Source organism: Sprattus sprattus (genome assembly GCF_963457725.1).
Source record: "Sprattus sprattus genome assembly, chromosome: 2".
Taxonomy (NCBI): Eukaryota; Metazoa; Chordata; class Actinopteri; order Clupeiformes; family Clupeidae; genus Sprattus; species Sprattus sprattus.
Window position 1 is genome coordinate 13,509,918 of NC_137921.1, and position 72,089 is coordinate 13,582,006.

General features: G+C 40.5%; 4 protein-coding genes across 4 annotated transcripts; 2 read left to right on the plus strand and 2 right to left on the minus strand.

The window, feature by feature from the left end:
- Positions 1–25,925: 25,925 nt before the first annotated feature.
- On the minus strand, positions 25,926–29,575 carry LOC308380970 (properdin-like; the record flags this gene model as incomplete). Its single annotated transcript, XM_080858451.1, has 9 exons — positions 25,926–26,043; positions 26,614–26,725; positions 26,867–27,076; positions 27,302–27,475; positions 27,626–27,820; positions 28,263–28,433; positions 28,582–28,748; positions 28,833–29,006; positions 29,505–29,575. 9 exons carry the CDS (start codon positions 29,573–29,575, stop codon positions 25,926–25,928), a joined length of 1,392 nt encoding a protein of 463 aa, XP_080714577.1.
- A 2,907-nt stretch (positions 29,576–32,482) lies between these two features.
- Positions 32,483–38,096, plus strand: ndufb11 (NADH:ubiquinone oxidoreductase subunit B11). Its single transcript, XM_080831857.1, has 3 exons — positions 32,483–32,731; positions 33,632–33,762; positions 37,862–38,096. The coding sequence occupies exons 1-3, from the start codon at positions 32,546–32,548 to the stop codon at positions 37,989–37,991; spliced, it is 447 nt and encodes a 148-aa protein (XP_080687983.1). The 5' UTR covers positions 32,483–32,545; the 3' UTR covers positions 37,992–38,096.
- A 1,516-nt stretch (positions 38,097–39,612) lies between these two features.
- Positions 39,613–44,396, plus strand: rhoaa (ras homolog gene family, member Aa; the record flags this gene model as incomplete). Its single annotated transcript, XM_080833390.1, has 5 exons — positions 39,613–39,648; positions 42,189–42,344; positions 42,647–42,767; positions 43,104–43,234; positions 44,223–44,396. Exons 2-5 carry the CDS (start codon positions 42,189–42,191, stop codon positions 44,394–44,396), a joined length of 582 nt encoding a protein of 193 aa, XP_080689516.1. The 5' UTR covers positions 39,613–39,648.
- A 2,951-nt stretch (positions 44,397–47,347) lies between these two features.
- On the minus strand, positions 47,348–49,617 carry tpk2 (thiamin pyrophosphokinase 2). Its single transcript, XM_080833411.1, has 8 exons — positions 49,373–49,617; positions 48,954–49,192; positions 48,790–48,853; positions 48,490–48,620; positions 48,293–48,411; positions 47,995–48,127; positions 47,813–47,909; positions 47,348–47,610 (listed from the first exon to the last, which is right to left on the minus strand). Exons 1-8 carry the CDS (start codon positions 49,446–49,448, stop codon positions 47,564–47,566), a joined length of 906 nt encoding a protein of 301 aa, XP_080689537.1. The 5' UTR covers positions 49,449–49,617; the 3' UTR covers positions 47,348–47,563.
- Between the last annotated feature and the right edge of the window lie 22,472 nt (positions 49,618–72,089).

A 72,089-nucleotide genomic window follows, 5' to 3' on the forward strand; every position in this document is an offset into this window, starting at 1 on the left:
TCTGGTTCAAAAACAGTTCCAAACTTTTCAGAGTCTTTCAAGTTAGCACCAACAAGATTTATTTTCTCTTGTTCGAGAGCTTTTTCAAAACGTTGTCGTATTATAAGTAAGGATTGCAGCGATATTTATAGATTTGCTTTACCCAGTTCAGAAGTACAATAGGTGTCCAACAGGAAACAGGAAACAGGAAAAGTGGAGAGGGAGATGAAGGAATGTACATTAAGCATGGTAGATGACTCCATTGACGATTCCATGCATATTAAAGGTCTGTTGCGTCCGCCATTAGAATGCGGTGAGGACGAGCTTAAGAATCGCGGTATCACAGAGAGCCATAAGCATAGTGCCACCAGAGGAGGCAAACTCCGGCCACTTCAGCAGGAATTTCCTAGTCCCCAAAAAAGGATATTAGATCTACGTGTGTAGAACAAAGCACTGATGCCGTTGAAGTTCAAAATGTTGACTCTTGTTCAGTCTTGTACCGTTCATAAAGCCAAGCGATTGGTTAATCACAATAGATTTAAAGGACGCTTATTTCCACATACCCATTCATCCCAGACATCAAAGATATCTGAGATTTGCATTCGGCGGAATAGCGTACCAGTTCCATGCACTCCCTTTCGGCCTGTCCCTAGCACTGAGGGTTTTTTCAAAGTGCGTAGAAGCAGCCATCGCCCCGTTACGAAACTCAGGCATTCGCCTCTTCAACTATCTGGACGATTGGTTACTGACATCTCGTTCAGAGGCAGAGGCAATACGAGACTGCCATCTCGTGGTGACACACTTGCTTCGCCTCGGATTTGTGGTGAACAAGGAAAAAAGCGTGCTACGCCCAAGGCAGGCCGCTCATTTCCTAGGCATGATGCTAGACTCCGTCTCAATGACGGTCAGTTTGTCTCAGGCCCGAATAAATGCCATCAGGGCATGTGTACAGCAGTTCAGGTTAGGGCACAGAGCCATGTCCAGAAACTGTTGGGAATGATGGTGGCCGCATTTTTATCAACGGGCAAACCACTTGCTCCTGTGGGCAGCGGACCATATTCCTTCTCTCAAAGCAGTTTACATTCCAGGTCACCTCAATGAGCAGACCTGTTGTCGAGGGGAAACCCTCAAGCAGCGGACTGGTGCCTTCACCGTCAGGTGGTCAGATATGGCTGCGATTTTACAGAGTGCAGGTGGACCTGTTCGCGAACAGGCAAAACACCTGCTACCCTCTGTGGTTTTCGTGGGGGGGGGGGGGGGGGGGCGACGATCCCCCACTAAGTGGATCTGATCAGAATGAGAGTGCAGCCTCCCTGGGAGATGCCTCTGTGGAGGGATCTCCTCTCACAGGCTCACGGAATGATCTGGCATCCCAGGCCAGAGCTGTGGCAGCTCAGAGCCTGGCACCTGAAAGGAGCAGGCTCCTAGCTTTAGGTCTGTCAGATTCAGTGGCGGCTACAATACAGAGCGCTCGGGCAACTTCTACCTGATCTCTGTATATGCTCAAGTGGCGCATGTTTGAGTGTTGGTGCGTCACGCATCAGCGCGATCCCATTAAATGCGCACTGAGTGTCATTCTAGAATTCTTACAGCAGCTGTTTTATGAAGGGAAGGCGGCTTCTACTATCAAAGTATACCTGGCAGCAATCTCCGCCTGCCATGCAGGCATCAACGGCAATTCCCCGAGCAGCCACCCATTAGCGTGAGAGTGAGGTGTCTTAGGGTACCTGTCAGTTACCTTTTACCCTCTTGGGATCTGCTTGTTGTGTTACGTGCGCTCACAGGGCCTTCATTCGAGCACCTAGAGACGGTGAACATAAAGTTGTTGTCTTTAAAGACCGCGCTTCTCTTGGCACTGGTGTCAGTGAAGCACGCTGGTGACATGACTGTTCACACTGTCATTTACCTTGTACGTATGTCTGTCTGGTTTTTACAATTTGTTTTCCTAAACTGCACTGTTTTGCTTATCTTTTTTTTTTTGTATTATTATATATTTTTTTTTATTTTTTTTATATTATTTCTTTTAATTATATAATTTTGTATTATTATTTCTTTCTTTTATTTCCATATCTCTCTGTCATGCCATGCCAAGGGACAACAGATTAAAACTAGCTAATTCCGGTGCATTTACATTTTCTGGGAAATGTTTATCAACATACACTGTCCCTTTTCAAATGAACGCATAAATAAATACATGCAAGCTCTGTCTGTCAGCCCATCGTACATTCAGTTTTTGATTACTGGTTACAGAGTGGTGTTACGACCTAATGCTGCATACAAACCCAAGGTTGTGACAACTCCATTCCGTAACCAGGTAATTGAGTTAGCAGTATTCTCGCCCCATCCTTTCCCATCAGCGGAGGAGGAGAGTTTGCATAAGCTGTGCCCGGTGCGCGCTCTTCGTACCTATGTAGAACGCACCAGGACGTTCAGGCAATCTGATCAGCTATTTTTGTGCTTTGGTGCGAAAGCAAGAGGCAAACCTATGGCAAAGTCAAGCCTCTCCCGTTGGTTGGTGGAGGCTATTACTTTGTCATATACGAGTTTGTCATTAGATCCCCCGGAGAAGCTACATGCGCACTCTACTCGTGGGGTTTTATCTTCCTGGGCCCTATTCAAGGGAGTTTCAGTTAATGATGTTTGCAAAGCTGCGAGATGGAGCTCTCACCACACCTTCATTAAATACTATATGTTGGATGTAGCAGAGCCTGGCTTTCTGCAAGGCGTTTTGCAGGCGGGCCACCTGTGATCCCCCTGGGCCTGTGAATCTGCGCTGATGTGTTCATCTCCCTTTACGTATAAAGATGCGGTTGAAACAGATTGTGGGTTATTCCATGAGCAGGGGATCGGTGATTCCCTTAACCTCAGTTGAATACATACCCCATCCTACCAACTGCTGTATGAACCTCTCTGATGGCAAAAGCGAATAAAGTTGATGTGTTTGTGTATTGGCCAGCACTGTTACACGTGTGAATGGACTCGGTCCCATCTGTTACATCACAGTCTACTGCGATAAGGGAACATCTCGGTTACGTATGTAACCTCGGTTCCCTGAGCAGGGACCAGATGTAACAAGTGTTGCGTGTAAAGTGTTCTGTTTTTGTTTTCTTGTTTCTGGTTGGCTCTACGCTCAGAGTCTTCAGAGGCAGAGCGACGGCGTCACCCCATATTTAAGGGTACCTGAGCGGGCGGGCTCAGGACGGTGATGCATGCAATTCGGCCTTCGGGCGTGAATATGTAGTGCTTTGACTGGTCCATAAAAGTTATGTCCCATCTGTTACATCTTGTCCCTGCTCAGGGAACCAAGGTTACATATGCAACCAAGATGTTTCTCTATGTGGTTAGACTACAGTTACTGAGCAGTGGCTTGTACTTTTTTTTACTTTTTTTTACTGGTTTCTCTCTATCTGTAGCTGGTTTATCTAGGTGACTAGGTTGGTATAACTGGTCAGGAGCTGGTCTTTCTCTGCCTCTAACAAAATTAGACAACTGATCAGCAGTTTCTCTCACTCTGTTTGGTGCTAGTTCACTAAATCAAATTAGAATTACTGGTCAGCACCTGGTCTAAATTAGGTTTTTCTCTGTTGTTAGATTTCGGTTATTGGGGTCTGTCTATGGTCTATTGCTGGTTTTGTCTATACAGTGAGATTGGAGTTACCGAACAGTAGCTGGTCCCTCTCTGTCTGAAGAGTGTTTCTCTCTTCAGTCAGATTAAAGTAACTGGTTAGAAGCTGGCCTCTCTCTGTCTGGAGCTGGTCCTTCTGTATAACATATATGACACACAGTCCAGTTGCTACCAGCAGCAATAGCAAACACAGCAGTCCCAGACAGATAGTGGTCCATCTAGAACAGGTACTTCCAGCCCCTGAAACACACCACAGCTTAGTTACATTCCAGAAGCAAGTGTGTGTGTGTGAGGGTATGTGCGTGTGAGAGTATGTGTGTGTGTGTGTGTGTGTGTGTGTGTGTGTGTGTGTGTGTGTGTGTGTGTGTGTGTGTGTGTGTCAGTGTGTGTGTGTGTGTGTGTGTGTGTGTCAGTGTGTGTGTCAGTGTGTGTGTGTGTGCTTTATGTGTATATACTGTAAGTTGATTGAGTAAAATCTACTACTAAATGCACACATGTTAAACACAAAAAGAGTCACTGGTGAGAGGTGTGACCAAGAGATTAAAAACCAAAGAGGAACCTATGTAGCATTAGACAGTGGATGGTAGCACTCTGTATTTGTCCTAAGAGTTCATGTATTACAGCCATACAGTTATTGATATAATCATATATTTTGGTTATTGTGATTATTATTATGCCAAATACTTTCTTAAACTATAAGACCAAACCTATGCAGCATTAGACCTGGACAATTGATGGTATCTTTGGTTTGAGGAAGTCATAGCTGTGGTGTCAGTGGCAGATATAGTTATTGGTGAGGGGTGTGACTGAGAGATTGTAACACTCAGCATTTGTCCTGAGAGTTAATTTATTACAATCATACAGTTACTGATAAAATCATATATTTTGGTTATTGGGTATTATCATTATGCCAAGTACGTACTTAAACTACGTATACTGTGTACATATTTGAATATAACAATACAATTATGAAGGGTTCTTTAGCCCAACTGATTATGTAATGTACTGTCAAAAGGGAACAGTCATTTGTTTCTTTATAAAGGAGTTAGTGGAATGTGTGTGTGTGTGTGTGTGTGTGTGTGTGTGTGTGTGTGTGTGTGTGTGTGTGTGTGTGTGTGTGTGTGTGTGTGTGTGTACTTTAAGTTGCTTTGGTAAAATCTTCTATTAAATGCACACATGCCAAAAGACAAAAAGAGTCACTGGTGAGAGGTGTGACCAAGAGATCAAATACCAAAGAGGAACCTTTGTAGCATTTGACCTGGACAATAGATGGTATCTTTGGTTTGAGGAAGCCATAGATGTGGTGTCTGTGGCAGAAAAGGTTATTGGTTAGGGGTGTGATTGAAAGATTAAGAACCATCTCACCAAAGAGAGGACCTTAGGTGACCTTGAAGTGGTGGATCTTGCATTTCCATTGGCTGAAACATATGTTACTAATAGTATCAGCAGGGCAAAAGCATATGCTTTGTGTGAACCTTATCATATTGTTTAGATAATAATGAGGGCTGGGCAAGTTAACACGTTATTATCGCGTTAATTCATCAATTATTTAACGCAGACAATTATTTTATCGTGCGATAACGCAGGTTTTTATTATTTTGCTCAAAGGCTTTTATTTTGTAAAAGTCTGCTGCAAAACCGGAAACGGATAAACCATAGCTAGCATAAGGCTAGAAGATTCTTCGCGTTGCAGGCCAACGGAATCGAACTTCCACACATGGCGGTCACCTTGCCACAGTCAGCTCGCTCCACCCGTAACAGTGTGTTGATAGTGGTATATGTACTTGTTAAATAACCATAACCACCATCAATGTCCTGGCAGTGGCAATGAGCTTTAATTTTGTATTTGCGTTGATAAAATAGTTGAAATTGAGATTAACACTGAATATTTTATTTACCTGCTGATGTTAAAAGTGTTTGCACAACAAATGTTATGGCACTTTCGTTCATATGGCAGAACATTTAAAATAAAAGTGCGGTGTACACTACTTTTGAATTCATTATCGGATTTTGCGTATACAAATGCGATTAATCGTGATTAATCAGGGAAATCATGCGATTAATCGCGATTAAAATTTGTAATCGTTGCCCAGCCCTAATAATAATACATAATAATGGCTGAATGTTATCAACATCAGAAACCAATAACACTGTTTTCAAAGCAGTTATGATGCCATGCCACATCCCAATAATCCCAATAAAAGCCATGCAAACTTTGAGCAAAGTAAATACATCTCTACCAATTACTACTGTACTGACTTGAGGTTTGTTACAAAAGCACGCAAAATTGTAACTGTTTTATTTCCTTTTTTTCTTGACACAGTCATGAACCCTTTAAGTATAAACCCATTAGGTGAGGTCTTTCCTCTGGTAGATGGCAGAGGTGTTTTCAACCCCATACCATCCCTGGGAACATAATCCGCTATATTTTGCTTTGTGGCTCAATTGGTAGGTCATGGGTTATATACACAGGATCATACTGAAGGCCTACATAATATAAACTAAATGGAAATATTTCCTTTTACTGTTCTGTCAGTCGCTTTAATTTAAAATGGCTGCTAAATGAATCAATGTTAAGGAGAATGATTGCCCTGATCTCTCTTGATAACATTTCATTCATAGTATTTCAACCATGTTCATCTGCAATACTCTAAAACACAGTACTTTGTTTGGATAATGTCAAATAAAGATTAATTATGAGTCTATACAGTTTCTTGGGGCTTAAATGAGATTCAGATACCCACAGCCCCTTTAAGTATCTAACAGACGAAAACAAAATAAAACTGAACTTTGAATTTTCCTTTGACTTTACCTCAATCAGAACGTATTGCATGTTTTGCACCACTCCCATTTCCTGGGATAAGTAAAAACAAAAAATAAAATGTACAACCTGGCTGTCTGCCTCTCAACTGTCATCTTTTTGTATCATTTTGAGTGAGGTTAGTCCTACATTTATGAGTTAATCCATGTTCACCAACTATAAAAATGACCACAGTTGTAAGAGAATTTATTTACCAGAGGGTTGGGATCCAGGGGTCATCTCAGGGGTCTTCTCAGGAGTCATCTCAGGGGTCCTTTTCATAGACATATATACGTCTGTCTCAGAGATTCCCTGTTCTTTGCCTGTCTTGAGACTGTTCTTCTCATAGTGATTCAGCTCCATCAGCAATCTTCACTGAACCTGTGCTGGCCTTACTGAGATAACACTAAATTCTTTAGTGAGTACCGTGCAGTGCCACCACACAACCAACAACACCTTTTATACAGGCTGCCTCCTTTTAAACATAAAGATATATTTTTGGGAAGGGTGTTATCTTTGATTTATCCAATTATGGTTACAGAACAACTGATAGGGGAAGATCTACTCTGAGTCAGGGGACAAACCCTCAACTAACCTCATTGTAAATAGGAAATTATTAAAGGATTATTATAGTTCCTGCACGTCTGGATAGCAATTAATCGTGACAGTGCATTTTTACACTGCACTAACAGTGTTTACAACAGCTCTGCAACCATTTATCACATTCATAAATGTGTTTAGGATATATAGGTTTTAGGAAACATAACTAATTCTTCAAAACTGAAAGTTTACCAAAAGTTTAGTGATTGACTTTTATTTTATGAAATGTTTTGCAGTTTGTGGAATTTAAAGTAGCACTATGCAACCATTTGACATTTTTTGAGGTATGGTTTTAAAGGCAATAACATTTAGTACCATCCTCAAATTAATTTTAATAGCATATGGTCACATGAAGGACAGATAAACACCTGTGTCTTCCCCACTAGCCATCCAAGATATGCCCTATGTAGTTCTGTGTAACGGGCTGGAACACCCTGCAAAAATGGGAGATAAGCTTTTTCACACATGACATTGCCAGTTTTACTGCCAAAAGACACCAGATAGTGTGTTGGCAAGCTTCTATCAGTGTCAACTGGGCTGTTGGTGGTGTTTTGCAAGGTTTTTGCATGCCTTTTAGGTAGTTAGCTTGCTAGGTTTGGAACAGAACTCCGTATTGCTGCTTTAAGCTATACAAGCACTGGCCATACTCATACATTATCTATTAAGTATTTCATTATAAAATATAATTGGCAAATTATTGGTTGTAGTCTACATCTAGTTTACATTAAACACCTTGGTTCAGCAACATGGTGACACATTGGAATTGAGTGATAGAGATTAAAAGTAACCTAAAGAAGGAGCAACACAAGACACATATTAAAGCACTGATGTTGTCACGGAATGGCAAACGACACCAAGATTTAAGATAGATGAAAGTTTAATAAACCAGCCAATACAGGGTTAACAGGGGAAAACACGGCGCAAACAACAAAAGTGACTCGGGTAACAACCCACAGAAAAGAACCACAATAGTATACACAGACTGCACTATTAGCAAACTCACACACAACTACATATACATACACACAAACACACCCTCCCACCTGTCTTCCCGTCGGCAACCACACCTCCTTCACACACACAAACGCACCTATGGTTCCTACTTGATAAACCAGATTGATCACCCGTCAACTTAACAATTAAATAATGACCTGCATAAATTTATCTTGTGTATTTCTAGTGATGATCTACTGTTCTACTGTTACATATAAATGTTTCCCATCTCCCTCTGTTACAGCTTTAGTCTGCTTCGCAGGGCACATTTGTATCCACCAGAGGACGCCAAATGTGTGTGCAGGACCGCAAACTCTTTACACACCTTATCACCCAAACACTTTATCTCAAAGTGACTTTCTGCACAGATGAGTTGTGCAGTTTTGTCAGTAAGTGGGCCATAAGGGCATACACCCATTTTTTTCTTCCATGTTTATGACATATGACATTTTTACTTTTTATGAGCTGATGTAGGCTGAAGCTTGGCAAAGTTAAAGGTCAGGTTTTTATCAAAGTGATGTACAGACAACCTGCAATCTGGTTCACCTGCTTCCAAAATGGTGTGCTGCTAACCACTGCACCACCACACCCAATAGTAATATATATATAAAATTAGTGGTTAACATATAAAAATCATTTATACGTATAAAACGCAGTGTATCTCTGCAAAGCAGTTTATTTTTATACGTTCAATAGTGTTTCGAAAATTCAATATAACAAGATGAATTAGAATAGAAATTAGGAATAATCTTCTTGTTTCCCGCTATTGAAAAAAATAAAATATAACGATACAATAATTTTGCCACCACACAACCAACAACACCTTTTATACAGCCCGCCCACGAGACCTCCTTTAAAACATTTACATTGCATTTAGTCATTTAGCAGACGCTTTAATCCAAAGCGACGTACAAGGGAAGGTATATTCTTGGGAAGGTTGTTATCTTTGTGTTGTCGGTTTGTGGTTACAGAAAAACCGACAGGGGAAGACCCACTCTGAATCAGGTGACAAACCCTCAACTAATTGAAGGTCAAAGCATTGTTTAAACCTATTCAGCTGTCAACCATTCTCTTATGAATTCCTTGTCGTAAATAGGAAGTATTATATAAGTTCCTGTAATTTCTGCTATGCATGGTGAAAAAAGTGTTTATGACAGAAAGAAAGCATAAGAATCAACATAAATGTTAATGTGGCTCCTAAAATCTGTGTGTATGACAGCTGTGCAACCATTATTCACATCCATAAATGTGTTTAAGATATTAAGGTTTTGGAAACATAACTAATGCTTCAAAATATAAAATGTAACCTGACAAATATTAAAGTAGGTTACTTAAAGAGGTTATAAAAGTAAGGTTACTTACTTTTAACTGACTTACTGGTACAATAATCTGACATTTAATATATGCATTTTCTTACATTAAGCATACTGCTGAATTTCAATATTTTAGTTCAGTAATGGACTTTTAATTTATCAAATATTTTGCAGTTCGCTGAATTTAAGCTGTAAGAGTTCTGGCCATTCTCATAAATTAACTGTTTAGCATCTCTTTATTACATGTAATTGGCAAATTAACATTTTAGTTTCCATTCCAAGTGTTTACAGTAAACACCTTGGTTCAGCAACATGGAGACATATCGGAATTGAGTGATAGAGATGAAATGTATCCTTAAAGAAGGAGCAACACAAGACCTTAAAGCCTGTAGTGATGTGATATATTTAATGAAGTAAAAACTCTTCTATGGAAAAGCACATCGATAAATACATACACAGATGTCTATCAGTATACCCTGTCTAGTTGAGACAGGTGGTAAACCCAACATGCAAAACAGCTGAAGGCACAGGTGAGAAGACACAATAGGAAACAAGAGAGGGGCACACAACGAAAACAAAGACACATATGAACAAATAACCACAGTAATAATAAAGTCCGTAATAATGTCTTTTGGCCACCAGAGGCTGCCAATATCCCAAATTGTGGCTATGAATGCCACAAATTGTGACACCTTCGTCGACTCTGTTCCGCTTTTTTAATTCAGGTGATGGGTTTGGGGTATGTACCTTTAGTACATGTTCCCCATTGTCCCCACTCCTCCCATTCCCCATGCACTAGGGACAAACAGCATGTTAACTTATTACCACTTTGGCGGCAGAATAGAATATAAATCTCTACAAGTTAATATTGAACTGACTTCAAGTTGGTTACAAAAGCACACAATCAAAAAAAGTAGCATTTCCTAAACTTCTTCACACAGTCATTAACCCTTTAAGTATAACCCCAGGAGGAGAGGTCCTTCCTTTGGGAGGTGGCAGAGGTGTTCAATCCCATATCATCAGTGGTAATCCGCTATAGTTTGCAGGTTGGCACCTTAGATAGTAGCCTCTGCCATCATATACGATACGATATATCAAATAGTGGTACAACTAGAGCTTTCCATTATTTTAGTAATTTAATTATAAAATATTAAATACTAAATGTAATGATTATTACATTTTATGAGACTGATTTAATTAAACTAATGTAACAATCCCGGTTTCACCTACACCCCCCTCCATACTCATAATTGCTAAGAACACATGCCACTGCCACTGTTAGTTCCTGACTCCAAGTAGTGTGCGAGTGCCACAACCACTGGCTTGCTCTTTCAGCCGCCTCAGACAATGCCTTTAAAAGCTCCTTTGAGTGACTGCCCTCTGAACCCAAAAGTCAACAGATATGTTGTGGTTGATTTAGGTACAAATCCTCTAACACCTAAATCTCCACCGGTCTTGTGTGTGCTTGCCAACCTTGTTCCCTCACTTCCACTACCAGTTCGGTATACTTTAGCTTTTTCCTTTCAAAGGCTACCTCAATCGAATCTTCAGAGGGAATTGTCGACTCAATAAAGTAAACAATGTTCCTTAAACTCAAGAAAAAGATTCCTCAACTGCAAAGTGAGTTTTAACATGTACTTTTACTGAATCAAACAATGAGCATTAAGCAATTTGAGTAAAAGGATGGAAACTGGAGAAAAAAACCCTGAAGATTCCAATGTATAATATTCTCATTTGCACACATGGAAATTAATTAGTTTCCCTTCCCTCAACATCCACATCTGAAGTGTCCAAGAGCCAGGCACCCCCAACTCCCTGGGCAAGGCACTGCTGCTGCCCACTGCTCACAGCTCATCATGTGTGTGTGTGTTCTCACTGCTCCTCCTGTGTGTGTGTGTGTACTCACTGCTCCTTCTGTGTGTGTGCTCACTGCTCCTCATGTGTGTGTGTGCTCACTGCTCCTACTGTGTGTTTGTGCTCACTGCTCATAGTGTTTGTGTGTGTGTGTGTGTGTGTGTGTGCGCTCACTGATCCTCATGCGTGTGTGTGCTCACTGCTTGTCAAGTGTGTGTGTGTGTGCTCACTGCTTGTGATGTGTGTGTGTTCCCTGCTTCTAAGTAAGGAATAGGTCAAATGCAGAGGACATGTTCAATGCAGAGGTTGAATCTCACTGCTCACTGAAAGAGTGTGTGTCTGACAAGTAAAGATAACTTAACTTACCTAAAGAATATGCTAAGAAGGCATTTTTAAAGCATCGTATTCAGTGATTGTGTGTGTGCTCACTGCTTGTCAAGTGTGTGTGTGTGCTCAAATGCAGAGGACGTGTTAAATGCAGAGGTTGAATCTCACTGCTCTCTTAAACAGTATGTGTGTGAAAAATAAAGAGAACTTAACCTAATTTAAGGATAGGATGCAAAGAAGGCATTTTTAAAGCATCTTATTCAGTTATAGTATGTAGGAACACTAGAAGACAATTCCAAAACTGAAAATTACATTCACCTAAATCATGCATGTGAATCCTATTCATTTTCTACTGGTTTAAAACACACAAAACATACACTAATAGTGCTGGATGTTTTTCTCACACATGAAATAATGCCCGGTGTCACATGTGTAGTCTTGCCAAGTAGTCTTGGGATTTGCATGGCTCAGAAACACAACACAGTTCTCTGAGTCACTGTTGGGCTGCCCAGGCGCCCAGTACCTGGAACAAATAAAGTTCCTGATAAAATAAAAATGTTCTAACTGGAAACACTGGGAACAGTCTAACTGGCAAGACAGTTTCATTAGGGAAAATCTAACAGGGGTTAATTAGGGACACAGCTTAACTGATGCCTCAAGATGGGTTTTCACCATATGCAAACGTATGCGCTTCCATCAGCTATGTTATGCGAATTAGAGATGGTTGTATGGGTTCAAAACAAGGGGAAGTCAGGACAACTTTAATGGGAAACATGTTATGATCTCAAAACAAATGCAATTTGATGTGAATAAATCAGTTTCCGCCAACCAAATCAGTTATCAATAACCAAATCAGTAGTCATCCATCCCTGTCTGGCGGATATATTTCTGATTTGACTTATTTGATTTTATGTGCATTTCAGATATTTCCATTTGGGATTTCCAATTCAAATTTTCAACAATTGCATTAGTGGGTTGGTTAGAAACATGGCTGCTGTCTCATTGGGAAAACAGCATAATGACTCTAATTGCCATATTTGACACCAGACAGCTTGTGCCTCTTACCCTCTACACAGCTCTGTGTTGTCCACCCAAGTCCAGGCCTGGTTTTGCCACCTCAGGCCGATCCATCCACCTGCAGACCACTGGCCAATGAAGATCTGTTTGCATTAAAGTCCATTGGATTAGTATAATCACTTGGCACATGTGCCCACATACACCAACATCATGAACACACATGAAGGCCCAGAGGCTGGGATTTATGGAACAATCAGGGGGGGAGGGGCTTAAACGTTTGTATTCACACAGTGGGCTACATATAGTAGACTCTGAAGCCTGAAGCTATATCTTGCAGAGAGTTAAAGCATGTGCTGGCTTAAAAAGACTATCTGACATTAAGACCACGTGTGCATTTCAAGCCCTGAGCGTCAGAGTTGGCGAGCTATCTGATGAAAAGAGAGCTTTCTTTTTGCCCTCTGCTAAAATGTTTACCAGGTACAACTAGACAGCAACTTGAATAAATCACCCTTACCGATATGAATAAAGCAGTTGTTAGACATTCCAGCTATTAACACAAAATAGGAATATGCCCCATTCTTAACACTTTTGTGTTAAAAAGCATCTTCCACCCCTTGACTTCTCCTTATATGTTAATTATTTTTGTGACGCCCCTTTAAAAAACGATGGTAACCTGCACTGAATACTTTTTTTTTTATTTGGCTCCTAGGCAAATCGCACCCTGAAGGTACACATGCGCTCTGCAATCTTACTTGTTCCTCTTCCGTGTTGATGACTACAAGGTCAGCTCCAAGGGATTGGCAAACTTCTCTGCTCTTATTCCAGCTGCTGGGCTGTTTCTTAAGGATGTAGCATCTGTAGCTGAAATATGCCCATCCAGTTTCACATGGTGACTCTAGTCAGGAAAAAAGGGAAAATGCTTACTTACAAAATTATATCTAGATCAAGACCCAAGGCCCATCACCATTTTAGCTGGCATTAGATAGTTTTGTTACCAAGATAAAGGATTCTGGCCTGTTGCTGGTCTTTGATGACAAGTAGCTGTGTCTTCTCCACGGTCAGGTTGGAATTACTGGTCCTCAGCTGGTCCCTCTCCATCTGTAGCTGATTTCTCTCTGCAGTAAGATTAGAGTTACTGGTCTCTAGTTGGTCTGTCTTGGTCTGTAGTTGTGTCTTCTCCACGGTCAGGTTGGAATTACTGGTCCTCAGCTGGTCCCTCTCTGTCTGTAGTTGGTTTCTCTCTGCAGTAAGATTATAGTTACTGGTCTCTAGTTGGTCTGTCTTGGTTTGTAGTTGTTTCTTCTCTATGGTCAGGTTGGAATTACTGGTCCTCAGCTGGTCCCTCTCTATCTGTAGCTGGTTTCTCTCTGCAGTAAGATTAGAGTTACTGGTCTCTAGTTGGTCTGTCTTGGTCTGCAGTTGTGTCTTCTCCACGGCCAGGTCTGAGATATTGGTCCTTAGCTGCTCTTTCTCCATCTGTAGCTGGTTTCTCTCTGAAGTAAGATTAGAGTTACTGGTCTCTAGTTGGTCTGTCTTGGTCTGTAGTTGTGTCTTCTCCACGGTCAGGTTGGAATTACTGGTCCTCAGCTGGTCCCTCTCTGTCTGTAGCTGGTTTCTCTCTGCAGTAAGATTAGAGTTACTGGTCTCTAGTTGGTCTGTCTTGGTCTGCAGTTGTTTCCACTCTATGGCCAGGTCCGAGATATTGGTCCTCAGCTGCTCTTCTTCCATCTGTTGCTGGTTTCTGCCTGCAGTGAGATGAAGGTTACTGGTCAGTAGTTGGTCTCTCTTAGTCTGTTGTTGTTGCCTCCTTAGCTGCTCTCTCTATTTTACCTGTCTGTTGCTGGTTTCTCTTTACAGTCAATTTAGAGTAACTGGTCAGTATCTGGTCTGATTCTGTCTATAGCTGGTTCCCTTATCGCAGTAGACTGCGATGTAACCAGTGGCGGCTCGTCCATAAGGGCGATTGGGCGACGCACTGCCTATGGGAAAAGGAAGAAGGAAAAAAAAAAAAAAAAAATTATAATAAAAAAAAAATTCCTGATGTATAAATTAAATCGCACGACTACATGTAAATGTAAATTTCATATATTTTTTCTGTCGGATTCTACCACTAGACCGTCTTATCTGCCTCTGTATGTCATTGTCGAATCAGGTAACAGTCATTCAGTCAGCCTAGAGTCAAGATTCAAATGGCCCCGCCCCTTCAGGGCGATCTGGGACGAAATGAAAATCGCCCCAGACCTCTCCCATTGAGTCCCATGTTAAATGCGTTTTTTTCACAAAACAGAGCTCTCAATGCATTCTCTATTCGCTTCCGGGAGGGCTCGCCCCTCCAAGTCTAGTCATAAGTAAGCGACGCAAAAGGCTATGGTAAAAGCCAATGAGGACATCACACAGCTTCGACAAAGGCATGTCAAAATGGCACCTGTTCAGCACAACAATTCCATCCGCTCTTTGACAGAAACTTCTTTTTAGTCAGCGTAATAATGAAGATAAATTGACCAAAAAAACAATTAGGACTTCCTAGACCAAAAGTATCCATTCAACAGTTTTCTACAAAGGGAGGGAAATTGGAACAAAAGAAAATCGCGGTCGTGAAGTGGCTAACGCGGTCTGTATTTCTATTTACCACTGTCACTTTTCATAGGTTTCACAGTGTGAACTATCTTTGAATAATTTTTTATGTGATGACTTATTTTGCTTTTGTAAGCCAATACTTTCAAGTTCAGTCAATACATATCGTTGGTTTTGACGTATGTTGCCCCCTTCTTTATGTTGTTAGTGGACATATCATGTGTCCTGTTCAGCTATGTTACAACATACAACATTTGAGACGTGTGGATAACGAAAAAGTGGGATAATTTAATGTGGAGCCACATCATGTTTGCTTATGAAGGCTCCTGAATGTAACTTTCTTCCATAGCGTTCCACTTGTATCTTGCTACTCTAGCTATGTAGAAAGAGGGGAGATATTACTGTTGGTTGCTGCCAGTAGTGGAAAAAAAGGTATTGCTGCATGAGTAAATCGGATAACTTAATGTACCTACTGAATAGGTCGCCTTAATCATAAAAAAAAAATTGCCCCCCCTGAGAATTTTTTCAGGAGCCGCCACTGGATGTAACAGATGGGACATGACTGTTATGGACCAATCGAAGCACTATACTAACATGCCGGAAGGCCGAAATGCGAAGCATAACCGTCTTGAGCCCGCCCCCTCAGGTACCCTTAAAAAGGGGGTGTCGCCGTCGCTCAGCCTTTTTCGACTTTTCGCTCCTCGAAGTTAAGACCTCAACACGTCTCTCCACGTCTCTACGCTCAGCGTTGCTATTTCTTTGTATGCTTTTATACTCGGTTGAGTTGGTGAGTTGACGGATTTAATTCCCTTACTAGCTCTGAGTGCTTCAAGGATAATGATTTTTCTAGTGCTTCAGCACTTCCTGCCCATACTAAGTGGGCAGCATGTTCTGGTGAGGACTGACAACACGTCCACCATGGCGTACATAAACTGCCAGGGGCGTGTGCGCTGCCCTGCGCTTTATCAATGGGCAAACTGCTTGCTCCTGTGGGCAGCGGACCATATTTGTTCTCTCAAAGCAGTTCACATTCCAGGTCACCTCAATTACGGAGCAGACCTGTTGTCAGCGGACTGGTGCGTCCACCGTCAGGTGGTCGACCAGATATGGCTGCGATTTTACAGAGCGCAGGTGGACCTATTCGCGAACAGGCAAAACACCTGCTGCCCTCTGTGGTTTTCGTTGGGGGGCGACGATCCCCCACTAAGCGGATCTGATCAGAATGTCAGTGCAGCCTCCCTGGGAGCTGCCTCTGTGGAGTGATCTCCTCTCACAGGCTCACGGAATGATCTGGCATCCCAGGCCAGAGCTGTGGCAGCTCAGAGCCTGGCACCTGAAAGGTGCAGATTCGGTGATGGCTACTATACAGAGCACCGTCTACCTGATCTCAGTATACGCTAAAGTGGCGCATGTTCGAGTGTTGGTGCGTCACGCGTAAGCGCGACCCCATTAACTGCGCACTGGGCATCATCCTAGAGTTCTTACAGCAGCTGTTTGATGAGGGGAAGGAAGCTTCTACTATCAAAGTATACCTGGCAGCAATCTCCGCCTGCCATGCAGGCATCAACGGCAATTTCCCGGGCAGCCACCCATTAGCGTGAGAGTGAGGTGTCTTAGGGTACCTGTCAGGCACCTTTACCCTCTTGGGATCTGCTCGTTGTGATAGGTGCGCCCACAGGGCCTCCATTCGAGCCCCTGGAGACGGTGAACATAAAGTTGTTGTCTTTAAAGACCGCGCTGCCCTTAGCACTGGTGTCAGCGAAGTGCGTTGGTGACATGCAAGCTCTTTCTGTCAGCCCATCGTGCATTTAGTTCTCGATTGCTGGTTACAGAGTGGTGTTACGACCTAACGCTGCATACACACCCAAGGTGGTGCCATTCCGTAACCAGGTAATTGAGTTGGCAGTATTCTCGCCCCCTCGTTCAGCGGAGGAGGAGTGTTTACATAAGCTGTGCCCGGTGCGCGCTCTTCTTACCTATGTAGAACGCACCAGGACGTTCAGGCAATCTGATCAGCTATTTGTGTGCTTTGGTGCGAACGCAAGAGGCAAACCTCTAGTCAAGCCTCTCCTGTTGGTTGGTGGAGGCTATTACTTTGTCATATACGAGTTTGGCATAAGATCCCCAGGAGAAGCTACGTGCGCACTCTACTCGTGGGGTTTCATCTTCCTGAGCCCTATTCAAGGGAGTTTCAGTTGATGATATTCGCAAAGCTGCGAGCCGGAGCTCTCACCACACCTTCATTAAATACTACTAGTGCAGTGCCCGTAGGGGGTAACATCTATGACGACGACTGTTCTATGACTATGACATCATTCACAAAAAAGTGTCCCGATGTATCTGTTGTAATTCGTTTGTATTTTGTTTTCTCATTATTGCAATATTATAAACCTCAGTCTGCATTTACCCTGGCTGGGAGAGGCTGTCATTCGGAAGATACTGTGTGTGATCGCCTTTGCTCTGTGTTCATTTAACCTGTCAGAGTGTATGAATAAAAGGCTGGGTGCCAATCAAAATCACAACGCAAGAGTGGAGTAGACTACATCGCTACAACGGTGACATGGGTTTGCACCGTAGGCTACGGCAAACGGTGAAATACAAATATCTCGCGAACTATGAATTCAAAAATCTTCAAAATCAAGGATGCACAGGTTCATGACATGCGTAAGCTACATTACTTTGAAACGTAATATAAAGAAGCTTAAAAATAAACGAATAGATCAAATCAATCACTGTCTTAAGATTACCTGAGCAAAAGTCTGTATCTGTTCACCAAGAAGAATTTGAATGCAGACCTCGTATCCAACGGTATTCTGAACTTTGAGTGAAGGCAGGATAGTTACTACGCGTATATTGTTTGATTGTGACGTCACTACCCATAGTGCCGACGGGACGGGAAACGATAACCCATTAGTGGCTACGGGAAACGGTAAAATACAAATATCTCGCAAACTATAAATTCAAAAATCTTCAAAATCAAGGATGCACAGGTTCATGACATGCGTAAGCTACATGCGAAATCTCATAACTAACGTAACTCCAGTCCAGTTACTGACAGACACACAGAGATTCCTGGATTTATAGATAGATATGTTGGATGTAGCAGAGCCTGGCTTTCTGCAAGGCGTTTTGCAGGCGGGCCACCTGTGATCCCCCTGGGCCTGTGAATATGCACTGATTATCTGTTCATCTCCCTCTACGTATTAAGATTGTGGGTTACTCCATTAGCAGGGGATCGATGATTCCCTTAACCTCAGTTGAATACATACCCCATACTACCAACTGCTGTATGAACCTGTCTGAGGGCAAAAGCGAATAAAGTTGGTGTGTGTGTGTGTATTGGCCAGCACTGTTACACGAGTGAATGGGCTTTGTTCCCAATTGTTACATCGCAGTCTACTGCGATAAGGGAACATCTCGGTTACCTATGTAACCTCGGTTCCCTGAGCAGGGACCAGATGTAACAAGTGTTCCGTGTACAGTGTTTTGTTTCTGGTTGGCTCTACGCTCAGAGTCTTCAGAGGCAGTCACCCCATATTTAAGGGTAACTGAGGGGGCGGGCTCAGGATGGTGATGCGTTGCATTTCGGCCTTCCTGCGTGAATACATGGTGCTTCGATTGGTCCATAACAGTCATGTCCCATCTGTTACATCTGGTCCCTGCTCAGGGAACCGATGTTACATACGTTACCGAGATGTTTCTCTATGCGGTTAGGTTACAGTTACTGAGCAGTGGTTTGTCCTTTTTTCTCTCTATCTGTAGCTGGTTTATCTAGGTGACTAGGTTGGTATAACTGGTCAGGAGCTGGTCTCTCTCTGCCTCTAACAAAATTAGACAACTGATCAGTAGTTTGTCTCACTCTGTTTGTTGCTAGTTCACTAAATACAATTAGAATAACTGGTCAGCACCTGGTCTAAATTAGGTTTTTCTCTGTTGTCAGATTTCGGTTATTGGGGTCTGTCTATAGTCTATTGCTGGTTTTGTCTATACAGTGAGATTGGAGTTACCGAACAGTAGCTGGTCCCTCTCTGTCTGCAGATTGTTATTCTCTTCAGTCAGATTAAAGTAACTGGTTAGAAGCTGGCCTCTCTCTGTCTGGAGCTGGTCCTTCTGTATAACATATATGACGCACAGTCCAGTTGCTACCAGCAGCAACAGCAAACACAGCAGTCCCAGACAGATAGTGGTCCATCTAGAACAGGTTCTCCCAGCCCCTGAAACACACAACAGCTTAGTTACATTCCAGAAGCAAGTGTGTGTGTGTGAGGGTATGTGTGTGAGTGAGAATATGTACAGTATGTGCGTGTGTGTGTGTGTGTGTGTGTGTGTGTGTGTGTGTGTGTGTGTGTGTGTGTGTGTGTGTGCGTGCTTGCGTGCGTACGTGTGTGCGTGTGTGTGTGTGTACTTTATGTGTATATACTGTAAGTTGATTGGGTAAAATCTACTAGTAAATGCACACATGTTAAACACAAAAAGAGTCACTGGTGAGAGGTGTGACCAAGAGATTAAAAACCAAAGAGGAACCTTTGTAGCATTAGACCCCGAACCGTGGATGGTAGCACTCAGTATTTGTCCTAAGAGTTCATTAATTTCAGCCATACAGTTATTGATATAATCATATATTTTGGTTATTGTGATTATTACTATCATTATGCCAAATACGTTCTTATAACTATAAGACCAAAGAGAAACCTATGCAGCATTAGACCTGGACAATCGATGGTATCTTTGGTTTGAGGAAGTCATAGCTGTGGTGTCAGTGGCAGATATAGTTATTGGTGAGGGGTGTGACTGAGAGATCGTAACACTCAGCATTTGTCCTGAGAGTTCATTTATTACAATCATACAGTTATTGATATAATCATATATTTTGGTTATTGGGTATATTGGGTATACAGCAATCAAAATGAGAATATATATGCAATCAGAATGTGAACACGTCTTTCGAAAACGAATATCTGTCGAATATCGAACGTCCGGCTAACTTATTCCCGCTTATAAAGTAATGTACTGTTAAAAGGGAACAGTCATTTGTTTCTTTATAAAAGAGCTAGTGGAATGTGTATGTGTGTGTGTGTGTGTGTGTGTGGACTTTAAGTTGCTTTGGTAAAATCTTTTTTCCTTTCTTTTAAATGCAAACATGCCAAAAGACAAAAAGAGTCACTGGCGAGAGGTGTGAACAAGAGATCAAATACCAAAGAGGAACCTTTGTAGCATTTGACCTGGACAATGGATGGTATCTTTGGTTTGAGGAAGTCATAGCTGTGGTGTCTGTGGCAGAAAAGGTTATTGGTGAGGGGTGTGACTGAAGGGCAGGCCAGACTAAGCCGATTTTCATACTTTTGCGGAAAATAACTTGACAAACTGGCCTCCCGGCCAGATAAATCTGCCATTTGGAGCGTTACTTTCCGTCAAGGTTAGAATCCCCTCTCCAGAGTGGGAAGGTTGCAATCTACCCTGCTATCAGGGCCTGTCTGGCCGGGTTTGAATCCGCGAATCTGATGACGTAATTATCCCACGTGAACGCTGGAAGCTGTCAAGTAGTCAACTACATCTTCCCAATCGCAATAAAAACAAAAAAATGTAAGTCTTCTGTTCTGTTTATGGCTGGCAAACAACGATCTAAGAAGGGCACGTTTTATTCACTGAGTTACCAAAGCAGTCTTCTTTATGGGGACTAATTTACACTGCACTGAATTACACAACTAATATTACCAGATACATATAATAGTGGACATTACACTAGGCAACATGGATCTCATTCATATCTCATCCAGTCGAAATCTTAGCAGGATTGAACACATCTTTATTACAGCGTATCAACATAAGAACAGAACATAGCTTAATCTCCGCTTAGCGTGCTAATCACTACTAATAGCACTAGAAGGTAGCCCAAAATGTGGTATTTAATACACACGATCTATCACAGTAGCAACTTCATGAAAACCCTTACTTTCATTAGGTATGCACATAATGCATCACATACAGGTTGAACAATGATGATTTAAGCATAGGAAATGTATAAGGCACAGTATGGTCAACTACTTGGCGACAAACTGAACTGTCACCAACTTAACTAGTTGTAACTTGTCGTCTTCTTCTACGAGTCTTCTTCTCCATTTCCGGTAGCACCCTTCACAGCGCCACCAACAGGCCTTGCATATGTACTACAGCATATTCACCAGTTTCAATGGGTGTGTGTGGCCGTAGAACAGCGCAGCACAGCTTTGTCTGGCAGCGATTGACTAAACCCGAATACGTTCCGGAAAGTATGAAAATCGGCTTAGTCTGGCCTTACTCTAAGAGATTAAGAACCATCTCACCAAAGAGAGGACCTTAAGTGACCTCGAAGTGGTAGAGCTTGCATTTCCATTGGCTGAAACATATGTTACTAACAGTATCAGCAGGGCAAGAGCATATGCTTTGTGTGAACCTTATCATATTGTTTAGATAATAATGAGGGCTGGGAAAGTTAACGTTATTATCGCGTTAATTCATCAATTATTTAACGCCGACAATAATTTTATCGCGCGTTAATGCAGGTTTTTATTATTTTGCTCAAATGTTTTTATTTTGTAAAAGTCTTCCGGAACCGGAAGCCGGAAACGGAAACGCAAAACCGAAAACGGATAAACCATAGATAAATAAGTCTAGAAGTATCGTCACGTTGCAGGAATCGAACGTCCACACATGCCGGCCATCTTGCCACAGTCAGCTCGCTCCACCCGTAACATTGTGTTGGTAGTGGTATATGTACTTGTTAAATAACCAACTTGCTCAATTTTCAACCGAACGGTTTGGTTTGTTATAAAGGTCGGGATTTAGTTGTGACACTGCATTCTTATGAAAAATAATAATTATAACCATGGGTTTTCATATGAAATAACTTTGCACAGAACAGATTGCACAGAACAGATAGGTGCAATAAATATACACATGCACAAGGTATTTATGTATTTATAATTGTTTTCTTTTTCATAACAAACAGGAGAACATCAATGTCCTGGCAATGAGCTTTAATTTTGTATTTGCTTTGATAAAATAGTATAATTGAGATTTACACTGAATATTTTATTTACCTGCTGATGTTAAAACTGTTTGCACAACAAATGTTATGGCACTTCATATGGCAGAACATTTCAAATAAAAGTGTGGTGTACCCTACTTTTGAATTTATTATCGGATTTTGCGTATCGTGATTAATCAGGGAAATCATGCGATTTATCGCGATTAAAGATTTTAATCGTTGCCCAGCTCCAATAATAAAACATAATCATGGCTGAATGTTATCAACATCAGAAACCAAGATCTGTGTTTTCAAAGCATTTATGATGCCATGCCACATGATCTAATCCCAATAAAAGCCATGCAAACTTTGATTTAATTCTACATTGTGCACATGTATCAAGCGCTGATGAAAACTGCATTCCTCTTTCCCATAAACACACACTTCAAGCAAAGTAAATACAGTACATCTCTACAAATGACTACTGTACTGACATGAGGTGGGTTACAAAAGCACACAATATTAAAACTATTATTTTCTTTTTTTCTTGACACAGTCATTAACCCTTTAAGTATAAACCCAGTAGGTGAGGTCTTTCCTCTGGTAGATGGCAGAGGTGTTTTCAACCCCATACCATCCCTGGGAATATAATCCACTATATTTTGCTTTGTGTCTCAATTGGTAGGTCATGGGTTCTATACACAGGATCATACTGAAGGCCTACATAATATAAACTAAATGGAAATATTTACTTACACTGTTCTGTCAGTCGCTTTAAATTAAAATGGCTGCTAAATGAATCAATGTTAAGGAGAATGATTGCCCTGATCTCTCTTGATATCATTTCATTCATAGTATTTCAACCATGTTCATCTGCAATACTCTAAAACACATTACTTTGTTTGGATAATGTCAAGCAAAGATTCATTATGAGTCAATACAGTTGCTTGGGACTTTTATGAGATTCAGATACCCACAGCCCCTTTAAGTATCTAACAGACAAAAACTAAATAAAACTGAACTTTGAACATTGTCCTTTAACTTTTACTCAATCAGAACGTGTTGCATGTTTGGCACCACTCCCATTTCCTGGGATAAGTAAAAAAAAAAAAAAAAATCAAATTTACAACCTGGCTGTCTGCCTCTCAACTGTCAGCTTTTTGGTATAATTTTGAGAGCGGCTAGTCCTACATTTATGAGTTAATCCATGTGCACCAACTATAAAAATGACCACAGTTGTATGAGAGTTTATTTACCAGAGGGTTGGAATCCAGCGGTCATCTCAGGGGTCATCTCAGGGGTCTTCTCAGGACTCATCTCAGGGGTCATCTCAGGGGTCTTCTCAGGGGTCATCTCAGGGGTCCTTTTCATAGACACATATATGTCTGTCTCAGAGATTCCCTGTTCTTTGCCTGTCTTGAGACTGTTCTTCTCATAGTGATTCAGCTCCATCAGCAATCTTCACTGAACCAGTGCTGGCGTTACTGAGATAACACTAAATTCTTTAGTGAGCACGTGCAGTGCCACCACACAACCAACAACACCTTTTATACAGGTTGCCTGAAAAGCCCTCCTTTAAAACATAAACATATATTTTTGGGAAGGGTGTTATCTTTGATTTATCCATTTGTGGTTACAGAACAACTGATAGGGGAAGATCTACCCTGAGTCAGGGGAAAAACCCTCAAACAATTGATAAAACATTGTTTCAAAACACATTAAGCTGCCAACCATTCTTTTTTTAATTCCTCATTGTAAATAGGAAACATTTTTTAAGTTCCTGTACAGCTTGAGAGCAATTAATTGTGACAGTGCATTGTTTACACTGCACTAACAGTGTTTACAACAGCTCTGCAATCATTATTCACATTCATAAATGTGTTTAGAATACATAGGTTTTGGAAACATAACTAATGCTTCAAAACTGAAAGTTCACCAAAAGTTTAGTGTTTGACTTTTATTTCATCAAATGTTTTCCAGTTTGTGGAATTTAAGATATACGAGCACTGGCCATACTCAAACATTATCTGTTAAGTATCTCATTGTAAAATATAATTGGCAAATTAACGTTTTAGTCTACATCTAGTTTACATTAAACACCTTAGTTCAGCAACATGGTGACACATTGGAATTGAGTGATAGAGATATTTAAAGTAACCTAAAGAAGGAGCAACACAAGACACGTATAAAAGCCTGTACTGATGTTGTCACCGAATGGCAAATGACACCAAGATTTAAGGGAGACGAAAGTTTAATAAACCAGCCAGTGCAGGGTTAACAGGGGAAAACACGGGGCAAACCACAAAAGCGGCTCGGGTACAACCCACAGAAGAGAATCACAATAGTATACACAGACTGCACTATTAGCACAGTCACACACAACTACACATACATACACACAAACACATCCTCCTATCTGTCTTACCATTGGCAAACACACCTCCTTCACACACACACCTATGGTTCCTACTTGATAAACCAAATTGTTCACCCGTCAACTTAACAATTGAATAATTACCAAGCAAAAATCTAACTTGTTTATATCCAGTGATGATGTACTGTTCTACTGTTACATATATATATGAAGGTTTAGAGGCAGCCGTGGCCTACTGGTTAGGGTTTCAGGCTGGAAACCGTAGGGTGGCCGATTCGATTCCCGACCAGTAGGTAAAATGTGGGCGGGGGAAGTGGTAGACCACTGCTCTCCCATGCCCTCATCCACAGCTGAAGTGCCCTTGATCAAGGCACCTAAGCCCGATCACTGCTCCCCGGGCGCCGCCAAAGGCAGCTCACTGCTCCGGGTTAGTGTGTAACCTCACTTCTAGTGTGTCACTTCCCTGGATGGGTTAAATGCAGAGGTGGATTTTTAGAGTGTGTGTGTCTACACCACCTCTTCCATAGAGAGGACTTTCACTTTTTCCCATCTCCCTCTGTTACTGCTTTAGTCTGCTTCGCAGGGCACATTTGTATCCACCAGAGGGCGCCAATGTGATAACAAGACTGCAAACTCTTTCCACACTTGCTCACCCAAACACGTTTCTTTAAAACTTTACCCCAAAGTGACTTATTGCACATATGAGTTGTGCATTTGGGCAGTATGTGGGCCATGCCCATGTTTTCTTACATGTTTATGACATATGTCATTATCACATTTTATGCGTTGATATAGGCTGAAGCTTGGTAGTGAAATTCAAATGCAAAGGTCAGGGATATGGCATAGGACTCTTTTAACCAAAGTAACTAACAGACAAACTGCAATCTGGGTCACCCGCTTCCAAAGTGGTGTGCTGCTAACCACTTCACCACCACACACAACAGTGATATATATATAAAATGAGTGGTATACATATAAAATCATATATACATATTAAACACAGGGTATCTCTTTATAGTAAGACTTGTACTTGTATTCTTTCAAGTGTTGAGAAAATGATAGGCCTAATCTTACAAGATGCATTAGAATAGTAATTAAGAACAATTTTATTGGTGTTTCCCGCTATTGAAAAAAACAAGGTAAACCTTTAATATCCTGAATAAAACAATTGTGTGTCATATCATTCCTAACAGAAAGGCAGGCCAGCAGATTTCCCGGCAGAAGCAACTTGCAACATGTTCCTCTCCGATGCTTTGTTGTTTTAGTGAGCATCTGAGAGGTGGATTTTTGTAGGACTCCACTTCACTACACATAAAGCTGCATCTGGAATGGAGAAAGACTTTCATCAAACTTTCAATTCTGTATGTTCTCCCTGTAACTGACTTGTTTGTTAATGCATGATGACACCCCCCCCCCCCCCCCCCATTACCTTCCATTATCCTGCTGGATGGGCACTGCATATCCTAGCAAGCAGGAACATTAGGACAGTCTTGACTCTGTGTTTTGTTCTCTTCACTAAGGACAGGACACCCTGTCAATTTGGGTTCCCCAGAGTAAAAAACCTGCTCTCCTTTGACTTCCCTGTGACACAGCCAAAATATGGACATCAACAGCACTCCCAAACATACCATATATTATCGACTTCATATAAAACAGAAGCATATGAGCTAGTGTAGCAATAAGTGTTGAGATCTCGCAGGATCAGTTGTATGTTTGTCTTTTGTGCTGTTTGTAAACATTAGACAAATACTCACACGTTAACACAGAATTGCAAATGGAGCGAGCATATATAATTACAGGTTAAGGGTAAACAAAGCTAAAACACTATGGCATTTATACAACACATTGACTCTAAATAGTTGACTTAAAATGAAACATTAAAACCAAATTCTGCAGACATCAACATTTGCGCATGAAACAGTGGGACACCCAAAAAAATGTGTACATTCATTCACACATCACTATGGCAACACACCACAGAAGTACACAGTCATTCACACATCACTTTGGGTACACTCCACAGAAGTTAAGTAGATTTTGTTGCATTATGCTTACTGCTTAATTTTGATATTATTGTTTTTACTCTTTTTTATCATTTATTTTGGAGGTCGATTTAAACAAAAAATGCAAAAACTTTAACAATTAACTTACTCATATTCTGGGAGATCAGGTACGCAGAGTCGTACTCTCTGTTGTTTGGAACCCAATCCACAGGGAGGGTGACAAAAACTCCACTGGGTCCACTCATTCCAGCGACCAGGTTCTTGTCAAACACAGCATTATGATTATGCACCAGATTATGAAAGCTTCTTTGAACATGGGGGTGATGCATATTGACTTTGTAATTGATACTACCTTGAGAGGTATTCAAGTGGATGAAGAATACACTGTTTTTGTGACTTACTTTCGCAATGCTTTTCTTTAGTGTCTGAAATGTCGTAGCACAGCCTGTGATCCACAGTGCTCCCAACACATGATTGTCCATCAAAGCCCTTGAACAAACAGCTCCTTTGTCGATTTTGTATTCCCGTTTTTTTAGTACAGCTGATGGGTCTGGGGTATGTACTTTTAGTACATTTCCCCCACTGTTCCCACTCCTGCCATTCCCCATCCACTAAAAGACAAGTGTCACATTATTAAAGATATAGTGCACTGCCATATTGTCATTTACAACACAAATCTGTAAAATTGTTTACAGATCATCCTCTGTGGTGAACAAAAGAGCCCCCAGAGAAACTAATCAGGTTTTCACAATTCCTTGACAAAGCAGTACCATTCAGTGATGGTGGTCATACAGATTATGTTATACCAGTTTGTTGGGTACATGGAAGGTTTTCACCTGGACAATGCGTTTGTGTGTAGCAGATTTCAGATTTTCTGCTGTCCCCCACACAAAGCTTTCCTCCGTATTTTAGTGCTGGATTATTACAGTTTCGCTCTGCGAATCGTTGGCCGACCCCACAGGTCACTGAACATTCAGAGAGAGGGCCCCATGCTCCCCAGCCACCGTCAACTAGGAAATGGAATTACGATGTGGTCAAGAATTGTTATAGGTTCTGAATCGTCATGGGTGTGCATAGTTGTGTGAGAAATGTGTGGTGCAAGATCAGGGTGAAAATCCCTCTCCACTGTAGTTCAACAGCAGATGTCGTGTTGCACTCACTAGGACACATTGGCAGGAAATCGCAGAGCTGTATATCGGTGCCATCCCCTTGGCAGAAACGCCCAGCTGGCACAGATGATGGGGCAGGGTTGGTGCAAGTTCTCCTACTTTCCTGTGACGGTGGATTGTCACCCTCCTTCTTACATGTTCCTGAACAGGGACCCCAAGGTCCCCAATTTGACCAGCTGCCATGTGCTGAAGAAAGGCAAAAAAAGGAAGACTTTTCATTGGTTCAGATGTCAGGTAGGACGTATTCAGACAGGAAGCTGTATTATGAGAGGAAGTAGTAAACTTGAGTCATGTTTTTGTGTTTCAATTTAATTATTTGAAACTCATTTGCACAATCATAGCACATGTCAGTCTTTAGATACTGCTCTCATGCAGATGAATAAGAAGGGATGACAGAATCAGGAATGCAAACATTTATGTTGAAGTCACTAAATCCCTTAACATACACGTACATTATCCCTCTTAGATTCCCCTATTACCACTATACTATATTCTGTAACCAAGTCCTTTCATTTATCCTTAAACTGTTCTAATCATGTGTTCATTATCCTCAAATTGATAACGTAACAATAGTATGTCCTTTTAAAAAAATCCCGTAAACATTAAAACATTTTGTATCACAACGTACTAGGGCAGACATCTCCTGTTAAACAAGGTTGAAAGTCTTCCCCTTGGCCGTCACAGCCTCCTCCACATTTGGGCCATGGGTTGGAGCATAGCCTCTCTCTCTTGGACACTCCATCCCCACAGGACACGGAGCAAGGCTGCCATGGTCCCCATTCTCCCCATCCACCCTGCTCTGCGAAATGAATGCGATTGATTTAACCGACGAGACTTTTTGTTTGCACATCCTTTTGTTTATTTTTTTTTTTTTCAAATGTCCCAGAGCAGCAAGTGCACCAGGCTTTTTAACCTGAAAAAGAGTGTCATGCGCCATTTGATATTACCAGGGCAGCAGTCTTTATCTTCACAAACTGTTGTTTGCAGAGTCCCAAGCTTTTCTGGATCCCTGCACTCTCCAGTCCCATCACATCTCCGTCGCCTTTGCTTGACACCTTTTAGACAAGACACGGAGCAAGGACCCCAGGTTGTCCAGGCTGACCATGAGGCTTGGCTGGAGAATGTGCAGCTATGAGCATGAGGGATATATACGACACTGAAGTAAATCCACGAGTGTGGTGACATTTCCTTGACTTACCGACAGGACATGCATTCCCCGCTTTCTTTTCTGAAGCCATAGTTTGAGTTGAAACAGCAATCATCTTGTCTCACATTCCCTATGAGCTGATTGCAGGTCCCTGTGTTCATGTCAAACTCATAGTAACATGACACAAGCTGCGAATCTAAACCCAAAAGATATTGAAGAGTCACTCTACTGCCTCTTCATCAAACATATACAGGATTTTATTTTTATTTTTTAAATCAAGGAACAGTTTTGAGACTAGATCCAAAGAGACACTGCATAGTCACTTTAATGCCTCTTCATAAAATGAATAAAAAGAAAAAAAAAATCAAGGAACAGTTTTGAGTATCAGTATTGAGCAATGTTGAATTCCACAACTACAAGCCAACCGTAATATAATATGAAATTTTCTCTCTCTCTCTCTCTCTGTCTTTCTCGTTCTCTTCAATCTCTCTCAAACAGATATAAACACAAACAGAACCATAAGACTCGTTAGAGACTTAATACATTCATTGTACCATGTTTTTTGATGTGTTTGATGAAAGCAATCAGAGGTTAACAAAAAGTATTGTAAACTGTAAGCATCAATTTGCTCATTTTTACTGCCAGTATGAATAAGGATCATATTGTAAGGCAATGATCTTCACTTTCTCTTGTAGATTTTGCTCCAGGATATAAGATAGTCACTTACCTGTTACTTGAGGCAGCAAAAACAGAATGTATTGTAGGCCAAAAACGAGCAACATTGTGTTAACCATATGATCATGATCATGTGTTGACTCTATTTTTACGGCCAATATCACCTTTCAGTAGTTTTGGTCCTGACCATTCCAATTTATTTTCAACTGTACAGTTCAACTATTGCAGTTCCCAGTTTTGTTGCCAAAGAATGTCCATTTACTGGAAGACCAACCTTTTATCAACTGTTTATCTAGGTAAGACAAACAGCAGGCAGCCTTTTGACCCAAACTCATGTTGACAATTCTGTGGCCAATAGCCTGTACCATAAGGGGTTGGGGGTGGAGGGTGAGAGGGTTCTTTTGACAAATTACTCCATTGATTTCTGTATCAATATGTCAGTTCAAATCATGAAACAGACTCACCCCATTTAATCCCAAATATTTCCAAGACATGAAAACATCCAAATCATGTGTCATTTATAATCTTTTGAAATAATCAGTCAAAAAGTATGTGAAAAAGTGTGTTTCATGGGTGGGGTCACTAATGTGACCGGCAGGATAATGTGTTAATGATATAATCAGTATGATTGAATCACAGTTTGATGGAATCTTCTACCAGACCAAATGCCAAAAAATTAATTAAAAGGAGATGTATATCTGTTGTTGGAATTTCATTATGGAATGATGCTAACATAATCTTAAGAAGGTGTAAGACATTTTTTGTTTTCAAGGGGATGGTAGCTAAAGCCATTTTTGAGGGCTACACGTGTCCATAATGTATGCAGGATTTTGTGCTGTGTATTTGGGATCTTGCTTCATTGCTCTTCTTGTGACTAACTTTTTGGAGGCAATTCTTTTGTTTGTTTTTTATTTCCATTACATGGATTACTTGTAAAAAAAAAAAATGCATATGTTGATGGGTAGCTTAAATTGGTCAAACAGGACAGGCTTAAATACAAGCATTATGCTTCAGCTTGTTCCTTTTCAGTCACTTTGAATGTATTATTATTTGTGTTGAACTTGTTTGTTGTTACTGTGTGTGACTGAATAAAAACATATATCAATATATCAATATCAACTTACATTACCACTGCACACTCACAACCTTTCAGATAATGTATTGTATAGCATTGTTATTCAGTATGATATGACAGCGCAAGATGTATGGGGTATGAGCATTGGCAGCAATAGTTGGTCATTAGCGCAGATGTGATGCGATGTGATACATGTACATGTAGCAATAGAAGTTATGAATAAGGTAAGAGACATGATAAGATATAAGTACAATGAATATGAGGTAAGAGTCATGATATGATATAAGTACAATGCAACGGAATCTAACCAGAAGAACCATAGCAGAAGAGTGCAGAGTATTCTGCATAGTGGTAATATAAAACTAAATAGATGGGATATATACAGTATGATATGACAAGATATATGGGTATGAGCAGTAACATTGGCAGCAATAGTTGGTCATTAGTGCAGATATGATACAGGTACAGGTGAAGGTATACAATAGAGGTTATGAATGAGGTATGAAAGAGACATGATAAGATATAAGTACAATGAATATGAGGTAAGAGTCATGATATGATATAAGTACAATGAATATGAGGTAAGAGGCATGATATGACATAAATACAATGAATAGGGACAACAATTTTAAATAAGTAGATATAGATATGAATACACTATAAAATGTTAAGTGGCTGAACAAAAAAAAAAAATACCAATTCAACACCCACAAGGTAGTTTACACAGCACCAGGTTAGAACCATCAAGGCGGCTCCTGGCCTTTTGACTAGGTTGATGGGCCATCAGACCTGGTTCCTGGCTTTTTTGTGTCTTGGAACCAGAGCTATTACACTCTGATTGTTTGTTTTTGAAATAAATGACATGAAATGACATTGCTTGACTGTGTAGCTATTTGTCTCTGTTTTGTTACCGACTTTCAACCACGAGAATGAGTAAAATCTTTAATAAGAGTCTCAACAACGTTTTTAGGCTACGTGTAGCTATTTGTTTTGTCTTTGTGAGTCAACAACGTATATGTCTCATATGCGCCCGTCTCTGTGCAATTCAGATCGCGTGTCTTTGTGAGAATTGTCAACAACGTATACGTCTCATATGCGCCAGTCTCTGTGCAATTCAGATCGCGTCAAGTGAAGCGCGCTTCATTGACGCCCGACTCACATTGTTGCGTTGATGCGTCAGGGTTAACGCATCCCCATTCACTTTGCATGGGGTGACGTCATCCTTTGCCGAACTGAATTGTGGCTCCGTTTGGTTCGCGTGCGTTGCGTTTCATGCTTTGCTCGCGACAAGAGTTGAAGAAGGTTCAACTTTTCGACAGACAATGCATGCGTCAGCCAATCATATTGCCGTTCATGCATAACTGACGGCACAGGCACTAGCCAATCATATCCCGTATATGCTCACGTCTACAGAGCGGCAAACTCAAAAAAAAAAACATGGCTGCCAAACTCCGTAGATGGTCGTATTTGTACCTTCAAGTTGGTTGTTTGACTTTTTTTTGGTTAGATTTTTTAAAAGTTACCGAGAAATAGACACTGTACAATGTAAAAACCCCTTTATTTTAACTGAGAAATACGTATCATAGGATTTGCTAGGTGTCTGAGCACACTGTCTAATGATGGGTTAGGGTTAGCATGCTACTACTCACAGGGTAAAAGCTTACTAATGACGTGATTGGTTTGTTGACCTGTCAATCTCACTATAACGTCTCCGTTATCAACAGAACCCCATGCGCCAAACTCCTCCTCCACCGTCCGTTGCATCAACGCAACAATGTGAGTCGGGCGTTACAAAGTGGCGAGTCTCGCCCTCTCGCGGAGTGCCAATTCCCAGTTTTGGCCTTACCTGATATTTTCACTAGATGGCAGCAGAGAATCGCGGACTCTAACAGCACAGCAGTAAACGAAGTCACTTTTCACTTCCAGGTGACGTTGTTATTTACACCGGAAGTGTTCTTAGTGTCGGTGAAGACTGTCTACGCGGAGCAGCGGGCTTCAACACCAGGAGTTCAGAATGGCTTCACGGCTTACTCGGATTTGGCCTTCGTTGTCTCGAATTCGCTTTAGCCCTGTGTATGGTGCTCGGTTTGTGTCCCAATCGAAACAATCGAGTGCTGCAGGCGCTACCGCTGTCACGGATCTGCAGCCCTCTCATGCCAAGGAAAGTCATGGACACGCAGAGGTCAGCCCGTTTGAGAAGGTGAGTTGGTTCCATATTTCTCCTTGATTGGCTCAAAACAGGGACTTCAACGTTGCTTGCCATTATTGTTACATTATCACCAAACCTGTCCTTGAAATGGTAAGAGATCTGTTAAGTTACTTAGCTTGCAAAGTAGTGTCAGGCCGGTTGAAAGAGTGTGGTTTACCCTTATGTCTTAGCCTATAGGCTAGTAGTGGGCTTTAAAATCACAATTCGCATAGCTAAACATGTTGGCTTGCTAACTCATTTATCAGTGTAAGGTAACGTTAAATATGACTTCCAATCCCTTGAACTTGGGCACTTAAATATCATTAGTGCACGTCCTATATTACTAATGCTAGCTGTTCACAGTTGTTTACACCGGCATGCCCTGACAGTAGCGATAGTAGCTTACAGTTCAAACAGCTAATGATCATATCTTGTGTGGAAACAAATGCATGTATCAGTGTAAGGAATGATAAGCCCTAGTGTGGAATTGTGGGTATCGACACCTTTCGAGATCTCTAAACAAGAACAACCACAAACCTTCCGTAGAAACTCGGATGAACAATGGTAGCGAATGATGGCCGTGGTACAAAAATACAGTTGGACTACAGTGGACACTCATACCTTTCACAGAAAAGCATGGAAATGTAGCTGTTTAGTTATTCGATGCTTCTTCTGAACATTTTCGAAGTTATACCTGCCGGAGGAGACTAGACATGTGTAGTAGACGCAAGGTATTGTAGAAGTAATGTACACGGAGACTTACATCTGAAACGCTTCGATATGAACCCCCATAGGACATACTGAATTAACCGAATGTATATTGATGAGTTTGTTGTGCAGCCATCAGTAGGATATGTTTTGTTGGTTTGATCTGAAAGGAATTTACAGGCGGGTTCTCAATTGTCTTTTTAGAATCCAGAATACCATGGATTCTCAACTGATGCCACTGCAGATGCATGGAACATGAGACTGGCATTCTTTTTCGGCATTTCTATTGCTATTGTCCTGGGTGGTACCTTTCTCCATTACCTACCTGACCATGGGTAAGTGTTAACTTAAATGTCAACGGGATTGACCTATCTTTGAAACTTCCATGAGCAGAAATATGCCATTCCAAACTGGAACTTGAACTGTTCATGTATGGAGTTTAAATAAACTTCACCTTATATATGTCACATAAACCTTTTAACCTGATATGTTCAGAAATTTGCAGTGAGGATGACGGTCTTTGTTACATTTTCGAATCATTAACCATGTTACTCCTGAAAGCTATTCATAGTATTACTCTCAAGTAGTGATTTATGTATCATAACGAACACATGAAATAAATAAGATGGTTTCGAATGGTCTGGGTGGTTGTTCAGTGTCAGATGGCGGTGCTATTGACCTTAGTCTTATCTTTGTATTTAACCTGCAGGCAGTCCCTTGCCACAATGTTGCAGGGTTTGTGAGAACGACTGTCTCCTCCAATACATGCATATTAAGACAGGGCCAGCGTGCATTATGCCTGGGTCCACATTATTTCAATGACCCCTGCCCCCACCCCAATTTAAGTAAAAAAATAAGTTTGACAGCAGGCTTGGAATATTCAACGCCATGCTTTATTGTTACGTCAGCTTGACTCTCGTTCCGAAACGTTAAAAATACAGACTTGTATTGGATCATATCACATTAGTAGCCCAGCCTCTTAACTTATACAGTCGTATGCAAAAGTTTAGGCACCCCTGATAATCTTTATTACTTTCATTTATAAATTGTTGGGCGTTTGGATCAGGAACTTCTTTGTCACATATATAATACTACATGGACACAGTGATATTTTAGAAGTGAAATAAGGTTAATTAGATAAACAGAGAATATGCCAAATTTTATAATAACAGAATTAGACAGGTGCATAAATTTGGGCACCCCAACAGAAAAATCACAATAATATTTACTAGAGCCTCCTTTTGCCAAAATAACAGCCTCTAGACGCTTCTTATAGCCTCTGATGAGTGTCTGGATTCTGGATGAAGGTATTTTGGACCATTCTTCCTTACAATACAGCTCCAGCTCTGTAAGGTTTGATGGGTGCCTAGCGTGGACAGTCTGCTTCAAGACATCCCACGTATTTTCAATTATATTCAAGTCTGGGGACTGGGATGGCCATTCTAGAACATTGTAGATGTCCCTCTGCATAAATGGCTTAGTGGATTTGGAGCAATGTTTCGTGTTATTGTCCTGCTGGAACACCCAACTCCGCCGTAACTTCAGCTTTGTTACAGATTCTTGAACATTATTGTCAAGAATTTGCTGGTACTGAGTTGAATCCATGCGACCATCAACTTTAAATAGATTTCCAGTTCCTGTACTAGCCACACAGTCCCACAGCATGATGGACCCCCCACCTAATTTTACTGTCGGCAGCATGTGTTTTTCTAGGAATGCTGCATTAATTTGCCTCCATGCGTAACGCCTCTTGTTGTGAACAAATATCTCTATCTTTGTCTCATCATTCCACAGCACTTTGTTCCAAAATAAGCCTGGCTTGTTCAAATGTAGTTTGGCAAACCTCAAACGAGCTTGTTTGTGGTGTGTGTGCGGAAAAGGCTTCTTCTGCATCACTCTCCCATACAGCTGTTTTCGGTGCAATGTGCGCTGAATGGTTGAGCAATGCACAGTGACACCATCTGAAGCAAGATGACCTTGCAGATCTTTGGAGGTGGTCTGAGGGTTATTCTTGACCATTCTGACCATTATTCGCCTTTGCCTTTTTGTTATTTTTCTTGGCCTGCCACTTCTAGCCTTAGCAAGAACTGTGCCTGTTGCCTTCCACTTCATAATTAAATTCATTGCAGTAGAAACTGATAGCTGAAACCTCCAGGATAACTTTTTGTAGCCTTCCCCTTAACAAAACTGCTGAACAATCTTTGTTTTCAGATAATTTGATAGCTGTTTTGATGCCCCCATGTTGCCACTGTTCAGAGGAGAATCAAAGAGAAGCACAACTTGCAATTGGCTACCTTAAATACCTTTTCTAATGGTGGGATGCACCTTTCTATGGAATTGAAGGCTTGACGAGCTAACCAGACTAATTCTGTGTTGCATTTTATCAGCATTGAGTAGGTACAGGTATTCAAATCAACAAAATGATGAGGGTGCCCAAACTTTTGCACAGCCTATTTTTCACATTTGATTTAATTTCACACCAATAAATACTGCTACACTAAATATCTTTGTCTGGAAAACACCCCAGCACTCAGTGATAACTACAAAATAAATATTTGACCACTGTGATCTTTTTTGGTGAAGACAGAGTAAATTATCATGCAGCCTTAGAGGGGTGCCTAAACTTTTGCATACGACTGTAGATAAATGACTTCCAGACTCTAAGTTAGAACAATCACAGCGCTACGCTTCATGAGTTAGAATCTGGAATGTTCTAATAATGTTCTCACCTCTTTTACATTTTGATTTAGCATTAGGCTTTTACTTGGAACAATAACAGACCAAACCTACTCCAGGTTCTATTTCCTATAGCTGATAATAGTTGATGTGTTGAAATTTATAGTTTTTATGGGGAAATTTATAGTTTTTATTTCATTGAGGACTTACAGATGTTGATCAGTCATCTGCCACTTAAATTATACATTATAGTTATTCTACGCTTGGCAGTGTTTTGTGTGCAAGCATGTTTGTATGTGTTTGGACCTGTGCACAGGTATTCTGGTATATCTGTAGTTTGACTTTTATTCTGTGATGAGTAGTGAGGTTTTAGTTTGTTCTCTATTTATACTTCACCTCTCAAGCCCATAATTGGTACCAAGAAGTAACCTACATGAACAAGAGATACCAGAATTCACCAGCTGTAAAACGTGCCGTGGTCCTTAATTAAACGGCAGACCTGCCAACCTGCACGCATTTTGTGTACCAACCACGCAATCCTTGGTCAAAATACGCAGGTACAAAATGCCAGCTGAAACTACGCAAAAAAAATAATCAATACAAACCTACAGTGCCTTGCATAAGTATTCACGCCCTTGGATGTTTTACCCTTTTATGGCTTTTATTAATCAGTCATGGTCAATATAAGTTGGCTTTTTGGGCAAAGAAATTCACAAAATAGCTCTCTTTAATGTCAAAGTGATTTCTACACAGTTATGTAAATTCAATAAAAATATGTAACGAAAATAAGTTATTGCATAAGTATTCACCCCCTTTAAATAGACTGACCTAATTCAACAGAGGTCCAGCCAATTGGTGCTAGAAGTCTCGCAATTAGTGAAATGGGGATCAGTGTTCCATAAAGCTTTGATTGTTGAAGAACTCAGGCAACAGTGGTTGTATGCAGAGTTTCTCCAATCTCAACAGCTGAATCTTGAAACTCCTTCAGAGTAGTCATAGGTCTATTGGTGGCCTCTCTTACTAGTCTCCTTCTTGCACGGTCACTCAGTTTGTGAGGACGGCCTGATCTAGGCAGATTTACACATGTGCCACAATCCATCCATTTCTTGATGATGGATTTAACATAATTCCAGGGGATGTTTAGTGCCTTGGACATTTTTTTGTATCTTTCCCCTGACTTATACTTTTCAACAACCTTTTCTCTGAGTTGCTTAGAGTGATCTTGGGTCTTAATGGTTTAACAATAGCCAGGAATACTGATTACTGAAAACTGACCAGTGAATGGACCTTCCAGACACAGGTGTCGTTATACTACAATCACTTGAGACACATTCATTGCACACTGATCCCCATTTCACTAATTGTGAGACTTCTAGCACCAATTGGCTGGACCTCTGTTGAATTAGGTCAGTCTATATAAAGGGGGTGAATACTTATGCGATCACTTATTTTCATTACATATTTTTATTTAATTTACATAACTGTGTAGAAATCGGTTTTCACTTTGACATTAAAGAGGGCCTTTTTGTGATTTTTCTTTGTCCAAAAAGCCAACTTATATTGACCAGGACTGATTTATAAAAGCAATAAAGGGTAAAACATCCAAGGGGGTGAATACTTATGCAAGTTACTGTATATCAGTCCTCCCCATGATCAAATACCATGTTAAGTTTCATATTAAAAGATGCTTCAAAGAAGTGGCGAAATTGTTGCATACTGTCTCTAAAATGACATTGTTGTTTTCTTCATCTTCACCAGAATGAGACAGTGGGCAAGGAGGGAAGCTGAGAAACAGATCAAAAAGAGGGAAGCTGGGGGGTTGCCCGTCATGTCTGAGAACTACTACGACCCCAGCAAGATCGTTCTTCCATCTGCAGGGGAAGAGTAAATTGTACATTTCCAGTTTCTGTGTTAGTTAATGTGTTTATTTGCTCTCCACTGTAAAAATATGACAGTAGTATACTACTGTAATAAATTAATCTGTTATTCTCTCCGTTGTGTGTATGTTCAGTTATTTTCTGTAATGTAATCTTAGATATCTTGAACTTCTATGAGAAGACCTTTCAAAAGATGGTTTGAGGTTACTAATAGGCCGTGCTGTTGGATGTTTTAAGAAATGTTAGTTTTTGTTTTGAAAAAGATGATGTGTGATTCCTACTGAACAGATATCCCAGATAAAGGTTAGTTCTATAATAAAAGATATAGAATGGGGTTAAAGTGTAAACAACAAACTTACAAAGAAAGCTGTGGTGTCAGTTTCGGGACAAAGAAGCAGGTGCATGTCTGGATATTTTCTATGACGTTCTAGAGTCTGGACAATTCTAGAAAATGTCACCTATAAGTCAGCTTTAGGCTACTGTGTGTGTGAACTGTTATATGAACTTATTAAGAGATTTGGAGACGGCGTCCTTCAAACGACGAAGCAAACAACGATGAGTACACTGTACATTGATCAATTCATTTATACGTTTGCAAATTATAAATCAGATAATTTTTTTTGTCAATGTTAGCTTGATGCATGTTAGGCTATGTACGGTAACCAAAGCTAAGTCTGTTACCATAAAACAAACTTGCATGCTCTGGAATTTAATTTGCTACTCTCAGGTCCCGATAACACATTGCTCAATTTAACAAATAACGCATTAATCATTTAACATTTACTTTGGAGTAGTACCTACAGCCAGTGACGGCTGGTCAGGTGCTGGTGATACAAGAGGTAAAGGGTGGAGAGGATGAGCTGGAGGAAGAATGGCAGAGAGAGAAAGAGAGAGTGTAGGTCCTAGTGGTACAAGAGGACGAGGATGGAGAGGAAAAGTATCTACCCAGCAATCTTATGCTAACACAATTTGACTACATCCATTGATTCAGTCACAAAATCAAAGGAACTCTCAAAAACAGTTATATGTTGTTTTTTTGTTCTCAATAAGATAGGTACATACTGTAGCTAGGGATGGGCATGAGTAACGTTACATGGTGTCAGTATTTGCTAAACTGAGAGTAATCACATTCATAAACTGAGTTAATGTAGAGTCAAACTTGCAGTTTCCTTCGTTTCCATCTGTCACACTGGTTATTACAGAGGTAGTATACAGCGAGCAATGGCTGTCCTCATCTAGAGTGAAAATGGTACTGGGAACTAGGAAATGGGCACTGGGTGGGATCACACAGGCCAAAACACAAACAGAAGTTTGCTCCTGAATGAGAGAACATACTGGCTGTAACATTGTTGTCGGAAAAGGCACTATATCAATTTAGTGTGTTTCAACTTAGTGTGTTATATCTGATTACATGTCATTTAATGATTTAGTACATTACATATATAACACATTTTTAATTAAAAAAAAAATCTGCTCTGCTTTGCTGATTAGCTTCATAAGTACTTTGTTTCGAATAATGGTTTAACTTGTCCCATTCATAACACAAATATCCAGTTGGTCAAACTCTATTTGAGTAGGCGGGCACTAACACCGTGGCAGACGAATGGGCGCAGTCTTGGGGTCGGACAGGAAAAGAAGAAAAAAGCGAGGACAGCGGAACCAAACACGGTATCTCAATACATTATAATTTTCTTTGGACTTGTCTATCAGATAACTAACTTATAAGCGTATCAAAGCTTCATGAGTATGTTATTATAATCGAATACAAACTCATTAGGATGTTAATCAAATATGCGTGGTTTTTAAGTTTTCAACTGAAAAGCTAACGTTAACATTTGTTCGTTCAAGTGGCACAGCTATCCAGCTAGTTAGCAACATCTGAAACAGGCTAACGTGACATTATGAGGCTGATTCCTCGGACTTTCCTTGGTGGGAATCAGAAGCCAAACAACTCTGCGGTTAGCTAATTAGTCTACGCTATCCTGATGTTGCAGAAAAGTTACAAACGCAGTTAATGTACTGATACTCCACTTAAATAAACGTAGCAGTTTATGTATTTTGTTACTCCGAAGGCGCTATTGTGCAAGCTTACGTGATCTTAGCTGTCGATTGCTACCAAGCAAACAGTACTTTCGTGTGCTATCCATCTAGTGTTATTACTATGAGGCGTATAACGTAATTAAAGGTAGGCTAACAAATGTATTCCAGGGTATAAGAAAATGTTTTGCTAGGGAATAATTAGATGTCGTCAAATACCCATCCCTAACCATCGAAAGCAAAACAGATGGCAAGTATTGGGTAGCGTAAGCTAGATAGCTAACTTTATTTAACTAACCTTAATTCTAGGACAAGCCCTACTGTTTGATTAGCCCAAGTAGTTACATAGAACTTAATGAAAGGCAAGGTACCAGGGCCCTATTAGAAATTCTTTAGGTACCTTAGATGTCTAAGTCAGTCAATTTGGCTACCTTACTGTTACTTCGTAGTCCTGTTAACAGTGAGGATGGCAAACTGGAATTCTTCTGGAGGAGCAGCCAAAGCAGTCTTCACCTGTTTCATTAAGGAAACGGTTGCGCTGACATTCCCAAAAACAAGTAATTAGACTTGTTGAGTTTTACCCCCGTGTTTTTTGAGTGACAAATGGAACCACTGATACATATATGCTGTGATGGGTGTTGCAACTATTGTTGATTTGCCAGCATGTATAAGATATATATATATTTTAAAATCTGATCTCAGCTGAAGACAGCCTTGCAGAACAGCACAAGCAGATGTGACATATTTGGCAGACAGCATGGTGTGCTGTGCCACAGGTCTTCTGTAGCTCACTTGGTTGGACAAAGGTGCTAACAACACCATGGGTTTGATCAGGGGTCTCGAACTCAAATTACCCGGGGGCTGATGAGCGTCCAGTCTGGTCTTTGAGGGGCCTGGTATTTTGGATCTGTTGGCTTGCCATGGCAAAGTTACCATGTGTGATCAGTGGTATAATGGTTGGTGTTGATGAATAACAAGCAGCTGACCTGAGTTTCAATTCCTGGGCAATGCAAGATGCTCTCTGTTTTTTTTTTAAAGTTGCTCTTCTGGATTACTTTGTCTCATTGATAGCCCATGACTTACATATACATCAGTAATAATGGGATAATGTCTTCATCGACAACTACCTCTATTTTTTTCTTTCATACCTGCACATTTCAAAGCAAATGCTGTACTGCACCACTTTTGTATAGTTGTCAACAAGGCTGCAAACAAACAAAACAAAGCAGAAAACTGAATAAAGTTTCAAAATAAACTGTATTTATAATAAGTATATTTCAAGTGTATAATTTCATTTATCTGTCAACATGCAGCATCTTTCTATCTACAGTGATCTAAAATGAATAGTTTACTGATATGCTGATCATTGATGGTGCACCGTCTGTTGTTATTCCTCGTATCGACTTTAATGACAGACTAGCATGCTCCATTGCGTCACACAGTTGCTCAAATACATTCTTAGCTGTTGTACGACCTTGCATTGTTTTTACACAAAGTAATTCCTCTGTCACTTCAAACTGGTTGTTAACGCCGCGGAAACTTGAAACTTTTGCCTTTGATGCGCAGGCGCAGCTAGATTTATTTTCTGATAAAGACTGCCAGACTATAAATTATCTCGCTTATTATTGGGTTGCTGGTCAAAATGATAGAAGACATTCCTCCAAAATAGCTATTTTTAATGATTAACGGTAAACGTTGGTGTGGCCCATTCAAATCAATGGAGCTTTTTCCAAAATTCTGAGGAGCAGGCGGGCTGGATGAAATCGCTTTGCGGGCCAGGAGTTTAAGACCCCTGGGTTTGATACTCAAAGAGTACAATGACTTTTAAAAACATTAGGGGTGCAAACTGTTCCCCTTTTGGTGAAAGTTTTTACCTCAACATGGTATCCACATGAATTGTTTAGATCTTCTGCAGGTATGCATAATACCTCAACCTGTGGCAGGCTTTGGCATGGCCCCTCGTCTACAGAGGCGCACCAGATGCAACCAGGCCATACCCGTTCAAGTTCAGGTTTTGTCTGAATTGGATTGGATTCCTGGCTACAGGAACGTTGATTTGATTTGAAAGTTTTGTCAGTAGTCCACCCTGGGGTACTTACCACCTATGTGGTGAGAACAACAGAAAAAAAACACCATGTTGTCACTTTTATTTGATTTTTTTTTTTTTGTAGATGGCTGCCATTCGGAAGAAGCTAGTCATTGTTGGCGATGGTGCATGTGGGAAGACCTGTTTGCTCATAGTTTTCAGCAAGGACCAGTTTCCTGAAGTGTATGTCCCCACTGTATTTGAGAACTATGTTGCTGACATCGAAGTTGACGGAAAACAGGTGAGCATGTATAACCTTTCAGATCTTGACTTCTTCTGATTTTGCGTCACACTTGTACTAAGAGAGCCCATATCACTGCTCAAAAGGACTTCCTAATTCAAGGATCAGGGCGAATTAGCAAAAGACAGCTGGGAGGAACATTTGCTTAGTGTATCTGGAGGTATAATACAAATGAAGCTCATTGCACCACAGACTTTCTTGAAGCTCCCTGTGGTTTGCGTTTGTTGGTATTGATAAAGTTTAAAGATATATAGTGTGAAGTGTTTTGGATGTCCTCTCTCAACCTTCTCTGGTGATGATAGGTGGAGCTGGCTCTCTGGGATACAGCAGGCCAGGAGGACTACGACAGACTGCGGCCCCTGTCTTATCCCGACACTGACGTCATACTCATGTGCTTCTCCATAGACAGCCCCGACAGTTTGGGTACAACATCTCTGCATCTCAGACGACACCTTATTGACAAAAGATGATGAATACTATTTCATCCATAAAAGGCCATTTGATCTCAAATTTATCGATGTATACTCCTTGAAGCAGAGAATGGCCACACTTATATTCAGTAGTTTCTCCTTAAAGAGACTATTTGCAACAATTTGTTTCTACTAGCTGTTCAGGTTATGTAGTTCTGTGATGGAGCATCCTGTTAAGATGTATGAAAAGCTTTCACAGCACAACAAAATCATGAAAGATGCCAGTTAGCATGTTAGCACGATTTTATTTTAGAACAAAACTTCATATCGCTTCTTTGATTACCTACAGAAAACATTCCAGAGAAGTGGACCCCGGAGGTCAAACACTTTTGTCCGAACGTTCCCATCATTTTGGTGGGCAACAAGAAGGATCTGCGCAATGATGAGCACACGCGCCGGGAACTAGCAAAGATGAAACAGGTAACCTAGCGACAACCACACTAGCAAAGATGAAACAGGCATGTTTGAGCAAAATCTAGTGACACATCCACACTAGTGAAGTCCCTGTGAAATCCAAAGGTGTGTCAGATGAATAGTCCAACTCAGGGTGTCGGTTTTGGAAACTAACTCCCCTAACCATATGATGGAAGTGTTGCATTCATTTGTTAGTTGCTAGGTAAAAAAAATACCCAGAAATCCCTTGTAAACAAGATGAAATAACTGATTCTCATCAAATACATGGTTCATTTGTAAATCTATGTTAGTAGCTACAGAATAGACCTGTGATATGCATGTTTGTATTTGACCTCTTGTGCTAATTTTCAATGTTGTTTTCAAAGATTTACATCCAACTCAGGGAAAACCATATTTATACACATACTGAACAACTACAAGGGTGATCGGAGAGTGCAGACCTCCAACACACTTGCAGTGTTGTACTAAACTGAAAAATAAGTCATTGCTCAACCACATGAATCAGATCTGCTCCAAAATGTGCTACACCTGTCCAACAGGTTCCATGAAAATCAGCCTGGTAGTTTTTCTGTTCATGGGTTGATAAACAGACAAACAAACCAAACCAAACGCATAGATTCCTTGGTGTAGGTAAAAATGCAGTCTGCAATTCTGGCGAAGGGTTATTGATATTTGAGCTCAACAGCCAATGAAGTTACAGCCTTCTCTTCTGTGCACCTAGAGCGAAGTTGATTGGCTAGAACTGTTTATGGTTCGGTCCATGTTTGTTTCCCATATACGGAACCAGGACTGTGTACAAATACCAAATGTATTTTTGTGAGGCAACACCCTGAATGGTCAGTTTAATGACCATGCGGAGCAGTTAGCTTAATTTGACAAAACGTGTACTGGATTAGAATCGCGGACTGTACCTTTTAATAGCCAGATAAAATGGTTCGTTGTCTTATGCCATTCATGCATGTACTGAACTGTTGTTTCTCCTGTTTATTAACAGGAACCTGTTAAACAAGAGGAGGCCCGGGACATGGCCCTTCGCATCAGTGCGTTTGGCTACCTGGAGTGCTCAGCGAAGACAAAGGACGGTGTCAGGGATGTGTTTGAATTGGCTACAAGGGCAGCACTGCAAGCCAAGAAGCGCAGCAAAAAGAGTGCCTGCCTCTTGTTATAGAGGGTGAGAGAAGGTTGGGGAAGGGAGGGAGGGGGATGTAAGCCAAGCCAACCAAGGAAAATGAGGAGTTATTATTATGAAGGGGGGAGCAACGCAAACCCCTGCTGTGTAAAGCTCAGGGGACGGAGATGTGAAATCAGGCCAAAGGACCAAGTGAAGTAAAAGGGACTTAGCTTTCTCAAGGTCAATGTGCTGTCTTTTGTAAGGCGGTTTTTGTCAATTGAAAAGGTAAAATTTTGGTCCTATGTTACACAAGAAAATTCTGTGATGACACACTATACTATACTTGCATCTGAATATGACGGTTCTTCTCACTAGCCATCATCTGTGGGACCAGATGATGGATTTCCTCTCTTTCTTTATTTTTGGGGACGTATGATGATTCTAGAACCCCAGTGCTTGTTCTGATAACAGAACCTGGTTCTAATTTGGAGCTTTGAGAAGTGGTGTTGGAGGCAGGAGAGTGGGATATAATACCATCAGACAAAGATGTTCCCAGTATATCTGGGTACTCTCCTAGGGACACTGTGCCCCTCTGTCCATCGTGACTGGACCGGCAGTTTCTGCCCTGTTATCTAGCCTGACATTGTGCATAATACAACCTCCAACTTGTCATTCAGTGATGCCACTGGTTGAATCTATTGAACAAGCAATTTTGGTTTATTTAAAAAAAAAAATAGCCATTGCCTTAAAAATGTAAATGCATACTACATTAATGATACTAATGCAGTCTTTTGTGTGTGAATGTTTTATACTCTTGTCAACGCCATGCTTAGAAAAATGGATTGAACAGATCTAAGACTACTTGAGTCTACTTGGACTGTCCAGATGTCTGGATTAGGGAGCAGTGGATACCTTTATATTAGATGACAGGTTTTGGAAAGAAAAAAAGTGTATTTCTCTGCTACAGTTTTTATTGACGTAGGGCCTACTGTAATGTTACTGAGCGTTTCCCCCAGGGGAAAGCCCTCTGTTACCCCATGTACCTTTTTAATACTATTGACATGTACTCAACCTGTGTTGTCTCGCTCTCTTTTTTAAACAATGTGTGATATTCTACTGGCCTTTACGTTCAATTATATACATTCTTATCCAAACCTTCACAGAACCAGAGCTGGGAAGGAACATGAACCCATGAAACCAACTAAATGCCTTGTTATTAATTTACAACAAATGTGGTTTGAAATTAAACTAAACCAATGTTACAACAACAATGTTTTGTAGACTGACAAAGTTCCTGGTTCTTTAAGAAAATAAATTGTTACAAGATGACTCTAAATATTGTTGTGTTGTTATTTACAGTCTGTTCTAACAGGTCACAGTCAGTTTAATATTAACCGTCTGAGCAATGCATACTGATACCAAGTTAACACACAAATGTATTAATTAAATTTAAACACAGTCAAATATTTAACTTGGTGTGAATTGCTTTTATTGTTTTTGAGGCACAATATTTACTCAAAGTGCTCAGCTTGCCAAACTGTACAAGAGACAAACTTTTTTAATCCACACCCCTCCCCCAACATGAACATGCAAGTGGGCACATGAGATGCATGAGACCCCCAGCTATGAGTTGGGCATCTCACTGCATCTTTATGGCATACAAAGTACAGTCGTGGCCAAAAGATTTGAGAATGACACAAATATACATTTTCGCAAAGTTTGCTGCGTCAGTGTCTTTAGATATGTTTGTCAGATGTTAATATAGAAGACTGAAGTATAATTACAAACATTTAATAAGTGTCAAAGGCTTTTATTGACAATTAGCTGAAGTTAATGCAAAGAGTCAATATTTGCAGCGTTGACCCTTCTTTTTCCAGACTCTGCAATCTGCCCTTGCATCTGGGGAGTTTCCTGGCCAATGGACCCAAAATATTGATGTTTTGTTCCCCGAGCCACTTAGTTATCACTTTTGCCTTATGGCAAGGTGCTCCATCATGCTGGAAAAGGCATTGTTCATCACCAAACTGTTCCTGGATGGTTGGGAGAAGTTGCTCTCGGAGGATGTTTTGGTACCATTCTTTATTCATGGCTGTGTTCTTAGGCAAAATGGTGAGTGAGCCCACTCATGAATGGTCTAAGGATGCTTTACTGTTGACTTGACACAGGACTGACAGTCGCACTCACCTTGTCTTCTCCGGACAAGCTTATTTGCAGATGCCCCAAACAATCGGAAAGGGGATTCATCAGAGAAAATTACTTTACCCCAGTCCTCAGCAGTCCAATCCCTGTACCTTTTGCAGAATATAAGTCTGTCCCTAATGTTTTTCCTGGAGAGAAGTGGCTTCTTTGCTGCCCTTCTTGACACCAGGCCATCCTCCAAAAGTCTTCACCTCACTGGGCGCACAGATGCACTCACACCTGCCTGCTGCCATTCCTGAGCAAGCTCTGTACTGGTGGTGCCCTGATCCCGCATCTGAATCAACTTTAGGAGACGGTCCTGGCGCTGGACCAACACCTCCTCCGAGAGCAACTTCTCCCAACCATCCAGGAACAGTTTGGTGATGAACAATGCCTTTTCCAGCATGATGGAGAACCTTGCCATATGGCAAAAGTGATAACTAAGTGGCTCGGGGAACAAAACATCGATATTTTGGGTCCACTGGCCAGGAAACTTCCCAGACCTTAATCCCCTTGAGAACTTGTGGTCAATCTACAAGAGGCGGGTGGACAAAAAAAAAAAAACTATTCTGACAAACTCCAAGCATTGATTATGCAAGAATGGGCGGCCATCAGTCAGGATGTGGCCCAGAAGTTAATTGATCGCATGCAAGGGCGGATTGCAGAGGTCTTGAAAAAGAAGGGTCAAGTCAACACTGCAAATATTGACTCTTTGCATTAACTTCAGCTAATTGTCAATAAAAGCATTTGCCACTTATTAAATGTTTGTAATTATACTTGTCTTAAATATTAACATCTGACAAAAATATCTAAGCAGCAAACTTTGCGAAAATTAATATTTGTGTCATCCTCAAAACTTTTGGCCACGACTGTACAATTAGAACAATTCAAATGATTTGTACAATTAAACATCCATATCCATAAGCAGAAACTGGTAGGCACAATAGCCTGATTAACCCACCAAGAGAATCACATTACAGTTCAAATGAGGTTGGAAGTATCTTTAAATATAGTGAGAAATCCTAATGTGGAGTCAAGTCTTCATTTCACAAGCTCCTATGCAATCCAGTGACAAACTCATGGTAGTAGGGCTCTGTAAGAAAATCAGACGCCAACAAAAAGAAATTACTCTTGCTAATCCAACTGGAAGTGAAATCTCTTCTAATTCTGTTTAATGAGTTTCTTGTCTTGTCCATTTAGAGCAAATGTTTGCATGTGTATGTGACAAGAACTACATCCAATCCTGTGCACAAGTTTTCATAAAAAGAAAAAATAAATATATATTACACACAAACCTGTATCTGGCTGTATGACTGAGTGTCTGATGAGAAAGTCAAGTACCACCAAGGCACAGTTTGGCTTGAATTCTTCAGTGACCAGAAGCTCTTTAACCTGTGTGTAACATAGTAAGACAGTAATGGACAATAAAGTCATGTAAACAACGCCAAGAAAACATGGACACCATATGCTGCCTTACCTTCTCTATGGGGTAGAAGTAGAAGTTTTGCACTTCCCCATCCCCAATCCGAGGCTTGAAGTCTAGAGGTAGCTCCAGGTCGAACACAAACTGGCCCTCTGGAAACACACCTTCCTCGTCCTCATAGGTATAGCTGGAGTAGATCCACAGTACTTAAGATGTTAAGCATGTATTTGTTCACACTCAAGTCAGTATGTGTATATGTTGTATGCTTTTCATTGTCGTTGACAATACAATTACAGTAGGAAAAGCGCTTAGGTTCAAGGAATTTGTTTTAATTTCAGACATGTTTGCTGACCTCACAGTGCCAACTGGACGTGCTTTCTCTGCAATGCATGCTGGGATGCAAGCCTCCTCCTCACACTCCTTCACCATTGTTTGTTTGACTCCACAGCTGGCTGCCAATCCCCCAGCCGCCTGGAAAAGAGATACTCTACGTCATCACATCACAAATATAATCAACCCCAAGCTAACATAGACGGTCAAATCATTTACCAGGTTATCCAGTTTCCCTGGATACGTCTGCTTTGTTGCTGAACGGTGGCCCAACCACATGCAGAGCCTACCGCTGTCATCCCAACTGTATCCATTAAGGTGAACCCCATAGCGTTTCACTCCAAACAAACCTATCAAAGATCAAAGAAAGGGACAAAATTAGATGCAAAACTGTGCTGTGTTTTTTGTAGTTGTACAGTGAAGTGGTACTGCAATGATTGGATGATGAAGACAATCAAGAATGGGTTAAAAACTCCCTCCCAAATATGTCGTGTGTGGACCTAAAGCACAGGAACTCACTTGTGGCTGATCTTTCCATGCACATCAGAGGAGTTTCACAGAATCTTGGCATGACAGCATATTTCTTTTATGAGAAACAAACAAACAAAAAAAAAACACTACATTTTGACAGAGGTTTGTTTGTCTCTTTTTCGCTCGATCCATGGCCTTGCAGCACTTCTCACCTCGTTCCTCCAGCCTTTCAGGCAAGTAAGTGACTCATCTTTCCTCAGCTCCTGCAAAACCTGGTCCACGGCCTCTGACCTCTTCGCATAGGAGTCGAGACAGCGGTTAACAGAGATAGCGCCACCATGAGAAGTAAACACATCGGGAAAACGGCTCAAGATGGTAGCTATCTTCGGTTGCACCCATCCAACTTGTTGCCCTTCCACTTCAAATCGCATAACACTGTGCATAGTTGATCCTGCAGATGAATGAATTTAGAGCGGCTATGTATAAACAGCTGTGAATACATTGTATTAGCTAACAAGGTGTATTAGCATTAGCGTTACTCAAATAACACACAATTATACAGCCAATTGGAAACGCTAATTTATTTAAAATTCTGGCGGCATATTAGCTATTTAATAACACCTTCCTTAACCTGGCAAGTAAAAGTTGTTCATTCGGCGAAGCAGTTGGAACATTTTCTCCGACCAAGTTGGCAATGACGCTGTCATTTTGAGGTAGTGTACTGAGCTGGTTCCAGGGGAACTTAAGACATACGATCACATGCTGTGCTATTCTTAATCTTTCGTATTTGTGTTAACCCGCACTGTAAATATACATGCGAGTGTTAACTATTGTATATATTCAGCCATAGACTCCATGTTTTCTGTCGTGCTCTTCCTGAAAGTAGATTGGTTAATGCGAAGCAAGCCACTAAGTACTTGTACCACTAGGAGGCAATGGTGAGCTGTTGTTATTGCACAGAAATTGCAAAAAATATATATATATATATTTGTTCTCAGTGAAATGTGCAAGGGTGGGTCATTTGCTAGTTTGGCTCCGCTGCCTATTGCTCTCAGCCATTAGATTATATTTTTGAAATCATGTTCGAATGAAGCATAGGCAGTAAAAAAAGAAGAGAAAAAGACGTGAACGGACTCCATACGGTTTGAATCAAGGAGGTAATCCTTGACCGTCTTTCTTTCACATCACATAACTGTGCTTCTGAAGCGTTCTGTTTCTCTATATGACTGATTACATCCTTGATAAATACTACACTGTATGGCCGGCTCCTTAGTGTCGTTACACAGGAGACAGATAACTTGCTTGGATAAGCTGGTAACTGATTTTAGAGAAACAATGGCGAAATAAACAGTGGGGTAGGTAAGGGATAATCCCACGTGTGTTGTTGCCTACGCCACTCGGCCTCCGGCCTCCGGCCTCGGTGGCTACAGCCTAACACCACCCGTGGGATAATCCCTTACCTACCCCACTCCCACTTGTACTATATTGCTTTTATAAAACAATTCTACAGTCAACAAATTAACATTTCAACACAAAGTTATTGATTAAAAAGTGTTTCTTTCGCCATTGTTTCTCCGTAACAAAAAATAGTTCCATTGTCAAGGTCTTGTTTTGGAATTAAGAATTTTGAATTAAAGGTTATCATCAATGAGCTAAAGCAGGGGTCTTCAACGTTTTTCAGGCCAGGGACCCCCAAACTGATGGTGAGATGAGCAGGGACCCCCTACTATATAAATTGCATAACATTTTGTTTATAATATACGGGGCCTAGTGCCAAATAAACATAGCTACCCTGTTATTGTGTATTCAATACTAAGCTATTCAAATAATACAAAGGTTAATATATTCATTTACATTTTTATTTTTTAACATTGAATTTAACCTAACATTTTTGAACAACGAATTTAACGTAACATTGTTTAACATTGAATTTAATTTAACATTTAACAACATGAAAGGTACAGGGTGGCCGTGCCACTGCTATTTATAAACATACATCTTGCAAACAACTCTGAGCTAACAATTCATAACAAATTATTAAAATAATTCACAGATATATGTTTTTATTTCATCATACATAAAAAAGGGACAGTGAATCCTCAAGCATCTGTCGATGGCACACATCCTCCCACGTTAGTGAGATGTATCTTCTTTTCAATAACTCCTGACTGACACGATCCAACGGATGACGGACTAAGAGTCTGGCGCATGGAGTTGTGTTGACAACATAGATGTTATAGTGAGATTGACAGGTCAACAAACCAATCACACCGCTAGCAAGTTGTTAAGATTGTAGGTAGTAGCATGCTAACATTAGCTAGGGGGCTCACACACCTCGCAAATCCTCTCAGACTTATTTTTCAGTTACAATTTACGTTTTTTTGACCTTGTAAAGTGTCTAATTCTCTTTATTTATTTTTTTAAATCTAAGCAAAAAAATGTCAAACTAACAATTTATAGGTACAAACAGGACCAGCTATGGAGTTAGGTCCGCCATCTTTTATTTTTGATCTTCGCGCTCTTTAGACTTGAGCCGAAACGCGAACTGATTGGCTAGTGCCTGTGCTGTCCTATTTGCATGAAAGGTGCTGTGAGTAAACCGGTGCCCAGCTTGAATAGCTGAATGTGTCGATTGGACTGAAAGATAACGTCTTCTCGATCAATTTATACGTTCGCTACAATATGTTAGATTTATGTTGATGGAAATTTAAAGGGAATAAATACTATTCTGATTCGGAAGACATTTAAAAAAAATTGGTTGAAATTAAAAAAAAAAAAAATCTTATCAACCAAAGATTTCGCGGACCCCCTGTTGAAGACCCCTGAGCTAAAGAATGTTTCATCGCGGAGTGATTTATTATTACCAGTGGGTATGTTGATGGATAATCCAACTCATGGAACGTCTCTCGTTCAATCAGAAACAGCTAAATAACGCGATAGAACCCAATTGTTTTATAATTGTAATTATAAAATACTTTTAAAATATGTTTTATATATGCTCTAGGCTTGTATAAAGAACACATTTTCCCCCATAGGATTCCTGAGGTTGATTGACTGTACTTATCACCATTAGAGCACTGTCATATTTATTCTTTGACGTTCTCCCCATTTGTATAAAAAGAAAACATCTTTGTATATGTGGGCAGATGTCTGTGTCGGCCAAGAAGACGTGTTGCCGCTAGAAGACGTGATGAAACCGGAAGTCGGTGATTAACTGTTTAATTGCCTAATGCCTAATACTTTTTTGTTGAGAACTTGTGTTGGTCGCCAACGCTCAATACTCAACTGACTTGTTAACCGAACTTTTACGAAGTCATACAACTAAACACACAAGTAACTTGTTAACCAAACGTAAAACTTGTTTGACGGAGCTATATGACCAAAATACACAGTTAGCGCGCTATTCAAACGTTTTCACCGTGTCAAATAAGTAGTTTTTAATTAATTAATTTTCTGTTAAGGTCAGATAACAAGGTTTGACCAACCAGAGACCAGAGAGAAGTGACGACGTCTGGTTTCAACACGTTTTCCAGCAGAAATACGTCTTCTTGCCCGACAGTCTGCACTGTAGTTGTGATCCAGTGTCCATTGGGGGTATTTTATTTTGTGTATTTAATGATGGCTTTGACCAAGACGCTTTACTATGAAAGCCCGTTTCCGCTACGTAAAAGAAAAGAAAATGCAGGTCACAACTCTTTATTTTTAGATAGTGTCTCATTATTTTGAGATAGTATCTCATTATAATGAGATAGTATCTCATTATTTTGAGATAGTATCATGTTATTTTGACATAGTTATCTCATTATTTTGAGATAACTTCTCAACAGGACCAGACCAGTCATTGTTGCAATTGTATATAGGCGCTACATACAGCCTATTTTTCATATTCATTATTCATAAAGCCCACTCAACTACCAACCCTCGTCTTATAGCGGGGTATTTCATTGATTCAGTAATGCAGCATGGTCGCCCATTGAAAGTGAGATTAGATCACGGGACGGAGAACACACACATTGCCGCAATGCAAAGTTTTCTGGGGGCGTGGCCGGAGCAGAGCTCCGCAGGGACGTGACACACACATGGCAGAGACCTTAAATAAGCTTGGCAAGAGAAAGACACAAATGATAAAGTTAAATAGCATGCCTAGACCACTGCAACACACAGACCAAGTACATTCTGCTTTGTTTAGCTTAGCTGACTGGCTCCTCATGAATTTCAGCAGCAAATGCAAGCTATGAGAGGAAGAACGTGCAATGTACGTTTTTTTTAAATACCTGTGAGTAGATAATATCACAAATCACAAAACATAAAACAATCTGAAGTGATCAACAGCAACATTTACCAACAAAAATGGCGCTCAAGCGCAGACCATCAGCGCGAGTAAAAACATGAAATTGAAACATGAAATGAAGTTATGATGCTCTTACCTGTATGGAAGTTTATTAGACTCTTTATTCAAATGGAAATGCATTTGTCAAATGGCAATTCAATGCGCAAAGTGACAATGCAATCCGCAATTCAAATGGCAAACCAGTTGTCAAATGGCAATTCAATGTGCAAATGACAATGCAATCCGCAATTCAGTTTGTATTATTTTGAATAAAAATTTGAATGAACGCTTACTGCATTGCATTTCATATCGACACGGTTTTTTCGACTCTTTATTCAAATGGCAATGCATTTGTCAAATGGCAATTCAATGCGCAAAGTGGCAAAGCAATCCGCAATTCAAATGGAAAAGCAGTTGTCAAATGGCAATTCAATGTGCAAATGACAATGCAATCCGCAATTCAGTTTGTATTATTTTGAATACAAATTTGAATGAATGCTTATTGCATTGCATTTCATATTGACACGGTTTTTTCGACTCTTTATTCAAATGAAAATGCATTTGTCAAATGGCAATTCAATGCGCAAAGTGACAATGCAATCCGCAATTCAAATGGAAAAGCAGTTGTCAAATGGCAATTCAATGTGCAAATGACAATGCAATCCGCAATCCAGTTTGTATTATTTTGAATAACAATTTGAATGAGCGCTTATTGCATTGCATTTCATATTGACACGGTCTTTTCGACTCTTTATTCAAATGGAAATGCAATGTGCAAAGTGGCAATGCAATCCGCAACATATCAATATCCACGTGATGTCAGTCACGTGATATGTTACTGTGAACCTCAACATGGGGTCCATGTATTAAATGTCAGAAGAATCAGAATCAGCTTTTTTGGGCCATCAATATTATTTTAATCAAAAATGAACATACAATTTTCTGTCACTGACATGGAAGTAATTGAGGAGGACACAAGAGACCAGGCAATGGGTGGTTCATTTCTTAAACACAGAGCCGGGAGAATTGGGGCTTCGATCGCTAAACAGGACAGTTCTTCAAAACCTGCCCAGCCTTCACAGTCCCTTATCAGAAATATGTGTAACCCAAAGCTTTTCAACTTCACCTCACCTGCAACTGAACATGGATGCACACATGAAAAACATGCAGTTAATGAATTCTTACATGCTACTCCGGATTTCGTTTGTAGTTGTGACTGCTGTGGTCAAGGTTGCGGGGAAGTTAAGTGTCACTGTGCTTACACATATTCCTCAAAATATACAACAAAACACAAAACAATACAACAGTGCAAACAATATAATACAACAGTGCAAAACAATAAGTTGTTCTTTAGAAAAATGTATCGTAGAGGAACTGCCGAAGACCGTACAAGCTGGGTGCTAACGCTTTAATTGAAGATCAATGTAGAAGATAGCTGCTAATCCTGGCTCTCGGGAGTCTGTTAAAACTGGAAATATTTGTATGTGAATTAAGGTGTTTACACAACTTTTATAAGTCTACATCGACTCGGTTTGTTGTTAATATACTATACGAACACTGTCAGGGCAAACAGAATATTGTAGGTCTTAAATTAAGCTCTCGACCGTTATGGTTAGCTTGCTGCTAAAACTTTAATTGAAGATCAATGTAGAAGATAGCTGCTAAAATGCTATAAGCGCTGCACTGCAGCCGAGCTTGCTACTTGACACTCGCTACATGACAGCCATGCATGTTTTTTTTCTGACCACGACCCCTAGGCGAAATACCGCCTGCCGATAATTCGTCCCAATGGAAACGTGGAGTTAGTCTTGAAGAGAAGAGAAGAGAAAATAAGAGCTTCTTGAGAATAGCGGCATAAAACACTGCAAAACAGTGCCGTACATGGACCCCAACATGGCCGCCAAAGGTTGTTGTCATGGATATTGGTCACGTGACTGAATACGCCTAATAGGGGTAGGCATAGACATGTATAGGTAGACCCCGCCTCCACTGCTTCTCGGTGAAACGCGTCGCCGCCATTTTGGGAAAGGTGCTCTCTGCCGTCAGAGGTCTGTCAGACGTGTCAAACTAGCGCAAGTTGCCAGGAGCTGCGGTTTATCTGGATAAAAATCACGATAACCTTTTACATTTCGCAACCAATTTCATGGAGTATTCAAGGTTTTATGCTCTACGTGAAGTGTGTGAAAAAGATTTGCCTCTACGTTACTTTGAATCTCGCTAGTTTAATACATGTGCATGGGTCTATAATAAACGCTCGTGCATTTTGAAAATACTGAGAAGATCTATACACTATCGAAATAGTGCTTCTTTAGTTACTACGTATTGACCATCATTAAGAGAAAGAGCATACATCAAATAGTGAGAAACTGGCAGTCAGTGTGTTTTTCATAGTTTAATAGTTCCTTTTCAAGTATGTGCATTAAGAAACCTTGAACTGTGCAATTGGCAATACACAGTTATTTCACAAATCAACATTAGGCTACAAAAAAAATCTATATATTTCTATAGCAGTAAAAATATACACATCTCAATATATACATAGCCTACACATCTCAATAGTTGAACTGTAATATAAATAACATAGCATATGTATAATACAATATAATATAATGACTCAGTATAATGTGCAATGGAATAACATATGATATATCACTTGATATATTTTATATATATGATATATCACTTGCAGGACTTTCTGTTCTTCTTTAAGCTGAAGATAGTTGTTAATGACATTGGCTGTATGTTTGGGGTTATGTTCCTGCTGCAGAATACATTTGGTGCCAATCATACGCCTCCCTGATGGTATTGCATGATGGATTAGTATCTGCCTGTATTTCTCAGCATTGAGGACACCATTCATCCTGACCAAATCTCCAACTCCACTTGCAGAAATGCAGCCCCAAACTGGAAAGGAACCTTTACCATGCTTCACTGTTGCCTGCAGACTCTCATTATTGTACCTCTCTCCAGCCTCCAGCGAACAAACTGCCTTCTTCTACAGCCAAATATTTCTAATTTTGACTCATCAGTCCAGAGCACCTTCTGCCATGTTTCTGCACCCTATAGTTTCTATGTTTACGTGCTTAGTTCAGTCACTTGGCCTTGTTTCCTTGTCGGGGTAGAGCTTTTTGGCTGCAACTCTTCCATGAAGACCACTTCTGGCCAGACTTCCCCGGACAGTAAATGTCTGTACCTGGGTGCCACTGGTTTCTGCCAGTTCTGAGCTGATGCCACTGCTTGAAATCTTCCGGTTTCGAAGGTAAATAAGCTTGATGTGTTTTTCATCAGCTGCATTAAGTTTCCTTGGCTGAACACTGCGTCTACGATCCTCAACGTCTTCTTCAAAAGAGCTGGAACTGCACATTTTGAAACCCCTGTCTGCTTTGAAATCTTTGTCTGGGAGAGACCCTGCTGATGCAGTATAACTACGTTGTGTCTTGTTGCTGTGCTCAGTCTTACCATGTAAATGGATAAAAAATAAACATTTATTGTTTACATTTTTCAAAGCATTCTTAGTTCATAGCATTTTTTCACACCTGCCTAAAACTTTTGCACAGTACTGTATATATATGTACATTTGTACAATTTGACATAATATACAATCATGCTCTTAACATTTTCAGATCTATGCAGTGCAATTGACACAATATATAATTGTGAAATAACTGTGTATTGCCAATTGCACTGTTCAAGGTTTCTTAATGCACATACTTGAAAAGGAATTAAACTATGAAAAACACACTGACTGCCAGTTTCTCACTATTTGATGTATGCTCTTTCTCTTAATGATGGTCAATACTAGTAACTAAAGAAGCACTATTTCGATAGTTTATAGATCTTCTCAGTATTTTCAAAATGCACGAGTTTTGAAAGAAAAGTGACCGTTTATCATAGACCCATGCACATGTATGACTGGCGATTTGACTAGCGAGATTCAAAGTAACGTAGAGGCAAATCTTTTTCACACACTTCACGTAGAGCATAAACCTTTGAATACTCCATGAAATTGGTTGCGAAATGTAAAAGGTTATCGTGATTTTTATCCAGAAAAACCGCAGCTCCTGGCAACTTGCGCTAGTTTGACACGTCTGACAGACCTCTGACGGCAGAGAGCTCCTTTCCCAAAATGGCGGCGACGCGTTTCGCCGAGGTAACGGGCTGAAGCAGTGGAGGCGGTGTCTATGTATACATGTCTATGGGGGTAGGGACCCGCCTTGATGGGGCGACTGACAGATTGCATTTCCATTCGAATTTTGCAACAAAAAGAGCGTGATGACAAGTAAATGCTAATGCAATATACTGGGGGTGCTGTTTAGCTACTACATTGAATTTCCATTTGAATAAAGAGTCGAAAAGACCGTGTCAATATGAAATGCAATGCAATAAGCGCTCATTCAAATTGTTATTCAAAATAATACAAACTGAATTGCGGATTGCATTGTCATTTGCACATTGAATTGCCATTTGACAACTGCTTTTCCATTTGAATTGCGGATTGCATTGTCACTTTGCGCATTGAATTGCCATTTGACAAATGCATTGCCATTTGAATAAAGAGTCGAAAAAACCGTGTCAATATGAAATGCAATGCAGTAAGCGTTCATTCAAATTTTTATTCAAAATAATACAAACTGAATTGTGGATTGCATTGTCATTTGCACATTGAATTGCCATTTGACAACTGGTTTGCCATTTGAATTGCGGATTGCATTGTCACTTTGCGCATTGAATTGCCATTTGACAAATGCATTTTCATTTGAATAAAGAGTCTAATAAACTTCCAGGCAGGCACAGGCTCATCGCTGTCTGATTCAGTACCAGACCCTGTTGAGCACCCAGAGAACCCAGTTCTAGTGACCAACCAGAGGCAAACAGCAGCCAACCTCTAGCACCCTCACACTTTCCACTGAGTAGAACATGAACAATTCACATGACCATCAGAATAAACGTGGAAATATTGGGGACTAAGGTTGATGTGCAAGTAATGTATGTGGATTGTGGATTGTGGATGGAAAAGGTGTCACAATAGGTTTCAGATGAACTGATGACAAAAATCACCCACCATCCAATTTCTCTTTCTGAAACAGTGCATTTTGAGCACCCTGTTTCTCTACACGTTGGGCAAAAAATGAAAATAGTTTGAAAAAGATTTTTTAATCAAAAGCATACGTGTGTTTGTACACCTGTGGACATGAACCTCTTCTTTTCTAAGTCATCACTTCGTAGAACCATTAAATACAAAAATATGCGATGATGTGTCATTCTTTATTAACTATTAATATAAAGTGGGACTGTTTTAGTCTCTCACCTGTAGGGTTCCTCCACTGCCCTACTTTCACTTTTGGTCAAATTCAGCATCTTTCTCCTCACAATCCTCTAGGAGAACTCTGATGTTATTATAATCTTGGCTCTGCAAATGGGAAACAATCAGTTCCTCGGACCAAGCCATATGTCAGGACTGTGCTCTGTTTTGGTACCGTGCTTTTACTTTGTTTCCCTTTGGTCCTCTTTTGCTACTTCCTGTCTGCCATTGGTTTCTTCCTGTGTCCTTGTGCTTCCTTGTTCCCGCCATCTGCTTTCCTGTGTTTGATTTTTTTATGCCATATGCTCCCTTGTTGTTTTGCGTGTCTCCACCCCTCACCTGTTCCCAATCATCACCCTGTTTGTTTGCCTGATTTGTTTATCCTGTGTTAATTCCCCTTGTTTAGTTCACCTGTGTCTTGTTGTCTAGTTCCCTTTTCGGTAGTTAAGTTCAGTCTGTCTTGTGTTTCACGTGGGTTTGTCAGTTTGAGCATGGTGAGAGATTATGTCCTGTTTAGCTGTGTGCTTTCCTGTATTTCTTCTCTGCCGTTCATCAATTTTTGATATTTTTTTGCTCTGCTCGTTTTTATGGATTCCTAAGCTGGGATCTTCTGTGTCTTATGTGTTCTTTTGTATTTCTTAGTTTTGCCTTTGGGTCTTATGTGGTTTTGGAATTCAAGTTTTTGCCCAGTTCTTTCTGTGTTTGCCTTTTGGACCTTTACGTCTAAAATGTTCGTAAATAAACCCGGAACAGTCTCTGCATCTGGTCTGCAATAGGATCCTTCCTGAAAACCCTGACACCATAATCAATTCTAGCCAATCAAAAATATTGCCTTAAGAGCACGGAAGGGAGGGGTTTCATTTAATTAGCTGTTGAGTTCAAATATAATCAACCTCTTGTCAGAATCACAGACTACAACTTTTAATGTGTAACATTAGCAAAAATAAATATGTGTACTAATTTGAATTGCAAAAGGGTAAATCCATGTTAACCTCCTCTCTTTCTCTTTTTTACCTTCAACCTCTTCCCCAGGTGTCTTATCCTGTAAGAACATAAAGATAAAAGGTGCAGTACAAGAGCAAGTCAGCAAGCATCTCTGAGATAATTGTGAGTAAATAAACTATTTCTGTCAGTCACAATAGAAGTACAGGCCGAATTTTGTTGGAGGCCTGCCATAGAGAAAGCCTTTTTTATTTGTGTAAATTGTAATTACTAGTGTTACATTCTTAAAGTGAGGTACATCCACCCCAACCCCCTACTACGCTTCTTTTGTGTAGTCTCAGCAGGTTGAGTTATGGCCATGCCCACCCGAGGACCATCAGACGGCATACCACACAGACCTGGAATTCCTGCCCATAATCCTTAATCATGCTAGTTTGCATTCCAAAAGCTCCTACAGCTGATTGGCTATATTTGAATCAAGGAAGCTAATAGGTCAGACAGGAGAAGCACTATTAACACAACAGAGTCAAATAAATTACTCTGGGATGCTCTTGAAGTATACTGCATGTGTAATTGGCAATATAATTGGCAATATAACTAAACTGTGGTTCTTTCTTTGCAGATTTTCACAATATCGTTGCGTTGAAGGATAGTTTGACCGAGTTGCTGTTTCCAAAACAGAATAAAAGACAGAAATGTCTGAATTTACTGAACCAACACAACCGCTCATGTCAGTTAAGAAGGAGATAAAAGAAGAAGAATTTGATGATTTCCTTCAAGAGTATTTGTCTAACATTCAGACAGTGGAAGAAAAGCCTGGAATAAAATGTGAAATCAAGACTGAAATTTGCACGTCACCAACCATGACCTTGAAAGAAGAAACATATTCACCAATGGAAATTAAGGATGAAGTTGAATTTGACTTAAGTGAATATGGTCACTATGTCTCTTCTCCTACAAGTTAGTAGCTTATTCATCATAATGTGTTGTGTATATTTGCAATACTTGAATTTAAGAGACTGGCTAACTAAAATCTCTGCCATCATGTTTCTTGGCTCTATAATTCATGTGTGTGTATCTCTGTTAACATTTACATTTAGTCTCTAGGAAGACACTTTTATCTTAAGACACTTCCAAGTGATAAACATTTCTAGCAAATAACAAATATATAAAAAATAATATCAAAAATATGTATCTGTATTGTAAAAATTACATCCCAGATAGAGGAGAAGAGAGAAGATATTACTGAACCATTTTGTATAATGTTATAGGAGACATTCAAAGGATCCAGCCTAACAAGAGGGGGAACACTGAGGAAAAAATAAACAAAGACAGATGTCACAATCGCTTACACCTAACTGTACATATGATGAAACATACTGGAGAAAAGCCAGTTCAGTGTTCTCAGTGTGGAAAGACTATTAATTACATATATAGCCTCAAGGAACACCAGAGGATCCATCCTGGGGTAAGGCCACATCAGTGTTCTCACTGTGGAAAGACCTTTAGCCAAATGTCTCATCTCAAGAGGCACCAGAAGATCCATACTGGGGCAAAGCCACATCAGTGTTCTCAGAGTGGAAAAACCTTTAACCTAATGTTTAATCTTAGGACACACCAGAAGATCCATACTGGGGCAAAGCCATATCAGTGTTCTCAGTGTGGAAAGGCCTTTAGCCAAATGTCTCATCTTAATACACACCAGAAGATCCATACTGGGGCAAAGCCACATCACTGTTCTCAGTGTGGAAAAACCTTTAACCAGTTGTCTAATCTTGAGGCACACCAGAGGATCCATACTGGAGAAAAACCACATCAGTGTTCTCAGTGTGGAAAGACATTTAGCCAAATGTCTGATCTCAAGAGACACCAGCAGATCCATACGGTAGAAAAGCCACATCAGTGTTCTCAGTGTGGAAAAACCTTTAGCCAAATGTCTGATCTCAAGAGACACCAGAAGATACATACTGGAGAAAAGCCTCATCAGTGTTCTCAGTGTGGAAAAACCTTTAGCGAAATGTGTAATCTTAAATCACACCAGATGATCCATTCTGGAGCAAAACCACATCAGTGTTCTCAGTGTGGAAAAACCTTTAGCCAAATGTCTGATCTCAAGAGACACCAGAAGATACATACTGGAGAAAAGCCACATCAGTGTTCTCAGTGTGGAAAGGCCTTTAGCCATATGTTTCATCTCAAGAGGCACCAGAAGATCCATACTGGGGAAAGGCCACATCAGTGTTCTCAGTGTGGAAAGACCTTTAGCCAAATGTCTCATCTTAGGACACACCAGAAGATCCATACTGGGGCAAAGCCACATCAGTGTTCTCAGTGTGGAAAAACCTTTAACCTAATGTTTAATCTTAGGACACACCAGAAGATCCATACTGGGGCAAAGCCACATCAGTGTTCTCAGTGTGGAAAGGCCTTTAGCCAAATGTCTCATCTTAATATACACCAGAAGATCCATACTGGGGCAAAGCCACATCAGTGTTCTCAGTGTGGAAAAACCTTTAACCAGGTGTATAATCTTGAGGCACACCAGAGGATCCATACTGGAGAAAAGCCTCATCAGTGTTCTCAGTGTGGAAAAACCTTTAGCGAAATGTGTAATCTTAAATCACACCAGATGATCCATTCTGGAGCAAAACCACATCAGTGTTCTCAGTGTGGAAAAACCTTTAGCCAAATGTCTGATCTCAAGAGACACCAGAAGATACATACTGGAGAAAAGCCACATCAGTGTTCTCAGTGTGGAAAGGCCTTTAGCCATATGTTTCATCTCAAGAGGCACCAGAAGATCCATACTGGGGAAAGGCCACATCAGTGTTCTCAGTGTGGAAAGACCTTTAGCCAAATGTCTCATCTTAGGACACACCAGAAGATCCATACTGGGGCAAAGCCACATCAGTGTTCTCAGTGTGGAAAAACCTTTAACCTAATGTTTAATCTTAGGACACACCAGAAGATCCATACTGGGGCAAAGCCACATCAGTGTTCTCAGTGTGGAAAGGCCTTTAGCCAAATGTCTCATCTTAATATACACCAGAAGATCCATACTGGGGCAAAGCCATATCAGTGTTCTCAGTGTGGAAAAACCTTTAACCAGGTGTATAATCTTGAGGCACACCAGAGGATCCATACTGGAGAAAAACCACATCAGTGTTCTCAGTGTGGAAAGACCTTTAGCCAAATGTCTGATCTCAAGAGACACCAGCAGATCCATACGGGAGAAAAGCCACATCAGTGTTCTCAGTGTGGAAAAACCTTTAACCAGTTGTCTAATCTTGAGGCACACCAGAGGATCCATACTGGAGAAAAGCTGTATCAGTGTCCTCACTGTGGAAAGGCCTTTAGCCATATGTTTCATCTCAAGACACACCAGAAGATCCATACAGGAGAAAAGCCACATCAGTGTTCTCAGTGTGGAAAGGCCTTTAGCCAAATGTTTAGTCTCAAGAGACACCAGAGGATCCATTCAAATGAAGTGCTGCCCTGCTAATAAATGATGGAGTATCACTTACTGAAATATTTCAGGAGACAGGACAAAACCTACTCACATTTATTTGTCAACATAAGCTTGACGTGAGAAGTGAAGTTTATTAGGTTACTTACACTGTTTTAAGGTTGCTAGTCTTTTCTGTTATGTTATATCAGAGATACCCAGAGAGAGCGTTGGCCAATGATGTTCCCGGTTGATGAGGCTGGCAGCACAATAAGCCCAGTTCCTGGCATGTGACCACTGATAACACTATTCGAATACAAGATTCATTACATAGTAAATTCTTCTAATTTAATATGGTGAAAACCCCTGCCCGTTCAAAAATCAACAATCAAATAAATTGTGCTTTACAGTCATAGTCTCTGTTGGTCATTCCACCCCTCCCTCACCAGTTGCTCTTGTGTTTTGTCATAACAAAACAAAACCAGATTTAGATTAATTAGACTGTTCTATCCATTGACAGTAGCCTACTGAGGATGCGATGAAGGCTTTGAAGGGCGAGCTTGCACTTGTGCGTTTATGGAAAATGAACATGCTTCTGTTTATTCAGGTTAAGAGTTTATTGTTACCCCTGCCAAGGAGGTCATGTTTTTATTGCTATTTGTTTGTTTCTGTATTAATCTGTCTGTTTGTTGATAAAGATTTACACAAAAAAAAAACAGGCTGATTGTCATGAAACTTGGGGTACAGACCAAGATAGAACCCCTTTTGGCCCTTTTTGTGACATTGCGAGATCGAGCATTTGGCCTTGGCGGAAGTCTGCGAGTGCCCTTGTCTCTTTGAGTGCCCTTGTAGTTTAGTATATGGATCAACTAAGGGCAGGTGACCCCCAAACACAAAGAAAGCCAGCCCAAATGAACAAAACAGTAAATTAGAAGTGGGCCAGTTTACCTTCCATTTCCGTTTTTGATGTGCTATTGAAAGTGTGGTTGTTGATTAGTGTAGATCAGTGGTTCTCAACCGGGGCTACGCGTACCCCTGGGGGTACGTGAAGGTAGTCCAGGGGGTACGTGAGATTTTATACGAGATATATTTAAAATTAGCCTCCATTCAAAAATCCGTTAAAAATAGTTATTATGCGGCTCTTCAGAATGTTCCTAAAAATTCTGTTGATTTGTATCCATATGTGGGTTAAATGTCTACGTTCACAGGTAGGTTTGTAATTTCTTGATTCACACTGCGAAAAGTTTATGACCGCTGCCATTGGCAACAGGTTTTTTGCTTCTTTCATTCATTCCGCAAGTATCCTTCCGCAAGTAGTGACGTAACGGAAGGTCATTGAAACTTGAAGTCAGAAGGTTGGTACGCATTTGTGTGAAAAACAATTTTTTTCTTAGCGGAAATCACGAAATGGCAACAAACTCTTTAAAAAGAGGTATTCTGGAGGAATGTCTTCTATCGTTTTGGCAAGTAACTGTATTATAAGCGCAATTGTTTTCGCGAAAACATGGGACCTGAACACACACAACTCCTGCTGCACACAGAAGTGCGTTGGCTCTCTCGAGGGAGAATACTCAAACGGCTGTGGGAATTACGATCTGAAGTACACACCTTTATGATTGAGCACAGATCTCCGCATGCCACACAGTTGCAAATATGTGCTATCTGCAGATATATTCAGCAAACTGAACGAACTGAATATATCTGCAGGGAAAGGACACCAGCATTTTAAAACTGTATGACAAGGTGGGAGGCTTCCTGAAGAAAGCAGAGCTGTGGAGAAGAGCCTCTGCACAGGGGAATATTACCTGCTTTGAGATGGATGATTTTCTCTCTAGTGAGGATGTGGACAGAGCTCCAGTCAAGTTGGACATCGTGGGACATTTGACGAATTTGGTTAAAACATTTAATTTTCAATTTCCTACTTTCCTCATATGGAGGATAAGTCTACACAGCTGGATTGGGTGAAAACCCCATTTCTCTTGTCCGAAGCATGTGGAAGTAAGCTATGGAAAGCCAAAAATGACATAATTAAAAATAAATACATATGTAAAAATGTGAGTCATAAATAAACAAAATGACTAAAAATGCACCAAAGAAAAGCATTAGAAAAAATATATCATGCAGTTATGTGAATGGAAATGGAAAATTAGTCCTTTTTATTTACTGTTACATTTATTTACGCTTACATTTATTCCCAAATACATTTCTTGCTCCTTTTATTTTTCTATTTATTTACACATTTTTTACCGTACTATTTCCCGTACCGTATTTATTTCTTCTCGCGCCTTTTTACATTTCTTTCTCCTACATTTACATTTCTGGCTGCATTTATTTCTGGCTGCATTTATTTCCGTATTCATTCTTGTCTCAGTATACAAATGAGGTGGGCTATCATTGGCCAGCGCACCGTTTCGCTCATTGGTCTCGCTAGGCCTCTGGCCTAAGTGTTGGTGAGAACTGAGAAGCTGTATGGAGAGATCGGAAGAGATTGAAAGCTATTTTGATGCAATTTGAATCACAATTTTTTTGTAATGAATCCACCGATCACTTGGAGTATGGTGGCGAGGGAGCTTCGAGGCTTCGCAGAGATGGCTGAGCGTAATAGGATGTCTATGTGGCTGAGACCTTGACTCCAGATTTCTTACCCTGCTCGCTCGCTACAATACGCCATACTCAAACGAAGATCCCCGCTACCTGTTGTGCAGTGGGATGTAGCAACAAAATAGGGGACGCAAACGTCTCATTTTATAGCTTTGGTGTATAGTACTTTCATTGTAGATGCACGACAGTTCATTTCCACGAGGGATCAATAAAGAGACTATCTATCAACTTTTTGAGAAAGTTAAAGAGCTGCACACATTGCCTTAGAGTTATTACAATCCTCACGTTATGTGTGGCCTGATTTCATGGGTTTGGGTGACAAATCCAGCGATTTTTTTCTCACTTGTCATTAGGGGGGATATTGTGTTGACAAAGCTCTGCAAAAGCTATGTATCACGTCCTGCAGTTCACGTTACAATCGAGCTGACGAGAGCGGACAAGGATCTCAACTGCTGATGTGCACTGGTTGTGGTTAACTTGCTTAGCTTCTGTTAGCTAAACTAACGGTGGACTGTTTAACTTGGTTAGCTTCCGTTAGCTAAACTAACTGTGCACTGCTTAGCTTCCGTTAGCTAAACTAACTGAACCATGGCAAGCAAAACGATAAACCTCATACGTTAAGGTTGACAGCTTGGGTATGATCAGTGTGTGTGAAGGTGATATGTGTGTGTGAAGGTGACTAACGTGAGTTAGCTGGTTAGCTTGCATAGCTTTGGTTATAAGAAAACAGAGCTAGGGGAGACTGGGGTAAGCAGCTCGACCAATGAGAGAGACGGTGCGCTGGCCAATGATAGCCCACCTCATTTGCATACCGAGACAAGAATGAATACAGAAATAAATGCAGCCAGAAATAAATACAGCCAGAAATGTAAATGTAGGAGAAAGAAATGTAAAAAGGCGCGAGAAGAAATAAATACGGTACGGGAAATAGTACGGTAAAAAATGTGTAAATAAATAGAAAAATAAAAGGAGGAAGAAATGTATTTGGGAATTAATGTAAGCGTAAATAAATGTAACAGTAAATAAAAAGGACTCATTTTCCATTTCCATTCACATAACTGCATGATATATTTTTTCTAATGCTTTTCTTTGGTGCATTTTTAGTCATTTTATTTATTTATGACTCACATTTTTACATATGTATTTATTTTTAATTATGTCATTTTTGGCTTTCCATACCTGTCACTAATCTGGAAACACTCCTGGAAGTGTCATCTGACCGTGGCCTCCAGATGAAGTTTGCCACATCCACACTCACACAGGAGCACCCTGACCTGGGAGAGAGCGCTTTGGAGCAGCTACCCTTTGCCTCCACATATTTATGTGAGGCCTTTTTCTCTGCAATGACTGTGATCAAAACAAAGCAGAGAAACAGACTGTGCAGAAGAGCTTGATCACAGCAGTTGTCTCCCTGTCACCAAGACTGACAAAGATTTTCAGTGAAGCACTAGCACAAGTTTCTTACTAAAATGTAATTGCAAACGCCCTCAGTTCAATGCAACAATGTTAAATCTTCAGTGTTGACAGTTTAATAAATCAGACAATGATGGCATAGCGCTGTGTATAACATATTTTTTTTCAATCAAAAATGCTTTGCGCTGGTTAGGGGGTACTTGGCTCAAAAAATATTTCACAGGGGGTACATCACTGAAAAAAGGTTGAGAACCACTGGTGTAGATATTCAATTCAAACATAACACCTTTCAAAAATGTGGTTGGCTTGTAAAAACTTTGTTGTATGTGTGAGGTAACCTGAAACCTGACTTGAGTGTCCTGAAACACACTTTTAAATAAAATGTGTTATTATTATTATGATTTATATAAGAACCCACATATAGCCACCCACAGATAGCAAGGAGTGCTTTGATTGACCCTTCTCATTTCCCCAGACTGTGTCACTCTAGGTCCAAGCATGGGGAACCAACGTATTGAACGCTGGTGGTGTACGTTGTGGAGTGAGGAATAATGTAAGTCCAGAGGATTGTAATCGGCTACTTCTCCAATGTCCGCCTTATTGCGTCTTCGCCACAGCTGATTCCTCTGAAGTGCTCTTTCTAGAGTTATTTTACTAATATTAAAGTTGTGCTCCTGAGATAATCGAGCTAAAATTTCAGCATTTGTATACCTACTTCTAAAATAATCTTCAATAATCGAGTCCTCTCCAGCCTATCTACTGTCATAATATGCGATATGTAGCACCAATGGATAGGCTACAATTACTGGTCTGATCCTGTTGAGAAGTTATCTCAAAATAAGGAGATAACTATGCCAAAATAACGAGATACTATATCAAAATAATGAGATACTATATCAAAATAATGAGATACTATCTCAATAATAATGAGAAATAATTTTCTTTTACGGAGCGGAAACGGGCTTCCATATTTTACAAGTGTGGTGATGCAGAGTTTTTGCAGTTGTGAGAATGCAAAGTTTTTTTTTTACACTAGGCGGTGCTATATCAAAAATGAGTCATAATGAGCTAGGGTCATGCACTCCCTAGAGGCCAGCTGGTGAAACGGTTGTAGTTTATTGCCCAAAAAGTGCTTTGATCACATGCTTGTTTCGTTTAATTTATCTTTAACACTATCCTAAACCAAACAGTCACATGTTATGTCCTTCCGTTACAACAATTTAGCTGATTTCAGAACAGGCATTGACAATTTCCCCATCATCAGTTACCCATGCACACCGGATCATCTGGTTTCTCTCTACAATAATGGTCTCCAAACTCTGCTGAACTCACTTGCTCCCCTCAAAACTCAGACTGTCTCATTCACCCACCCAGCCCCTTGGTTCTCCCCTCACCTACGTCAGCTGAAAGCCAAAGGGGGCCAGCTGGAGCGGCTTTCCAGAAGATCTGGACTCACTATCCACAAGCAGATCTATCATGCCCACATCATCAAATACAAAGACGCCCTCTCCTCAGCCAAATCCCAACACTTTACAAAAAAAATCACTGCTGTTGCTGGGAACACTAGGGCCCTGTTCTCAGTGGTCAACAGCACAGTGCGCCCCCCAGATTCCCTTCCCCCACACTTCTACTCCACTGACCACTGTAACACCCTGATGTCATTTTTTAATAAAAAAAATAGCCACCATCCACCAGCAACTAACCCCTCACATGTCTAGTTGTCCACCCCCTCTTATTCTCCACTCCCCCATCTCTTTTTTTTTTTTTTATTTTTTTTTTTATTGGGATTTTCAAATTATTATACAGCACAATATACATAGTTGCATACTTGGTGTAGTCAAGATCAACATTACATATACATAACATAAAATAACATACACAATAAAGTCAACCAAATGCCCACCCCCCACCCAAAAGTAACTAAATATAAAAAAAGAAAAAATGGACAAGACAACACAGGACTAGGCAATGAATACACAGGATGAAATTTTAGGTTTAGCAATAGGCATGCATAGAAATTATTTACATTGCAGGTAGCTGGATTTTATCTCTGACGTGAGTGATAAAAGGGTTCCATATCTCAAAAAACCTCTTTGCAGAGCCCCTTAGTGAGTGTTTTATCTTTTCTAGTTTAAGAAAATATAGCACATCTTGAATCCAGTGTGTAAAAGTGGGAGGATGTGGATCCTTCCACATGAGTAAGATTAAACGTCTGGCAATAAAAGTCACAAAAGCAATGGAATCTGACTGTGTTTTTGTCAATTTAAGATGGTCTGGGGAGGCACCAAAAATGGCCATGAAAGGGCAAGGACTGATGGTTATATCCCCGCCTATGCATTCTGAAAGAGTTTCAAAAATCAAACACCAAAAGTTTTTAAGTTTGCTGCAGGCCCAAAACATGTGGGCATGAGTAGCAGGGGATGAATGGCATCGACTGCAGATGGGACTAATGTCTGGGAAGTGTCTTGATAGTTTTAGGTTGGTCCAGTGTGAGCGGTGTAAAATTTTACATTGCATTAGGCTGTGCCTAGCACAAATCGATGAACTATGTACTCTTTGCAGGATAGAGAGCCACAAATCGTCTGTAATGCTTTCACCTAAATCAAATTCCCAATCAGCTTTTAAAGATGGAAGCAGTGAGTGGCGCTCCTGTGTAAACTTGTTGTATATTATGGAAATGATCCTCCTAAATGATTCAGGTCGCTCTACAAGCACCTCAAATGGGTTGCATGGTGGCAGTGCTGGAAATATTGGCAGTGTTTTACGCAGAAAGTCTCGGACCTGAAGGTAGCGGAAGAAGTTACTTTTTGGGAGGTCAAATTGGCTACAGAGCTGGTCAAATGAGGAAAGAACACTATCAGAGTAGAGGTCATAGAAAGATTCCATACCTAATCTCTGCCAATACAAAAATGACATGTCTAACAAGGAAGGTGTGAAAACATGGTTTGAATGGATAGGAGCTTTTAAAGAGAAACATGTCCATCCAAAATGACGACGCATCTGTTTCCAGATCTTTAAAGTTGATCTCACTATCTTATTTTTGGTAAATGCCGTTGGGGATTCAGAGGTGGAGGAATAGACCAATGCTGGCAAAGAGGAGGGTAGGCAAGACAAAGATTCAAGAACACACCATGATGGTGCATCAGCACCTGGATCCTCATACAGCCAATGTACAATTGGACGTATATTAGAAGCCCAGTAGTATGCAAGGAAATCTGGAGCTGCCATACCACCAAGACACTTTGGATGTTGTAGGATACTTCTCGCTATGCGGGGAGCTTTGTTATTCCATACAAACGATGAAATGACAGAATTAAGTTTGTGAAAGAATGATTTGGCAATGAATATAGGGATGCATTGAAATAGATAAGTGAATTTGGGAAGAATGTTCATACGAATGGAATTAATGCGGCCTGCAACAGAGAGTGGAAGGGGCCTCCAATGCTCAAGGTTAAGTTCAGTCTGTTTGAGGAGAGGTGAAAAATTGGCAGAAAAGAGGTTGGAGAATTTATCCACAACATTAACACCTAAATATGTAAATGTATTTGAAACCTTGAAAGGCAAGGAACTGAATGTGTATTGATGAGCTGCCTGATTAATTGGAAATAATTCACTCTTCTGTAAATTGAGTTTATAGCCTGAGAGATGATGAAATGTATCTAAAATGTTCAGCACATGTGGGAGAGATTGGGCTGGGTCTGAAATGTATAAAAGTAGGTCATCTGCATATAATGAGACTTTTTGTTCCTGACCCTCTCTCATAATACCTTTTATCAGGGAAGTCTGGCTCAGAGTAAGTGACAATGGCTCAATGGCCAAAGCAAAGAGCAAGGGCGATAGTGGACAACCCTGTCTTGTACCACGGCCTATCTGAAAGTATTTTGAGAAGGTGTTATTGGTACGAACAGAAGAGAGAGGAGAAGTATACAGTAATTTAACCCAAGAAATAAACATCTTGCCAAAACCAAACTTTTCAAGGGTGTAAAAAAGGTAGTTCCATTCAACCCTGTCAAAAGCCTTTTCGGCATCTAAGGATACTACAACTTCGGGAATGGGGGATTCAGATGGGTGGTATATAATGTCAAATAAACGCCTCACATTAAAAAAGGAAAATCTGTTCCTGATGAAGCCTGTTTGGTCAGCTGATATAATGTCAGGTAAGATTTTTTCCAGACGACGAGCAAGGACTTTTGCTAAAATCTTTTCCATCCACGTTTAACAGGGAAATAGGCCGATAGGAACCACAGCAGTGAGGGTCTTTGTTCTTCTTCAGAAGTAGCGAAATTTGGGCAGATCGTAAAGTTTTGGGAAGAATGCCTGAAGCAAGGGACTCAGTGAACATGTTGTGAAGCAGAGGAATGAGCTTTACAGAAAATCTTTTGAAGAACTCCGCCCCAAATCCGTCCGGCCCAGGACTCCGCCCACTTTGTGTAGCCATAATAGCTTCCCCCACCTCTTCTGCAGTGATTGGTCTATCAAGATTTTCAGCCGTGTCCTCTGATAGTTTGGGAATGGAAAGATTAGCAAAAAATGTTAACAGGTCATCAGTGGATGGTTGCTGTTCTGAAGTATAGAGTGATACATAAAAATTCTTGAAAGCATTATTTATTTCTTGGGGATCCCTAGTAAGGCCACTGCTTGTGTTGATTTCGGCAATGACTCGTGAAGCAGCAGATTGGCGAAGTTGGTGTGCCAAAAGACGGCTAGGTTTATCACCGTACTCATAGTAGGTGTGTCTTGATTTCAAGATCATTTCTTCCGCATTAATTGTGCTGAGATTGTCAAATTCTGTTTTGAGGAGAAGCTTCTCCTTATACAAAGCAGGGGAGGGAGATTGAATGTATTGACTTTCTAGACTTTGAATGCGGTGCATGAGATTGGTGAGAGTAAAAGACCGCATCTGCTTATCATATGCTACACGAGATATTAGTTGGCCTCTCATGTAGGCTTTAAACGCTTCCCATAATGTACTATGATTTGTTTCACCATTTGCATTAGTGTCGATAAAGAAATCAATTTGTTGTGATATATATTCAGCAAAGTCCGAATCAGATAGGAGAGACGTATTAAGTCTCCAAGGTGGGCGAGACGTAGATCTGTGGACAAAATTAATGGCCATTAAGAGGGGTGAATGATCTGAGATAACCCTAGCATGGTAGCTACAGCTTTGAATAAGTGGAAGCAATTTATTGTCAACAAGAAAATAGTCTATACGTGTAAATGTGTGATGGACAGGAGAAAAAAATGAATAACCCTGAGCATTGGGGTTCAGGCGTCGCCATATGTCTGCCAGACCATAATTATTGAGGTTCCTA

Excerpts from the sequence above, each read along its gene's own strand:
- ndufb11 (XM_080831857.1), top strand. The coding sequence starts at position 32,546 with ATGGCTTCACGGCTTACTCGGATTTGGCCTTCGTTGTCTCGAATTCGC. Across the intron at positions 32,732-33,631 it reads AGGTCAGCCCGTTTGAGAAG|AATCCAGAATACCATGGATT; the intron begins GTGAGTTGGTTC and ends TTGTCTTTTTAG. Across the intron at positions 33,763-37,861 it reads CATTACCTACCTGACCATGG|AATGAGACAGTGGGCAAGGA; the intron begins GTAAGTGTTAAC and ends CATCTTCACCAG.
- tpk2 (XM_080833411.1), bottom strand. The coding sequence starts at position 49,448 with ATGACAGCGTCATTGCCAACTTGGTCGGAGAAAATGTTCCAACTGCTT. Across the intron at positions 49,193-49,372 it reads GAACAACTTTTACTTGCCAG|GATCAACTATGCACAGTGTT; the intron begins GTTAAGGAAGGT and ends ATTCATCTGCAG. Across the intron at positions 47,910-47,994 it reads ACTTCTACCCCATAGAGAAG|GTTAAAGAGCTTCTGGTCAC; the intron begins GTAAGGCAGCAT and ends TGTTACACACAG.